Source organism: Triticum aestivum, chromosome 5D (assembly GCF_018294505.1).
Source record: "Triticum aestivum cultivar Chinese Spring chromosome 5D, IWGSC CS RefSeq v2.1, whole genome shotgun sequence".
Classification (NCBI taxonomy): Eukaryota; Viridiplantae; Streptophyta; class Magnoliopsida; order Poales; family Poaceae; genus Triticum; species Triticum aestivum.
The window spans coordinates 471,177,820-471,249,908 of record NC_057808.1 but is presented as its reverse complement, the minus strand read 5'-3'; the positions used below and the strand labels follow the sequence as shown (position 1 = coordinate 471,249,908).

Sequence of the window (72,089 nt, the reverse complement as noted above, 5' to 3'; positions counted from 1 at the left end):
GAGGGGAGAAGGTCCAAGAGGTGGCGCGCGCCTCCCCCCTGCCCAAACCGAATTGGACAAGGGGTGGGGGCGCGGCCCCCCTTTCCTTCTCCCTCTCCCTCTCTTTCCTTCTCTCCTACTCCGAATAGGAAAGGGAATCCTACTAGGACTTGGGAGTCCTAGTAGGACTCCCTATGCTTGGCGCGCCCCCTAGGCCGGCCGCCTCCTCCCTCCCTCCTTTATATACGGGGGAGGGGAGCACCCCAAAGGCACTCCAGATTTGTCTTAGCCGTGTGCGGTGCCCCCCTCACAGTTACACACCTCGGTCATATCATCGTAGTGCTTAGGCGAAGCCCTGCGCTGGTAACTTCATCATCACTGTCGCCACGCCGTCGTGCTGACGGAATTCTCCCTCGGCCTCAACTGGATCAAGAGTACGTGGGACGTCATCGAGCTGAACGTGTGCTGAGCATGGAGGTGCCGTACGTTCGGTGCTAACATCGGTCGGATCGTGAAGACATACGACTACATCAACCGTGTTGATAAAACGCTTCCGCTTTCAGTCTACGAGGGTACGTGGACACACTCTCCCCGCTCGTTGCTATGCTTCTCCTAGATAGATCTTGCGTGATCGTAGGAATTTTTTTGAAATACTATGTTCCCCAACAGTGGCATCCGAGCCAGGTCTATGCGTAGATGTTATATGCACGAGTAGAACACAATGAGTTGTGGGCGATAATAGTCATACTGCTTACCAGCAGGTCATACTTTGAGTCGGCGGTATTGTTGGATGAAGCTGCCCAGACCGACATCACATGACCGTGTTCATGAGACTGGTTCTACTGCCGTGCATCGCACACAGGTGGCTGGTGGGCGTCTGTTTCTCCAACTTTAGTTGAATTGAGTGTGACTATGCCTGATCCTTGTTGAAGGTTAAAACAGCACACTTGACGAAAAATCGTTGTGTTTTTGATGCGTAGGTAAGAACGGTTCTTGCTAAGCCTGTAGCAGCCACGTAAAACTTGCAACAACAAAGTAGAGGACATCTAACTTGTTTTTGCAGGGCTTGCTGTGATGTGATATGGTCAAGATGTGATGATATATAAATTATTGTATGAGATGATCATGTTTTGTAAAAGTTATCGGCAACTGGCAGGAGCCTTATTGTTATTGCTTTATTGTATGAAATGCAATCGCCATGTAATTGCTTTACTTTATCACTAAGCAGTAGCGACAGTCGTAGAAGCAATAGTTGGCGAGACGACAACGATGCTTCGATGGAGATCAAGGTGTCAAGCCAGTGACGATGGTGATCATGACGGTGCTTTGGAGATCAATTGAACAAGATGATGATGGCCATATCATATCACTTATATTGATTGCATGTGATGTTTATCCTTTATGCATCTTATTTTGCTTACTACGGCGGTAGCATTATAAGATGATCTCTCACTAAAATTTCAAGGTATAAGTGTTCTCCCTGAGTATGCACCATTGCGACAGTTCTTCGTGCTGAGACACCACGTGATGATCGGGTGTGATAAGCTCTACGTTCACATACAACGGGTGCAAGCCAGTTTTGCACACGCACAATACTCGGGTTAAACTTGACGAGCCTAGCATATGCAGATATGGCCTCGGAACACTGAGACCGAAAGGTCGAGCGTGAATCATATAGTAGATATGATCAACATAGTGATGTTCACCATTGAAAACTTCTCCATCTCACGTAATGATCGGACATGGTTTAGTTGATATGGATCATGTGATCATTTAGATGACTAGAGGGATGTCTATCTAAGTGGGAGTTCTTAAGTAATATGATTAATTGAACTTTAATTTATCATGAACTTAGTCCCGATAGTATTTGCATAACTATGTTGTAGATCAATAGCTCGTGATGTAGCTCCACGTTTATTTTTGATATGTTCCTAGAGAAAAACTATATTGAAAGATGATAGTAGCAATGATGCGGACTAGGTCCGTAATCTGAGGATTATCCTCATTGCTGCATAGAAGAATTATGTCCTTGATGCACCGCTAGGTGATGGACCTATTGCAGGAGCAGATGCAGACGTTATGAACGTTTGGCAAGCTTGTTATGATAACTACTTGATAGTTTAGTGCGCCATGCTTTACGGTTTAGAACCGGGACTTCAAAAACGTTTTGAACACCACGGAGCATATAAGATGTTCCAAGAGCTGAAATTGGTATTTCAGACTCATGCCCGAGTCGAGAGGTATGAGACCTCTGACAAGTACTTTGCCTACAAGATGGAGGAGAATAGCTCAACCATTGAGCATGTGCTCAGATTGTCTGAGTACTACAATCACTTGAATGAAGTGGGAGTTAATCTTCCAGATAAAATAGTGATTGACAGAGTTCTCTAGTCACTATCACCAAGTTAGTTGAACTTCGTGATGAACTATAATATGCAATGGATGACGAAAACAATTCCCAAGATCTTCGTGATGCTGAAATCGATGAAGGTAGAAATCAAGAAAAGCATCAAATGTTGATGGTTGACAAGACCACTAGTTTCAAGTAAAATGGAAAGGGAAAGAAAGGGAACTTCAAGAAGAATGGCAAGCAAGTTGCCACTCCCATGAAGAAACCAAAAACTAGACCCAAGCCTGAAACTGAGTGCTTCTACTGCAAAGGAAAAGGTCACTGGAAGCGGAACTTCCCCAAATACTTGGCGGATAAGAAGGATGGCAAAGTGAACAAAAGTATATATGATATACATGTTATTGATGTGTACTTTACTAGTGTTCATAGTAGCCCCTAGGTATTTGATACTGGTTCAGTTGCTATGATTAGTAACTCGAAACAGGAGTTACAAAATGAACAAAGACTAGTTGAGGGCAAGGTGACGATGTGTGTTGGAAGTGAATCCAAGGTTGATAAGATCACCATCGCACACTCCCTCTACCTTCGGGATTAGTGTTGAACCTAAAATAAATGTTATTTGGTGTTTGTGTTGAGCATAATATGATGGGATCATGTTTATTGCAATACCATTATCCATTTAAGTCAAAGAATAATTGTTATTCTGTTTACATGAATAAAACCTTCTGTGGTCATACACCCAAGGTGAATGGTTTATTAAACCTTGATCGTGGTGATACACATATTCATAATATTGATGCCAAAAGATGCAAAGTTGATAATGATAGTGCAACATATTTGTGGCACTGCCGTTTAGGTCATATTGGTGTAAAGCGCATGAAGAAACTCCATGCTGATGGGATTTTGGAATCACTTGATTATGAATCACTCCATGCTTGCGAACCATGCCTCATGGGCAAGATGACTAAGACTCCGTTCTCCGGAACAATGGAGCGAGCAACTGACTTATTGGAAATAATACATACTGATGTATGCGATCCGATGAGTGTTGAGGCTCGCGATGGGTATCGTTATTTTCTGAACTTCACAAATGATTTGAGCAGATCTGGATCTGGGTATATCTACGTGATGAAACATAAGTCTGAAACATTTGAAAAGTTCAAAGAATTTCAGAGTGCAGTGGAAAATCATCGTAACAAGAAAATAAAGTTTCTACGATCTGATCGCGGAGGTGAATATTTTTGTTACGAATTTGGTCTTCATTTGAAACAATGTGGAATAGTTTCGCAACTCACGCCACCTGGAACACCATAGCGTAATGGTGTGTCCGGACATCGTAACCGTACTTTATTAGATATGGTGCGATCTATGATGTATCTTACGGATTTACCACTATTGTTTTGGGGTTATGCATTAGAGACAGCTGCATTCACGTTAAATAGGGCACCATCTAAATCCGTTGAGACGACACAGTATGAACTGTGGTTTAGCAAGATACCTAAGTTGTCGTTTCTTAAAGTTTGGGGCTATGATGCTTATGTGAAAAAGCTTCAACCTGATAAGCTCGAACCCAAATCGAAGAAATGCGTCTTCATAGGATACCCAAAGGAAACAGTTGGGTACACCTTCTATCACAGATCTGAAGGCAAGATATTCGTTGCTAAGAATGGATCCTTTATAGAGAAGGAGTTTCTCTCGAAAGAAGTGAGTGGGAGGAAAGTAGAACTTGATGAGGTAATTGTACCTTCTCCTGAATTGGAAAGTAGTTCATCACAGAAATTAGTTCCAGTGATGCCTACACCAATTAGTGAGGAAGTTAATGATGATGATCATGAAACTTCAGATCAAGTTACTACCGAACCTTGTAGGTCAAACAGAATATGTTCCGCACCAGAGTGGTACGGTAATCCTATTCTGGGAATCATGTTACTAGACCATGACGAACCTGCGAACTATGAGGAAGTGATGATGAGCCCAGATTCCACGAAATGGTTTGAGGCCATGAAATCTGAGATGGGATCCATGTATGAGAACAAAGTATGGACTTTGATTGACTTGCCCGATGATCTGTGAGCCATTGAGAATAAATGGATCTTCAAGAGGAAGACGGATGCTGATAGTAGTGTTACTATCTACAAAACTCGAATTGTCGCAAAAGGTTTTCGACAAGTTCAAGGTGTTGACTACAATGACATTTTCTCACTCGTATCGATGCTTAGAGTCTGTCCGAATCATGTTAGCAATTGCTGCATTTTATGAAATTTTGCAAATGGATGTAAAAACCGCATTCCTTAATGTATATCTCAAAGAAGAGTTGTATATGATGCAACCAGAAGGTTTTGTCGATCCTAAAGGTGCTAACAAAGTGTGCAAGCTCTAGCGATCCATTTATGGACTGGTGCAAGCCTCTCGGAGTTGGAATATACGCTTTGATAGTGTGATCAAAGCATATGGTTTTATACAGACTTGTGGTGAAGTCTGTATTTACAAGAAAGTGAGTGGGAGCACTACAACCTTTCTGATAAGTATATGTGAATGACATATTGTTGATCGGAAATGATGTAGAATTTTTTGGAAAGCATAAAGGAGTGTTTGAAAGGAGTTTTTCAAAGAAATACCTCGGTGAAGCTGCTTACATATTGAGCTTCAAGATCTATAGAGATAGGTCAAGATGCTTGATAAGTTTTTTCAATGAATACATACCTTGACAAGATTTTGAAGTAGTTCAAAATGGAATAGTAAAAGAAGGAGTTCTTGCCTGTGTTGCAAGGTGTGAAGTTGAGTAAGACTCAAAACCCAACCACGACAGAAAATAGCAAGAGAATGAAAGTCATTCCCTATGCCTCAGTCATAGGTTCTATAAAGTATGCTATGCTGTATAGCAGACCTATTGTGTACCTCGCCATAAGTTTGGCAAGAGGGTACAATAGCGATCCAGGAGTGGATCACTGGACAATGGTCAAAATTATCCTTAGTGGAATAAGGATATGTTTCTCGGTTATGGAGGTGATAAAGAGTTCGTCATAAAGATCTACGTCGATGCAAGCTTTGACACCGATCTGGATGACTCCGAGTCTCGATCTAGATACATATTGAAAGTGGGAGAAATTAGCTAGAGTAGCTCCATGCAGAGCATTTTAGACATAGAAATTTGCAAAATAGATACGGATCTGAATGTGGCAGACCCGTTGACTATACTTCTCTGACAAGCAAAACATGATCACACCTTAGTACTCTTTGGGTCTTGATCACATGGTGATGTGAACTAGATTATTGACTCTAGTAACCTTTTGGGTATTGGTCACATGGCGATGTGAACTACAGAGTGTTAAATCACATGACGATGTGAACAATTGGCGTTAAATCACATGGCGATGTGAACTAGATTATTGACTCTAGTGCAAGCGGGAGACTGAAGGAAATATGCCCTAGAGGCAATAATAAAGTTATTATTTATTTCCTTATTTCATCATAAATGTTTATTATTCATGCTAGAATTGTATTAACAGTAAACTTAGTACATGTGTGAATACATAGACAAAATAAAGTGTCCCTAGTATGCCTCTACTAGACTAGCTTGTTAATCAAAGATGGTTAAGTTTCCTAACCATAGACATGTGTTATCATTTGATGAACGGGGTCACATCATTAGGAGAATGATGTGATGGACAAGACCCATTCGTTAGCTTAGCATTATGATCGTTACAGTTTCATTGCTACTGCTTTCTTCATGACTTATACATGTTCCTCAAACTATGAGATTATGCAACTCCCGAATACCGGAGGAACACCTTGTGTGCTATCAAACGTCACAACGTAATTGGGTGATTATAAAGATGCTCTACAGGTGTCTCCAAAGGTGTTTGTTGGGTTGGCATAGATCAAGATTAGGATTTGTCACTCCGTGTATCGGAGAGGTATCTCTGGGCCCTCTCGGTAATGCACATCACTATAAGCCTTGCAAGCAATGTGACTAATGAGTTAGTTGCGGGATGATGCATTACGGAACGAGTAAAGAGACTTGCCGGTAACGAGATTGAACTAGGTATGGTGATACCGACGATTGAATCTCGGGCAAGTAACATACCGATGACAAAGGGAACAACGTATGTTGTTATGCGGGTTGACCAATAAAGATCTTCATAGAACATGTAGGAGCCAATATGAGCATCCAGGTTCCGGTATTGGTTATTGACCGGAGATGAGTCTCGGTCATGTCTAAATAGTTCTCGAACCCGTAGGGTCCGCACGCTTAACGTTCGATGACGATTTGTATTATGAGTTTATGTGATTTGATGACCGAAGGTTGTTCGGAGTCCCGGATGAGATCACGGACATGACGAGGAGTCTCGAAATGGTCGAGAGGTAAAGATTCATATATTGGGAGGCTATATTCGGACATTGGAAAGGTTCTGTGTGATTCGGGTATTTTTCGGAGTACCGGGGAGTTACGGGAATTCGCCGGGAGAAGTAATGGGCCTTATTGGGCTTTAGTGGAGAGAGGGGAGAAGGGCCGAGAGGTGGCGCGCGCCTCCCCCTGCCCAAACCGAATTGGACATGGGGTGGGGGCGCGGCCCCCCTTTCCTTCTCCCTCTCCCTCTCTTTCCTTCTCTCCTACTCCGAATAGGAAAGGGAATCCTACTAGGACTTGGGAGTCCTAGTAGGACTCCCTATGCTTGGCACGCCCCCTAGGCCGGCCGCCTCCTCCCTCCCTCCTTTATATACGGGGCAGGGGAGCACCCCAAAGGCACTCCAGATTTGTCTTAGCCGTGTGCGGTGCCCCCCTCCACAGTTACACACCTCGGTCATATCGTCGTAGTGCTTAGGCGAAGCCCTGCGCCGGTAACTACATCATCACCGTCGCCACGCCATCGTGCTGACGGAACTCTCCCTCGGCCTCAACTAGATCAAGAGTACGTGGGACGTCATCGAGCTGAACGTGCGTTGAACACGGAGGTGCCGTACGTTCGGTGCTAACATCGGTCGGATCGTGAAGACATAAGACTACATCAACCACGTTGATAAAATGCTTCCGCTTTCGGTCTACGAGGGTACGTGGACACACTCTCCCCGCTCGTTGCTATGCTTCTCCTAGATAGATCTTGCGTGATCATAGGAAATGTTTTGAAATACTACGTTCCCCAACAGTGCCCTAGCTGGCCACGATACACTAGGGCGCGCCACCCCCTCCAGGCACGCCCTAGTGGGTTGTGGGGCCCTTGTGGCCCCTGACCCTAATTCCAACTCCATAAATACTTGTTTTTGGAGAGAAAAATAAGACAGGAAGTTTCATCGGGTGTTACGATACGGAGCCGCCGCCACCTCCTTTCTTTAGGCCAGATCTGGAGTCCGTTTGGGGCTCCGGAGAGGGGAATCTTCGGTCTTCGTCATCACCAAACCTCCTTCATCACCAATTCCGTGATGCTCCCCATAGGGAGTGAGTAATTCCTTCGTAGGCTCACTGATCGGTGAGGAGTTGGATGAGATTCATCTTGTAATCGAGTTAGTTTTGTTAGGGCTTGATCCCTAGTATCCACTATGTTCTGAGATTGATGTTGCTATGATTTTGCTATGCTTAATGCTTATACTAGGGCCCGAGTGCCATGATTTCAGATCTGAACCGTTTATGTTTTCACCATTATATCTATGTTCTAGATCCGATCTTGCAAGTCATATGCACCTACTATGTGTTATGATCCGTAAACCCCAGGGTGACAATAATTGGGATACTTTCCGATGATGACCGTAGTTTGAGGAGTTCATGTATTCACTATGTGTTAATGCTTTGTTACGGTTCTCTATTGAAAGGAGGCCTTAATATCCCTTAGTTTACTTATGGATCCCGCTGCCACAGGAGGGTAGCACAAAAGATGTCATGCAAGTTCTTTTCCATAAGCATGTATGACTATTTACGGAATACATGCCTACATTATATTTTTGAACTAGAGCTAGTTCTCTGTCGCCCTAGGTTATGACTATTATATGATGAATATCATCCAACGAATCCACTGATCCAATGCCTACGAGTTTTCCACATATTGCTCTTGCTAAGTTACTGTTGATATTGCTATTGCTACTTTACTACTACTATCAAAACTTCCATATTACTGTGATACTGATCACTTTGCTGCAGATATTTAATCTCCAGGTCTGGTTGAATTGAAAACTCAACTGCTAATACTTACAAATATTCTTTGGCTCCCCTTGTGTTGAATCTATAAATTTGGGTTGAATACTCTACCCTTGAAAACTGTTGCGATCCCCTATACTTGTAGGTTATTAAGACCTTTTTCTAGCGCCGTTGTCGGGGAGCACAACTATATTTGTTGAGTCACTTGGGATTTATATCTATTTATCAATGAAGAATCTGAATGATACCAAAACCAAGATTGTTCCCTCTAAGACGAGGGGATGTAAGGATTTGCCATCACACTCTGCACTTGATTCACCTTCTGTTTTGAGTAAACTTGCAACACCACCACATGCTGTTAATCCTGATATGTCGCAAGTTATTGATGATGCTACTTCTGCTATGAATGATAATTATGATGATGCTAGTACCTTGCTTGATGATAATGTGCCACTAGGTGAGTTTCTTGATGAACAAATTGCTAGAGCTAAAGATATTGAGAATGTTGAAACTAACGAAATCATTGAAACTGATGAAGTCTTTGAAACTCGAAATTATGAAACACCTGTTAGACCTAGCTCTCCTAGATATGAAATTCCTAAGATACCTGAGGGTTATGAGGTAGTAGTGAGCTTATGCTCCAGCTTGCGTCGGAGGCTAAAATTATCCTCCCTAAGATTCTCATTCTCCAGCTCAAGCCTTAATATCTTCTTGCAAACGAGAAGGGATAGATTGGGTTTTAATTTTGTTTGCTCTGTTGTGGAAGTTTGGCTTCTTGAGCTCTGCGTGAAGATCTCTGGGCTAAGGCAGTGGGACTTCGTCTTCGTCAGAGCTTGTGTCTTCCGTTCCCTTCAAGTCGTAATCTTCTTCTTCCTCCGTGGTCCAACCATGACTCTCCACATCCCCATAGACCTTGGGGTCTGTGATATAGCTCTCTCCATCTGAATCTTGAGACGACATATTTTCAGATCTGTCAAGAAAACAGCACGAAACAAGAACAGAGGATTTCTCTGTGATATGGTGGTCAATACGTTCGGGAGGTATATAAAGATTTTTTACCTTGGGAAACAAGCAAACGGGAGGAAAACGAAGTTGGGAAGGTTCCCGAGGTGGGCACAACCCACCTGGGCACGCTAGGAAGGGCAGGCGTGCCCTGGTGTATCGTGCCCTCCTCGGTTGCCTTCCTGGTTATTTCTTATTTTCTTAAATTTTATAATATTCCAAAACTGACAGAAAATATTTTTGAGGATTTTTCGGAGTCCGTTTACTTACGTATCACGTACCTCCTCTTTTTCAGGATTCTGGAGTGTTTTGGAAGGTTTCTTTTATGTGTTCCTCCAGTGTCATGGTTTGAATATCATTGCTTTCAACATTAATAGGCGTACCTGAGATGTACTGTTTAATTCTTTGTCCATTGACCACCTTCGGGTTAGTACCTTCGGCGTTATTAATCTTGATAGCTCTAGAGTGATAAACCTCTTCGATAATATATGGTCCTTCCCATTTCGAAAGAAGTTTTACTACAAAGAATCTAAAACAAGAGTTGTACAAAAGAAAATATTATCCAACTTTGAATTCCCGCTTTTGGATTCTTTTGTCATGCCATCTTTTAACTTTTTCTTTGAATAGTTTGGCATTTTCATAAGCTTGGGTTCTCCATTATCCTAGTGAGCTAATATCAAATAACCTCTTATCATCGGCAATTTTGAAGTCATAGTTGAGTTCTTTAATTGCCCAGTATGCTTTATGTTCTAAATCAAGAGGCAAATACCAAGCTTTTCCATAAACCATTTTATATGGAGACTTACGCATAGTATTTTTATATGATGTTCTGTAGGCCCAAAGTGCATCATCTAATTTCATAGACCAATTCTTTCGGGACCTATTGACAGTTTTTTGTAATATTAGTTTTATTTCCCTATTGCTAAGTTCTACTTGACCACTAGATTGAGGATGATAGGGTGATGCAATTCTATGGTTAACATCATATTTAGCAAGCATTTTACGGAAAACACCACGAATAAAGTGTGAACCACCATCAGTCATTAAATATCTAGGGACTCCAAACCTTGGGAAAATAACTTCTTTAAGCATTTTAATGGAAGTGTTATGATCAGCACTACTAGTTGGAATAGCTTCTACCTACTTAGTAACATAATCAACAGCAACCAAAATATATGCATACCCATTAGAGGAAGTAAAAGGTCCCATATAATCAAAACCCCAAACATTAAATGGTTCAACAGCAAGTGAGTAATTCATAGGTATTCCCTGACACTTACCAATATTACCAATTCTTTAATATTCATCACAGGACAAGACAAACTTATAGGCATCCTTGAAAATAGTAGGCCAATAAAAACCAAATTGCAATACCTTGTGAGCAGTTCTATCTCCTGCATGATGTCATCCATAGGCTTCGGAGTGACATTTCCATAGGATTTGTTGTTGCTCATGCTCAGGTACACAACGTCCAATAATACCATCTACTCCTTTATAAAGATGTGGGTCATCCCAAAATTAATGTCTTAAATCATAGATTTTCTTTTGTTGGTATGTGAAACTAGGTGGTATATATTTAGCAACAATGTAATTAGCACAGTCAGCATACCAAGGAGTATTATGAGAAACATTTATTACAGCTATTTGTTAATCAGGACAACTATCATCAATAGGTAGTGGATCATCAGGAATATTTTCTAACCTAGACAAGTTATCAGCTACGGGGTAGTCGGCTCCTTTCCTGTCAGTGATATGTAAATCAAATTCTTGTAGCAAGAGAACCCACATAATGAGTCTAGGTTTAGCACCTTTATTTTCCATAAGATATTTTATAGCAGCATGATCAGTGTGAACAATTACTTTGGAATCAACAATGCAAGATCTGAATTTATCACAAGCAAACACAACTGCTAAAAATTCTTTTTCAGTAGTAGCATAATTTCTTTGGGCGCTGTCTAGAGCTTTTACTAGCATAATGGATAACATTTAATTTCTTATCAACTATTTGTCCTAGAACAACACCAACAACATAATCACTAGCATCACACATAATTTCAAAAGGCAAGTTCCAATCAGGTGGTTGAACAATAGGTGCAGTAATTAAGGCTTTCTTAAGTGTTTCAAAGGCTTCTACACAATCATCATCAAAAACAAATGGAACATCCTTCTGTAAAAGATTAGTAAGAGGCTTAGAAATTTTAGAGGAAGTCTTTAATAAACCTCCTACAGAAACCAACATGATCAATGAAACTACGAATACCTTTAATATCTTTAGCACATGTCATTTTCTCAATGGCGTCAACTTTAGCTTTATCCACCTCAATACCTCTTTCAGAAATTGTATGCCCCAAGACAATACCTTCATTAACCATGAAGTGCCACTTCTCCCAATTCAAGACAAGATTATTTTGTTCACATCGCTGCAAAACTCGACCAAGGTTGCTTAAGCAATCATCAAAAGAAGTTTCGTAAACGGAAAAATCATCCATGAAAACCTCAACAATCTTTTCACAAAAATCAGAGAATATAGCAGTCATACATCTTTGAAAGGTAGCCGGTGCATTGCCTAAACCAAAAGGCATATGTCTGTAAGTATAGGTTCCAAAAGGGCAAGTAAATGTGGTTTTCAATTGATCAGGTTGTGAAACAGGAATTTGACAGAAACCAGAATATCCATCAAGAAAACAAAAGTGTGTGTGCTTAGATAATCTTCCAACATTTGATCAATAAAAGGCAAAGGGTAATGATCTTTTATAGTTTCTTTATTTAATTTTCTAAAATCAGTTACCATTCTATAGCACGTAACAATTCTTTGTGGAATAAGTTCATTTTTGTCATTAGGAACAACCGTAATACCTCCCTTCTTAGGGACACAATGAACATGACTTACCCATCTACTATCAGCTATGGGATAGATTATCCCTGCTTCCAGAAGCTTCAGTATTTCTGTTCTTACCACTTCTTTCATCTTAGGATTCAAACATCGTTGGTGATCAACAACGGGTTTAGCATCAGGTTCCATATTAATCTTGTGCTGACATAGAGTGGGACTAATGCCCTTAATATCATCAAGAGTATATCCAATAGCAGCACGGTGCTTCTTCAGAATTTGTAGTAATCTTTCTTCTTCATGTTCTGAAAGGTTAGCACTAATAATAACAGGCACTACTGCAGGATGCTGCTAACACGACACTACAATCAGAGACCCTTCGACAAAATTGTGTGCATGCAATAATCGCAAACGGTGGTGTAAAAGAACCATCAAAAAAGGTGCAAAACGTTTGCGATGGTGGAGCCATCAAACACGGTTCAGATTTTAGTTGCGTGTGCGATGCAGGGCATACGGTTCAATTCAATGAACTGTTTGCGATGAGGCGGAACAAAAGAAACGGGCATCCAGATGAAGGCGTGTGCGACATACAACATACGGTTCACTCGGATGAACTGTTTGTGATGAGGAGGAACAATAGAAACGGGCTGCTAGATAAAGGTGTGTGCGATTGAGGGCATACGCTTCAGAAGGATTAACTGTTTGCGATTAGGCAACAGAACAAAAACGGGTCAGCCAGATCAAAGTGTCTGTGATTATTAGCAAACAAAAGTGTCTGCGATTGATGGCATGCACTTCACATGGATGAACTGTTTGCGATTAGCCACAACAAACTGAAACAGTTAGATAGATCAATGTGTGTGCGCTAGACGGGAACACACATTCTAATTAAAAGCAGCGTGCGCGATGGTAATAACGAGCGCGCACGGTTGTTGGAACAAGACGTGTGCTGACATTGCCTATTGCAGTGCACCCTATGGTGCAAACGCCACATACGCGGCTGAGAAGGCGTACGTGCCCACGTTACGCCTTCCGGGAATAGTGCCGCACTTATAACCGTCAGTAAATTTTGAGCCTGCGTCCCATCACATTCCAAATTGCAAACCTGTTCACACCGATCAAAACCTAAACGGTTTCCCACTTAGGAGCGTATTAGTACTCGGTTATAAATACTACTACTCCAAGATGACTGCACATTCCTCCTCAACTCCTCATCCACAAAAACAAGCAAGTCATTCATCATTGTTCCCTTGCGTCTGCTATGGCCAGCGTGAGTTCTGGGTCGAGAGATTACCACCAGGGAGATGCGAGCATGGAAGCGGAAGCACGAGAGATGTCCCGCCTCGGCGCGAACGCAGCCAACAAGTGCCGCCGCGCGGCTATAGCAGCACAGAGGTCCCGCCGCGCCGCCGAAGCAGCACGGAGGTCCCGCCGCGCCGTCGATGCAGCAGAACTGTCCGGCCGCGCCGCGGAAGCAGAAGAGATGTCCCGCCGTGCCGCGAATGCAACAGAGATGTCCTTCCGTGCCACGGCGGCCTGGGAAAATGTCTCGCGGCAGGCGAGGACTCTTACAGGCGCATGCATGCGATCGTCCATAGCCAGATGGATCAGATCTCTGGCTGGGTGAGGTTGCAGGACGACATGAAAGCCTCTTTTGAACAGGCTGTCGGCGTCATCCGACAACTAAATGAGAGCAATGCGAAGCTCCGGGCCGAGCGCGACCTGCTAAGGGCGAAGATCGTCGGAAGTGCGTAGCAGCAGGAGGAGACCACTGCCTTGTTGAAGAGGACCGGCGTCATCATCGAGAAACTTATGGACGAGAATGCCATGTTGCGCATCGAGCGCAGAAGGCTGGTGGAAGAATCTGTGGATGCTCTCAAGCAGCATCTTGAGGACAAGAAAGAGCTCATCACCGCTCACCGCGGAGACTAGTTCCCGCGGCCTACAGCAACGCATCAAGAAAGTAGAGATCAGCGAGCCAGATCGTTGTCTTCCTTCTTCTTTTGCCCTTGTGTATTTCGGGCGTTGCCGCATGTGGCTTTTTTTAATGATGTTCCTAAATATGTAAGACAACTATTATCCACTATCATCGTCCTTATATTCATCATGCTTGCAATAGGTTGCAGCCGATGCTATATAGGTACGTCAGATCTTACATCAAGATCCATGCAAAACTTTCTTTTCAGATTTTCATTTTTCTCTCTTAAATCTCAGTCCAGTGAGACATATAGACACGCCGTAGAACAGGGGCTCAGGCGCCATTAATGGAGACGTTGGGAGGGAGGTGCACGGCGGGTAGAGGTCAAAGGGCTCTCCTCCCGATGAGCATGCGCAGGGGTCTGATCGCATGCCTCCCGTACTCAAATAGCTACCCCGCACGGCACCTCCTAGCCAATAAAAAAGGGGACGCGTGGCGGCATGTAATTGGTAAGTAGAACGCCCACGGTTTCAATAATACTTGTGTTTCCGATTTGTAACGTGACAACACTTGTTCCAAAATGACTTTGTTGATTGTTAATGTGTGCGCCTTCGCAAATCGGATAGAAAAATTACTAGAGCATGTTGGTGCCATGTCATGACACCATGCCAAGTTTCATGATTTTCACGCGTGTTTTGGATTTACAGGAATAAAAAAACCAAGTTTCTCAATCTTTCCGGCTGAGCCACGACGCCCAGATGTTTGAAATTCATTCCCATTTCTTGCATGGGACCTAGAAATTCACCCAAGGACACACATGTGATTTTTCAACCAACTTTGGTGCACTGGAGCATGTGCTTGTAGTTCAAATTTGAATTATGCACATTAAATGCCCAGAAACTCAATTAATGTATAAAAAGGCCAAACGAACCCAAAAAATTCCAAAATTAAACACAACACTCCTGTTGTTCTATGTTGGCACTAGAAATTTTTTGAAAGCAATAAGAGGCAACGGATATCGTTTCGTCCCCAGAGGTGGCACGCTCCCTACCGAAACCATCACGCTTGTTGTGAGAAGCTCTGGTTTGTGAGAAGCTTATACCCAAACCTACCCCAAATGGGACAAAATTTTACCACGGCATGTTGATGCCGCTCCATGATAGCATGCCAAGTTTCATGAATTTCAGACGAGTTTTGGATTTACTAGAATTTAAAAACCAGGTATCTCAACATTTTGCCGGCAATCAACACCCTGGTGTTTGAATTTCATTCCCATTTCTTGCATGGGACCTAGAAATTCACCCAAGGACACACATGTGATTTTTCAACCAACTTTGGTGCGCTGGAGCATGTGCTTGTAGTTCAAATTTGAATTATGCACATTAAATGCCGAGAAACCCAATTAATGTATAAAAAAGGCCAAACGAACCCCAAAAAAATCCAAAATTAAACACAACAATCTTGTTGTTCTATGTTGACACTAGAATTTTTTTTGAAAGCAATAAGAGGCAACGGATATCGTTTCGTCCCCAAAGGTGGCACGTTCCCTACCGAAACCATCACACTTGTTGTGAGAAGCTCTGGTTTGTGAGAAGCTTATACCCAAACCTGCCCCAAATGGGACAAAAAATTTACCACGGCATGTTGATGCCGCTCCATGATAGCATGCCAAGTTTCATGAATTTCAGATGAGTTTTGGATTTACTAGAATTTAAAAACCAGGTATCTCAACATTTTGTCGGCAATCAACACCCTGGTGTTTGAATTTCATTCCCATTTCTTGCATGGGACCTAGAAATTCACCCAATGACACACATGTGATTTTTCAACCAACTTTGGTGCGCTGGAGCATGTGCTTGTAGTTCAAATTTGAATTATGCACATTAAATGCCGAGAAACCCAATTAATGTATAAAAAGGCCAAACGAACCCCGAAAAAAATCCAAAATTAAACACAACAATCTTGTTGTTCTATGTTGACACTAGAATTTTTTTTCAAAGCAATAAGAGGCAACGGATATCGTTTCGTCCCCAAAGGTGGCACGTTCCCTACCGAAACCATCACGCTTATTGTGAGAAGCTCTGGTTTGTGAGATGCTTATACCCAAACCTGCCCCGAATGGGACAAAAAATTTACCACGGCATGTTGATGCCACTCCATGATAGCATGCCAAGTTTCATGAATTTCAGACGAGTTTTGGATTTACTAGAATTTAAAAACCAGGTATCTCAACATTTTGCCGGCAATCAACAGTGCCCTAGTGTTTGAAATTCATTCCCATTTCTTGCATGGGACCTAAGCATGCACCCAAGGACACAAATTTGATTTTTCAACAAATCTATATGCACTGGAGCATGTGCATGTATTTCAAATTTGAATTATGCACATAAAATGCCTAGAAAACCCAATTAATGTATAAAAATGTCCAAACGAACCCCGAAAAATTCTGAAACCTAACACAACACTCCTGTTGTTCTATGTTGGCACTAGAAATTTTTTGAAAGCAATAAGAGGCAACGGATAATGTTTCGTCCCCAAAGGTGGCACGTTCCGTACCGAAACCATCACGCTTGTTGTGAGAAGCTCTGGTTTGTGAGAAGCTTATACTTAAACCTGCCCCAAATGGGACAAATTTTTTACCACGGCATGTTGATGCCGCTCCATGATACCATGCGAAGTTTCATGAATTTCAGACGAGTTTTGGATTTACTAGAATTTAAAAAGAAGGTATCTCAACGTTTTGCCGGTAATCAACAGTGCACTGGTGTTTGAAATTCATTCCCATTTCTTGCATGGGACCTAAGCATGCACCCAAGGACACAGATTTGATTTTTCAACCAATTTATATGCACCGAAGCATGTGCATGTAGTTTAATTTTGAATTGTGCACCTTAAATGGCTAGAAAACCAGTTTAATGTATAAAATGTCCAAACGAACCTTGAATAATTCTAATTCTTTTACGACACACATATAGTTGCATGTTCACTGCAGATAAAAGGTCTAGCAATTCAAACACTGTCCATTGCCTCTCCATTATGTAATTCAAATCAAGATGAAAAATCAAGTAGATCCCACACAGCTTATTATCACCAACCGTGTTTTATGTAGTACAAAATATCCTGGAGCACCGTCGGTGTATAGTACACCTATGGCTTACGCAAGAAGGTGCGTCGGCTACAGTCCACAGCCGGCGTGTCAAGCACACTAGCTCGCTCCCCAAATACTCCCACCTCTGCATCCCTCGCAATCTTGAAAATATTACTGCCTCGTAATCTCGAAAATATCTACTGCCTGGAAGGTTTTAATGTTTGATAGCACACGATTAGTATGTGCGGACCGTGTGCGATGTTTGTTACTCCCGCTCTACTTCAGTTCCTTGATTCATATTTTCAGTAGCCCCGGCATTTTACTCCTGCCTCCGCATCCCTCGCAATCTCAAAAATATCTGCTCGCCCTTGATCCAAATTTTCAGTAGCCCCGCCTAGTAGAATTTTCAGTTGCCGCAATATTTCCTCAAACACCACCTTGCCCCCCACCCCCCCCTCCACACACACACCACACACTCCCTAAATCCTCCGCTCACACAGACACACACAACCCTCGAAACCATTGGTAGGTCGCCGCCATCATCGGCGCCTCCATCCTCAACCTCTGCCTGTGTGCTGGGGAGCTCGAGGAGCCAATGACCAAAATGAGGTTTATCGCGGCCTTTTCGTCCGACGCCAGTGAGGTGGCCGCTGAGGTGTCCCCGTCGTCCTCCGCGGGCTCGATCCGCTGTCGCCGGTCCCCCGATCCGCCCGCCGCCGTGCCCCTATGCTGGTTCGAGGACTTCCCCATCCTCCCTCAGACCCGGCAGCCGACGAGGTCCTACCATGGGGTCCGGCAACGGCGGTGGGGGACGTGGGTCGCCGAGATTACAGATCAGGAGACCCACACCCGCCGAAGGCTCGGTAGCTTCCACACGGACGAGCTCGCGGCCATGGAGTACGACCGCTGGCAGGTCCGCTACCACGGCGCGGCTGCTAGGCTCAATTTCCCCTTCGCCACACGTCCGGTCGACCTCGTTCCGCCGGAGCCAGGGTGGTGAGCTCGGCTATGGCACGGGAGGACCGCGAGGCGCGGGAGCGCCACGAGGCCGAGGCCACCGAAGAGGCCTACATGCAAGAGCTCCGCCGGCAGCATCCGGAGCTCGTGGAGGCAGAGCGGGCGATCTTTGCCGGCGTGGAGGGCGGCGAGGTTATCGCGCTCTCCTCCGATGACGAGGTCGAAGGCGGCGAGGACAGCGGGGCGGAGGGCGGCGAGGTTATCGCGCTCTCCTCCGATGACGAGGTCGAAGGCGGCGGCGACGGCGGCGCGGAGGGTGTCGAGGTGGGCCCCGAGGACGAGGAGATCATCGTCGACGAGTGGAGGAGTGCCTTCCCCAACGACCCCGACGACAGCACTGGCCCAGACCCGGCTCGCGGCACACCGTACATGACGAGGAAGGATTGGGTCGACCTCTACTTCGACCGAAAGTAGTTTAGCTTAGTTTAAATTTATGTTTTATGCTCGGTTATGCAAAACTATCTATGTTTATGTTTGAATGCATGCTACTTTCGGTTGAACCTACTTTGAACTTGATCAAGTTGAATCTTACAATGTTAAGTTTAGGGGATCGACTAGAAAAGGCCAAAATTGCTGGAGTATATATATATCCACCAAGGGTTTTAGTCCTTTAACTTTTAAAGGATCGGCTAGAGATGGCCTTATGACTTGTTTATTTCAGTTCTTCACAATGTGATACTCTATATGTGCAACTATTTGCCGTGCAGTTCAATTTGATCAATAACAGTTTCAGCAATACCACTATGAATTACGATATTTGGTTGCTCTTAGGGATATTGCAGTTAACATGCCTTTTTGGTTTTTAACAATAACTAGTGTACTTTAGACCTGCACAATACCAGTTTGAATTACTATTTGCTTCTTTTTAAATGTTATGCCTGATGCAGTTAACACACCTTTCCACTTCTTGTTTTGCTTAACTAGCGTGCTTAAGCCTGCACACTGAAGCTACCATTTGTAGATTATGTTGTCTACCATGGATATATTTGGTTGATGTTTAGCCTGTTGTGCTTAACATGCCTTTATATGTACTCATGCCGGACAATATTGAGAACAGTGTTGTTTTTCATCGAGGTTAGTTTCATCGCATTGCTTATATGTACTCACTGTTCAGGATAACGGTAGCTTGTACCATATAGCCTGGGGCTGATAAGGGATTAATCGTCGAATCGGACATTTCACTGAATATATCTGTAACCCATTTATCAGTAGGTTAACTAGGGCCATATTTAATATATCTGAGGCTACATAGCAACATACATTGTACTGAATGACTAAATATGCAATCCCAGGCTACATAGCAACAAGGAAGAGTGTTACCTTAATGTTCTGATGATGTCTAGATATACATGTAATAAAATCTTATATAATGGGATGGAGGGAGTGTTGTACTACATCATTTTACAATTGTTGTTTAGCTTCTAATATTAACTTGGTGCTTTTAGGTACATATATCATTGCCAAAGTTCCACACTTCGACCCTTTTTGGGGCAATGAGATATTCATGAACCAGCATCAAGTGAGGAAACTGATAAAGATTGTTATTAAAATGGGTCCAAAGACGTCAATCGAACTATTTGTTTACACTTTATGCAAGACAACAGTGAACTGCAGGATGGTAAGTAAGAACCATGTAGCCTTCTTTTTACTGCCCGTAATGAGTTGTGTTAGATGACAATGTCTGAATCATTTTCTTTTGCAGTGGATCCTGAAGCAGTTTACTCAAGATTACCTCTCAAACTACATGATTGGCGGTCGTCCATCACAAGGGGTTGGACTAGAGTCCTGCATGCCTTCTGCATCCAGGAGAGCACAATAGGGCCATTCCGCTTCACCTTGTTCAGCAACCGGAATGTCTGTCGCCTCTTTCTTTACCATATGTAATACTACAATTATAGAACCCTGGTTCATCCTTCTTTATTTGGTGCTTATGTAATTCTTAAACATATGTACCTGTGAATTGAATAATGCATTGGTTATTTGAATCTTATGGATATGAATAAAGCTAAAGCCTACTTTCAAGTTTAAATTAGGTACAATTTTAAATAGCAGCAATTAAATTAGGGCGAAATTATGGTGTGCAGGTCATTACGGCGCACACTGTTAATAAAGCACAGCGTGTGCGATATACGTCATAACCCGACACGGTTCACGGAGAGGAAACGTGTGTAACAATGCACACAGTTGCCGTTTGTGATGTCAGACACTATCGCATATAGTGCGGGAAAACTAAATGTGTGTGATTGTCTACCTATCGTACACGGTTTATAATCATGAACTATTTGTGATGTGCCAGCCAACGTAAGACTCCCGTGCCTGGAATCTGCTTGGAAAAATCCCGTGCCTGGAATCTGCCTGGTTTTAGGTAAAACCACAAAACTCCGACTGTGATGGCAATGCGAGCACAAACGAGTAGCAAGGATGAAGCATTTGGGATATCCGAGATATCGGAAACGGTTATATAGGGACAACTATATGCATCAAGGCTCCCTATCCCCGACGGTTTCTGGGTCGTGTGGGAAGGACCCCCCCCTATCGCTGTCACTCACTAGGCGACGGTTCCAAATGCCACCGCGGAAAGGGGTTAAAAACCGTTTGTATAGCACCGACACGTACCAGTGAGGATATATCTTCTTCTCATCAAGATAAGCATATTTCAAAGTGTCTGTCAATTGTTTTAATTCAAACACATGATCACCTTTAAGTGGAGGAGGTCCTCCTAGAGTTTCAATAGGCAAATTGTGTTTTAGGAGGGGTTGTTGGTCAAAGAATATTTTATCTATTTCATTTCTTTCACGTAAGTGCATATCATTTTCATGGTCGAGCAAATATTGTTCTAGTGGATCAGTATGAGGCATGGCAATAGAAGAAATACCAATTATTTCATCCTTACTAGGTACTTTTTTATTACGGGGTTGTCTACTAAACTTGGAGAAATTAAATTCATAAGACTCATCACCAAAGCTAACACTGACAGTTTGTTTATGACAATCTATAGTAGCATTGACAGTCTTCAAGAAAGGTCTATCAAAGATAATGGGACAAAAGTCATCTTGTGGGGAACCAAGAACTAGAAAAACAGTAGGATATTTTATTTCCCACACAAGACTTCAACATCTCTAACAATCCCAAGTGGTGTGATGGTATATCTATTAGGAAGTTTAATAGTAACATCTATGTCTTCTATTTCAGCGGGTGCTATGTCATTCATAATTTCTTGGTATAAGGTAAAAGGGATAGCACTTACACTAGCACCCAAGTCACATAAACCATGATAACAGTGATCTCCTATTTTAACTGAGACTATAGGCATGCCAACAACTGGTCTATGTTTATCTTTTTCATCGGGATTAACAATTCTAGCAGCTTCATCACAGAAGTAAATAACATGCCCATCAATATTTTCTACCAAGAGATATTTAACCATAGCAACACTAGGTTCTACTTTAATTTGCTCAGAGGGTTTAGGTGCTTTAATATTACTTTGCAAACCACAGTTGATACCTTAGCATGTTCTATAAGCAGTAGGCACAACTGGATCAACATTGTAAATAATAGTTTCATCCAACAGGAAAAGGTGGTTCTTTAATTTCTTCTTTAATAGGGGGATGATATTTAAACCACTTCTCCTTAGGGAGATCAACATGAGTAGCAAATGTTTCACAGAAAGAGGCTACTATCTCAGGGTCAAGTCCATATTTAGTGCTAAACTTTTGAAAGGATCGGTATTCATAAAAGATTTAACACAATCAAACTCAAGCTTAATACCTCACTCTTTACCTTCATCGAGTTTCCAATCTTCAAAGCTGCATTTAATTCTTTCCAAAAGATCCCACCTGAATTCAATAGTCTTCTTCATAAAAGAACCAGTACAAGAAGTATAGAGCATGGATTGATCATCACGAGAGAGCCGAGCATAAAAGTTCTGAATAATAATTTCTCTCGAGAGCTCATGATTGGGGTATGAATATAACACTGACTTAAGCCTCCCCCAAGCTAGAGCGATAACTTATCCTTCACGAGGCCAAAAATTATATATATATATATATGTAATTCCGATCATTATGAACTAGATGCATAGGATAAAACTTTTGGTGAAATTCCAATTTCAATCGGTTCTAGTTCCAAGATCCAATATCATTGCATAGCCTATGCCATGTCAATGCCTTTCCCTTCAAATATAAAGGAAAAACCTTCTTCTTAGATTCATCTCCGGATAGACCTGCTGTTGGGGAACGTAGTAATTTCAAAAAAATTCCTACGCACACGCAAGATCATGGTGATGCATAGCAACGAGAGGGGAGAGTGTTGTCCACGTACCCTCGTAGACCGAAAGCGGAAGCGTTAACACAACGCGTTTGATGTAGTCGTATGTCTTCACGATCCGACCGATCAAGTACCGAACGCACGGCACCTCCGTGTTCAGCACACGTTCAGCCCGATGACGTCCCTCGAACTCTGATCCAGCCGAGTGTTGAGGGAGAGTTTCGTCAGCACGACGGCGTGGTGACGATGATGATGTTCTACCGACGCAGGGCTTCGCCTAAGCACCGCTACAGTATTATCGAGGTGGACTATGGTGGAGGGGGGGCACCGCACACGGCTAAAAGATCAAACAATCAATTGTTGTGTCTCTAGGGTGCCCCCCTGCCCCCGTATATAAAGGAGCAAGGGGGGAGGTGCGGCCGGCCAGGAGGGGGCGCGCCAGCAGGAGTCCTACTCCCACCGGGAGTAGGACTCCCTCCCTTTTCCTTGTTGGATTAGGAGAAGAGGGGGAAAGAGGTGGAGGAGAAGAAGGAAAGGGGGGCGCCGCCCCCCTCTCCTTGTCCTATTCGGACTAGGGGGGAGGGGCGCGCGGCCCTTGCCCTGGACGCCTCTTCTCCACTAAGGCCCACTATGGCCCATTAACCCCCGGGGGGTTCCGGTAACCCCTCCGGTACTCCGGTAAAATCCAGATTTCACCCGGAACACTTCCGATATCCAAATATAGGCTTCCAATATATCAATCTTCATGTCTCGACCATTTTGAGACTCCTCGTCATGTCCGTGATCACATCCGGGACTCCGAACAATCTTCGGTACATCAAAACATATAAACTCATAATATAACTGTCATCGAAACGTTAAGCGTGCGGACCCTATGGGTTCGAGAACTATGTACACATGACCGAGACACGTCTCCGGTCAATAACCAATAGCGGAACCTGGATGCTCATATTGCCTCCCACATATTCTACAAGATCTTTATCGGTCAGACCGCATAACAACATACGTTGTTCCCTTTGTCATCGGTATGTTACTTGCCCGAGATTCGATCGTCGGTATCTCAATACCTAGTTCAATCTCGTTACCGGCAAGTCTCTTTAATCGTTCCGTAGTACATCATCCCGCAACTAACTCATTAGTTGCAATGCTTGCAAGGCTTAAGTGATGTGCATTACCGAGTGGGCCCAGAGATACCTCTCCGACAATCGGAGTGAAAAATCATAATCTCGAAATACGCCAACCCAACAAGTACCTTTGGAGACACCTATAGAGCACCTTTATAATCACCCAGTTACGTTGTGACGTTTGGTAGCACACAAAGTGTTCCTCCGGTAAACGGGAGTTGCATAATCTCATAGTCATAGGAACATGTATAAGTCATGAAGAAAAAAATAGCAACATACTATACGATCGAGTGTTAAGCTAACGGAATGAGTCAAGTCAATCACATCATTCTCCTAATGATGTGATCCCGTTAATGAAATGACAACCCATGTCAATGGCTAGGAAACATAACCATCTTTGATCAACAAGCTAGTCAAGTAGAGGCATACTAGTGACACTCTGTTTGTCTATGTATTCACACAAGTATTACGCTTCCGGTTAATACAATTCTAGCATGAATAATAAACATTTATCATGATATAAGGAAATAAATAATAACTTTATTATTGCCTCTAGGGCATATTTCCTTCAGTCTCCCACTTGCACTAGAGTCAATAATCTAGATTACACGGTAATGATTCTAACACCCATGGAGCCTTGGTGTTGATCATGTTATGCTCGTGGAAGAGGCTTAGTCAACGGGTCTGCAACATTCAGATCTGTATGTATCTTGCAAATTTCTATGTCTCCCACCTGCACTAAATCCCGGATGGAATTGAAGCATCTCTTGATGTGCTTGGTTCTCTTGTGAAATCTGGATTCCTTCGCCAAGGCAATTGCACCAGTATTGTCACAAAAGATTTTCATTGGACCCGATGCACTAGGTATGACACCTAGGTCGGATATGAACTCCTTCATTCAGACTCCTTCATTTGCTGCTTCCGAAGTAGCTATGTACTCTGCTTCACACGTAGATCCCGCCACGACGCTTTGTTTAGAACTGCACCAACTGACAGCTCCACCGTTCAATGTAAACACGTATCCGGTTTGCGATTTAGAATCGTCCGGAACAGTGTCAAAGCTTGCATCAACGTAACCATTTACGATGAGCTCTTTGTCACCTCCATAAATGAGAAACATATCCTTAGTCCTTTTCCGGTATTTCAGGATGTTCTTGACCGATGTCCAGTGATCCACTCCTGGATTACTTTGGTACCTATCAAAGCGTTTATTCCATCTCCGAGAGGCTTGCACCAGTCCATAAATGGATCGCTGGAGCTTGCACACTTTGTTAGCTCCCTTTGGATCGACAAAACCTTCCGGTTGCATCATATACAACTCTTCTTCCAGAAATCCATTCAGGAATGCAGTTTTGACATCCATTTGCCAAATTTCATAATCATAAAATGCGGCAATTGCTAACATGATTCGGACAGACTTACGCATCGCTACGGGTGAGAAGGTCTCATCGTAGTCAATCCCTTGAACTTGTCGAAAACCTTTCGCAACAAGTCAAGCTTTATAGACAGTAACATTACCATCAGGGTCAGTCTTCTTCTTGAAGATCCATTTATTTTCAATGGCTTGCCGATCATCGGGCAAGTCAACCAAAGTACACACTTTGTTCTCATACATGGATCCCATCTCAGATTTCATGGCCTCAAGCCATTTTGCGGAATCTGGGCTCACCATCGCTTCTTCATAGTTCGTAGGTTCGTCATGGTCTAGTAACATAACCTCCAGAACAGGATTACCGTACCACTCTGGTGCGGATCTTACTCCGGTTGACCTATGAGGTTTAGTGACAACTTGATCTAAAGTTCCATGATCATCATCATTAACTTCCTCACTAATTGGTGTAGGCGTCACAGGAACCGGTTTCTGTGATGAACTACTTTCCAATAAGGGAGCAGGTACAGTTACCTCATCAAGTTCTACTTTCCTCCCACTCACTTCTTTCGAGAGAAGCTCCTTCTCTAGAAAGGATCCATTCTTAGCAACGAATGTCTTGCCTTCGGATATGTGATAGAAGGTGTACCCAACAGTCTCCTTTGGGTATCCTATGAAGACACATTTCTCCGATTTGGGTTCGAGCTTATCAGGTTGAAGCTTTTTCACATAAGCATCGCAGCCCCAAACTTTAAGAAACAACAACTTTAGTTTCTTGCCAAACCACAGTTCATAAGGCGTCGTCTCAACGGATTTCGATGGTGCCCTATTTAACGTGAATGCAGCCGTCTCTAAAGCATAACCCCAAAACGATAGCGGTAAATCAGTAAGAGACATCATAGATCGCACCATATCTAGTAAAGTACGATTACGAAGTTCGAACACACCATTCCGCTGTGGTGTTCCGGGTGGCGTGAGTTGCGAAACTATTCCGCATTGTTTCAAATGTAGACCAAACTCGTAACTGAAATATTCTCCTCCACGATCAGATTGTAGAAACTTTATTTTCTTGTTATGATGATTTTCAACTTCACTCTGAAATTCTTTGAACTTTTCAAATGTTTCAGACTTATGTTTCATTAAGTAGATATACCCATATCTGCTCAAATCATCTGTGAAGGTGAGCAAATAACGATATCCGCCACGAGCCTCAACATTCATCGGACCACATACATCTGTATGTATGATTTCCAACAAATCTGTTGCTCTCTCCATAGTACCGGAGAACGGCGTTTTAGTCATCTTGCCCATGAGGCACGGTTCACAAGTACCAAGTGATTCATAATCAAGTGGTTCCAAAAGTCCATCAGTATGGAGTTTCTTCATGCGCTTTACACCGATATGACCTAAACGGCAGTGCCACAAATAAGTAGCACTATGATTATCAACTCCACATCTTTTGGCTTCAACATTATGAATATGTGTATCACTACTATCGAGATTCATCAAAAATAGACCACTCTTCAAGGGTGCATGACCATAAAAGATATTACTCATATAAATAGAACAACCATTACTCTCTGATTTAAATGAATAACCGTCTCGCATCAAACAAGATTCAGATATAATGTTCATGCTCAACGCTGGCACCAAATAACAATTATTTAGGTCTAATACTAATCCCGAAGGTAGATGTAGAGGTAGCGTGTCGACGGCGATCACATCAACTTTGGAACCATTTCCCACGCGCATCGTCACCTCGTCGTTACCCAGTGTCGGCTTAATCTGTAGTCCCTGTTTCGAGTTGCAAATATTAGCAACAAAACCAGTATCAAATACCCAGGTGCTACTGCGAGCTCTGGTAAGGTACACACCAATAACATGTATATCACATATACCTTTGTTCACCTTGCCATCCTTCTTATCCGCCAAATACTTGGGGCAGTTCCGCTTCTAGTGACCAGTCTGCTTGCAGTAGAATCACTCAGTCTCAGGCTTAGGTCCAGACTTGGGTTTCTTCTCTTGAGCAGCAACTTGCTTGCTGTTCTTCTTGAAGTTCCCCTTCTTCTTCCCTTTGCCCTTTTTCTTGAAACTGGTGGTCTTATTGACCATCAACACTTGATGCTCCTTCTTGATTTCTACCTCCGCAGCCTTTAGCATTACGAAGAGCTCGGGCATCGTCTTATCCATCCCTTGCATGTTATAGTTCATCATGAAGCTCTTGTAGCTTGGTGGCAGTGATTGAAGAATTCTGTCAATGACGCTATCATCCGGAAGATTAACTCCCAGTTGAATCAAGTGATTGTTATACCCAGACATTCTGAGTATATGCTCACTGACAGAACTATTCTCTTCCATCTTGTAGCTGTAGAACTTATTGGAGACTTCATATCTCTCAATCCGGGCATTTGTTTGAAATATTAACTTCAACTCCTGGAACATCTCATATGCTCCATGACGTTCAAAACGTCGTTGAAGTCCCGGTTCTAAGCCGTAAAGCATGGCACACTGAACTATCGAGTAGTCATCAGTTTTGCTTTGCCAGACGTTCTTAACGTCGTCAGTTGCATCTGTAGCAGGCCTGGCACCCAGCGGTGCTTCCAGGACGTAATTCTTCTGTGCAGCAATGAGGATAATCCTCAAGTTACGGACCCAGTCCGTGTAACTGCTACCATCATCTTTCAACTTTGCTTTCTCAAGGAACCATTAAAATTCAACGGAACAACAGCACGGGCCATCTATCTACAATCAACATAGACAAGCAAGATACTATCAAGTACTAAGTTCATGATAAATTTAAGTTCAATTAATCATATTACTTAAGAACTCCCACTTAGATAGACATCTCTCTAATCCTCTAAGTGATCACGTGATCCAAATCAACTAAACCATAACCGATCATCACGTGAAATGGAGTAGTTTTCAATGGTGAACATCACTATGTTGATCATATCTACTATATGATTCACGCTCGACCTTTCGGTCTGAGTGTTCGGAGGCCATATCTGCATATGCTAGGCTCGTCAAGTTTAACCTGAGTATTCTGCGTGTGCAAAACTGGCTTGCACCCGTTGTAGATGGACGTAGAGCTTATCACACCCGATCATCACGTGGTGTCTGGGCACGACGAACTTTGGCAACGGTGCATACTCAGGGAGAACACTTTTATCTTGAAATTTAGTGAGAGATCATCTTATAATGCTACCGTCAATGAAAGCAAGATAAGATGCATAAAAGATAAACATCACATGCAATGAATATAAGTGATATGATATGCCATCATCATCTTGTGCTTGTGATCTCCATCTCCGGAGCACCGTCATGATCACCATCGTCACCGGCGCGACACCTTGATCTCCATCGTAGCATCGTTGTCGTCTCGCCAATCTTATGCTTCTACGACTATCGCTACCGCTTAGTGATAAAGTAAAGCATTACAGGGCGATTGCATTGCATACTATAAACCGACAACCATATGGCTCCTGCCAGTTGCCGATAACTCGGTTACAAAACATGATCATCTCATACAATAAAATTTAGCATCATGTCTTGACCATATCACATCACAACATGCCCTGCAAAAACAAGTTATACGTCCTCTACTTTGTTGTTGCAAATTTTACGTGGCTGCTACGGGCTTAGCAAGAACCGTTCTTACCTACGCATCAAGACCACAACGATAGTTTGTCAAGTTGGTGTTGTTTTAACCTTCGCAAGGACCGGGCGTAGCCACACTCGGTTCAACTAAAGTTGGAGAAACTGGCACCCGCCAGCCACCTGTGTGCAAAGCACGTCGGTAGAACCAGTCTCGCGTAAGCGTACGCGTAATGTCGGTCCGGGCCGCTTCATCCAACAATACCACCGAACCAAAGTGTGACATGCTGGTAAGCAGTATGACTTGTATCGCCCACAACTCACTTGTGTTCTACTCGTGCATATAACATCAACGCATAAAACCTGGCTCGGATGCCACTGTTGGGAACGTAGTAATTTCAAAAAAAATCCTACGCACACGCAAGATCATGGTGATGCATAGCAACGAGAGGGGAGAGTGTTGTCCACGTACCCTCGTAGACCGAAAACGGAAGCGTTAGCACAACGCGCGGTTGATGTAGTCGTACGTCTTCCCGATCCGACCGATCAAGTACCGAACGCACGGCACCTCCGAGTTCAGCACACGTTCAGCCCGATGACGTCCCTCGAACTCCGATCCAGCTTGAGGGAGAGTTTCGTCAGCACGACGGCGTGGTGACGATGATGATGTTCTACCGACGCAGGGCTTCACCTAAGCACCACTACAATATTATCGAGGTGGACTATGGTGGAGGGGGCACCGCACACGGCTAAAAGATCAAACGATCAATTGTTGTGTCTCTAGGGTGCCCCCTGCCCCCGTATATAAAGGAGCAAGGGGGGAGGTGCGGCCGGCCAGGAGGGGGCGCGCCAGCAGGAGTCCTACTCCCACCGGGAGTAGGACTCCCTCCCTTTTCCTTGTTGGATTAGGAGAAGAGGGGGAAAGAGGTGGAGGAGAAGAAGGAAAGGGGGCGCCGCCCCCCTCTCCTTGTCCTATTCGGACTAGGGGGAGGGGCGCGCGGCCCTTGCCCTGGCCGCCTCTCCTCTTCTCCACTAAGGCCCACTATGGCCCATTAACCCCCGGGGGGTTCCGGTAACCCCTCCGGTACTCCGGTAAAATCCTGATTTCACCCGGAACACTTTCGATATACAAATATAGGCTTCCAATATATCAATCTTCATGTCTCGACCATTTCGAGACTCCTCGTCATGTCCGTGATCACATCCGGGACTCCGAACAATCTTCGGTACATCAAAACATATAAACTCATAATATAACTGTCATCGAAACGTTAAGCGTGCAGACCCTACGGGTTCGAGAACTATGTACACATGACCGAGACACGTCTCCGGTCAATAACCAATAGCGGAACCTGGATGCTCATATTGCCTCCCACATATTCTACGAAGATCTTTATCGGTCAGACCGCATAACAACATACGTTGTTCCCTTTGTCATCGGTATGTTACTTGCCCGAGATTCGATCGTCGGTATCTCAATACCTAGTTCAATCTCGTTGCCGGCAAGTCTCTTTAATCGTTCCATAGTACATCATCCCGCAACTAACTCATTAGTTGCAATGCTTGCAAGGCTTAAGTGATGTGCATTACCGAGTGGGCCCAGAGATACCTCTCCGACAATCGGAGTGACAAATCCTAATCTCGAAATACGCCAACCCAACAAGTACCTTTGGAGACACCTGTAGAGCACCTTTATAATCACCCAGTTACGTTGTGACGTTTGGTACCACACAAAGTGTTCCTCCGGTAAACGGGAGTTGCATAATCTCATAGTCATAGGAACATGTATAAGTCATGAAGAAAAAAATAGCAACATACTATACGATCGAGTGCTAAGCTAACGGAATGAGTCAAGTCAATCACATCATTCTCCTAATGATGTGATCCCGTTAATCAAATGACAACCCATGTCAATGGCTAGGAAACATAACCATCTTTGATCAACGAGCTAGTCAAGTAGAGGCATACTAGTGACACTCTGTTTGTCTATGTATTCACACAAGTATTACGCTTCCGGTTAATACAATTCTAGCATGAATAATAAACATTTATCATGATATAAGGAAATAAATAATAACTTTATTATTGCCTCTAGGGCATATTTCCTTCACCTGCAAGCTTAAATAATCCACAAATTTCATCCACATATATCAAATGCATATCAGGATGTTCAGTTCCATCTCCTGCATAAGGATTAGCTAGCAGTTGTTCTATCATACCCGAAGGAATTTCATAACCAATATTTCCAGTAGGTGCAGTAGGTTGAGAGGCAACTAATCGTGTCCGGTCGAGGTGAAGATACCCCGAACAAACCCTCAAGGGATGGTTTTCCATAGTAACCAGTGACAATAAATTTCAGCACGTAATATAAATTTTTCCTTACCAATTTCCACATACCAAGAGCGCTTCACTCCACGGCAATGTCGCCAGAAAAGAGTCTTGATACCCACAAGTATAGGGGGTCAATTGTAGTCCTTTCGATAAGTAAGAGTGTCAAACCCAGCGAGGAGCAGAAGGAAATGACAAGTGGTTTTCAGCAAGGTAGTTTCTGCAAGCACCGAAAATAGTTGCTAACAGGTAGTTTGATAGCAAGCAAATTTGTAACGGACAAGTAACGGTAACAGTAAATAAAGTGCAGCAAGGTAGCCCAATCCTTTTGTGGCAAACGACAGGCCAAACGGTCTCTTATAATAAGCAAAGTGTTCTTGAGGGCACACGAGAATTTCATCTAGTCACTTTCATCATGTTGGTTTGATTTGCGTTTGCTACTTTGATAATTTGATATGTGGGTGGACCGGTGCTTGGGTGTTGTTCTTATTTGAACAAACCTTCCACTTATGATTAACCCCCTCGCAAGCATCCGCAACTACGAGAAAAGTATTAAGATAAAATCTAACCATATCATTAAACATTTGGATCCAAATCGGTCCCTTACGAAGTAGCGCATAAAATAGGGTTTAATCTTCTGTCGCTCTAGCAACCCATCATCTAATAACTACTCCACAATGCATTCCCTTAGGCTCAAAGATGGTGAAGTGCCATGTAGTCGACGTTCACATGACACCACTAAGGGAATCACAACATACATATCATCAAAATATCGAACACATATCAAGTTCACATGATTACGTGCAACATGACTTCTCTCGTGACCTCAAGAAAAAAGGTGACTACTCACAAATGATATTCATGCTCAAGATCAGAGGGGTATTAAATAACATAATGGATCTGAACATATAATCGTTCACCAAATAAACCATATAGTAATCAACACTACTAGTCACCCACAGGTACCAATATGAGGTTCCGGCACAAAGATTGAACACAAGAGATGAACTAGGGTTTGAGAGGAGGTGGTGCTATTGAAGATGTTGATGGAGATTACCCTCCCAAAGATGAGAGGGTTGTCGGTGATGATGGCTTCGATTTCCCCCTTCGGGAGGGAAGTTCCCTCGGTGGAATCGCTCCGCCGGAGGGCAAAAGTGCTCCTGCCCAAGTTCCGCCTCGAGTAGACGGTGCTCCGTCCCGAAAGTCCTATCTTTATTTTTTCTAGGTCAAAATGACTTATATACCAGAAGATGGGCACCGAGGCGGGTCTGGCGCGCCCTGGTGTCTTGTGGTCACCAGGTGGCCCCCTCCGGTAGTTATTTGCTCCAGTAGTTTTCATATATTCCAAAATAATTCTCCGTAAACTTTCAGCTCATTTGGAGATGTGCATAATAGGTATCTGTGACGTAGCTTTTTCAGGTCCAGAATTCCAGCTGCCGGTATTCTCCCTATTTGTGTAAATCTTTCATATTATGAGAGAAAAGGCATTAGAATTACTTCATAAAGCATTATTATGCATAAAAATATTATAAATATCGGCAGGAAATTATGATGCAAAATGGACGTATCAATATGTATCTATCTCGTGGTAATAACTGCGGAATGTCATACAAACAAAAAAGACATGGTAGGCAACAACCAAAGAGCAATCTAACACACATTGAAGTAATGTGTTGGCGAGAAGCCTTATGTAGGCGTGTGTTTCCCACGTAACAAGCTATCTCCGTTATCCTACAAATTTTTAGTATTTTCCTACTGATTTTTTCAGCTTGATTTCCCTCAACAACGCGCGGTGTATCATCTAGTATTAATTAATAGTCCCACCTCGCAACTTTGCAACGGATCCCACCAATTTATGGGCCAGTTCCTTTTGCAGCTTAAAAAACAAATTGTCCCCTCCCCAATTTTTTTCATAAGCCGCCTCTCTTATCATTGGGACTTCTAAACTAGTTATGGGGCATCTAATTTAGAAGTCTCAAAAGTTTTAGAAAGCGGCTTGTTTTTTCTGTTGGGGAGAGGCAACTTATTTTTTAAGTCGCCCAAAAGAACTGGCCCTATATATGCGCGGAAGTAGACAAATCAACAAGCCTCTTCGGAGATAAATAAATAGAGGATGAGGTGAGAGAGGGGCATAAATCGAGATGGCTGGATAAAGAAAGTAGAAAAATCAAAGAAAATAAGAGAAAGAGGAGCTCAAATTGAGATCAATGCCGGCTTGTGGGCTGCCATGAAGGAATAAAAGGAGGAAGAAGAGATCCTACAGAGGACTGCATGAAGGAATAAAAGGAGGAAGAACAAACAAAACAGAAGGCTCGTTAACTGAACGTACACGACCTAGCTAGCCCCCTCCCCCCCCCCCAAGCTAGGGTTCTCTGCCTCCTACCGGCGTCAGTCCGTCCCATCTCCGGTGGCCTTAGGGCCATGGAGGCGGAGTGGATCTCGGCCCTTGCCGGTGGGAGGGCTCCGTTTTTAGATCTTTTTTCAAGTTTTGTTAGGGTTTGTGTCCTGCTCAGGAAGGCAAGACGGCGGCGACTCCCTGAAAATGGAATAAAGGTCTCCCCACCTAGCCCCCGATCCGGTGATGCGTCTAGCATCATCGGTGGGCGTGTGAAGGTGTGTCTCCTGTGGATCTGTTTTTGGTGAATTTGCTCGGATCTGTTCGTCGTTCGTCTTTGTTCGTGTGTCTTCAGGTTGGATCCTTTTGATCTACACTCTTTATCTGCAACGATTGCTGTTCTGGTGTGTTGGTTCTACGGGGTCTTAGCACAACGACTTTCTGATTGTCTATTACAACAAGGTTTGCCCGGCTTCGCCGAGGGAGGGGCGATGACAGTGGCGCGCCTTCAGCTCGCTTCAGTGCTTGTAGTCGTCGCTAGGTGGTCTACGAATCTGGATGTAATTTTTATTATTTCTAGTGTTCGTTGTACTATCATGATTGAAGACGAATAGATTGAAAGTTTTTTTTCTGAAAGAAAAAACAAAACAGAAGCAAACCTGGAGAATATGAACGCATATACTCCCTCCGTCCTATAATATCAGAGCGTTTTTTATATTAGTGTAGTGTCAAAAACACTCCTATATTATGGAACGGAGGAAGTATTAGATATGATCACATGATTTATGCTGAGCGACTAAATTATGTGTGACTCTAATGCATTTTTTTCTAAATTATGTATGTCCCGTTGCAACGGGCCTTCTTGCTGCTAGTAAGGAAGGGAAAACGGGAGGAACCGAGGGACCCCTCCCTCCACCGTCGCCGCCAGGCCCGCCATCCACATCCATCCAGATCCATCCTCTACATGGTGTCCATGCTCTGGAGGGCTTCCCGTGACTTGGCTCGCGCCGCCCGCACAATTGCGTCGGCTGGTCGCTGGGCACCGCCGGTGACCGTGGCTCGCTCAGCCCCCTCAGATCTGAGCGGCCGCCTGTCCTTCCACAGCGGCATAGATACTAACACCCCCCGCTCCACCTACGCAGCCCCCGACGAACTGGCATCGTCCCCCTCCTGCACCCCCCACCCAGACCCAGGTAATAACCAACTTAATTTATATATTCGTATATTCTCCTTCCATCTAGATGTCCAGACGATTTAACTCAAAACAGACTAGCTACCTTACTCTGTTCCTACAAGTAAACTAATTTATGTATGATTTTTTTGAAAGATCCAGCAAATTACTGGCTTGATTCAGATTTAGCAGAAAGCAGCGGAAGAACAACATGGTGAAGATCCGAAGATCAAAAAGAGAAAGAAAAAAACCGCGGCCCTAATAGCTGTAGGGAGCTACACCCACCACAAACAACATGACTACACAACCGAAGCACCTGTCCTAAGCTAAGCATCACCACCGCGTCTCGAACAACGCCGATCACCTCCGAAGACAGCAGCAGCTCCCACTACAACTTCCCTCGCCAACGCACCATCCACCCAGGAAGCAGGGGGTAGATGGCGGGACTTGGTCGATCTCAGGAAGAGCTTCGTCTTGGACTCATTGATGATGTCGTACATTGCGCCTGGAGCTTCACCTTGAACAGCGGCGAGCACCGGAGGAGCGCCACAAAGAGCTTCCAGGAAGTGTCTCCAAACGTGATGCTCCCAACAGAGGAACGACGTCAAACACGCCGCCATCACGCCGATCCAACACCGGACCTAGGATTTCGCCCGGAGACAAACCACCATCCGAGCACGAGGAAGATGCCGACACACCTCGGGTGACGCCTCCAAGGAGGAAAATGACACCCACAGGCGCCATCGCCACCGGCCTCTGGTCGTGCAGGACTTTCGTCCGTATCGCTGCACACCTTCGCTCGTGCCCACAGAAGCTCGTTCATGCAGTCTCGCACCGCCACCGCCGCAGAACCTAGTCGTAGAAGCCATGGAGTCGTGGTCCACCCCGCCCACGGCGAGCCTACAGTGACCAGATCAGTCCCTGCATCCCGCATCTATCACGGCCGGAGCCGCCTGCTCCAGCATCATAGGACCAGCGCGCAGGGCCGGCGCGCGTCAAACCCACCACGGATCTGGCCAGGTTTGACCAGATCCGGCCGCCACACGCCGGAGGGGCGCCGCCCCGCCAGCCCGCGCCGAATCCGAGGCACCTCCACGCGCCCTCGCCTGGCCGCCACTGCGCCAGGCCGCGCCCGCCCCGGGCCACGCCCGCGCGCGCCCTCGCCTGGCCGCCACCGGGCCAGGCCGTGCACCACGCCCGCTCGCCCCTGGACGCGCGCCGTCGCCGGCGCCAGATCCGCTCGCCTGGCCGCCTCCGCGGCAGGCCGCGCCACGCCCTCGCCGGCGCCAGATCCGCCCTCACCTGACCGCCCCCACGCCAGATCCACTCGCCTGCACGCCGTACCTGGCCATGCGCGCCACCACGGGAGCCGAACGTCCCGCGCCGCCCGCGCCTCGTGGGGAGGGGAGGACCCCGCCGCTGCCGACGCACGCACGGACTTTGCCCGGCGCCGTCCCCTGGCGGCGGCGAGGGAGGGAGAGGCGAAGGTGTGGGAGGCGGCGGCGACGGGTTGGGGTTTCGCCCGGCCGCTCGCCGGAGCGGCGCGAGCGAAGGCTTGGAAAGCCCTCTCGTTATTCGGAACCGCGTATGAGGCCCCCTTGTTCCCTAATTTTTGTATGATTATAGAGTAGTATTTTGCAACAAAAGGGTTAGGATTCATTTCTGTATCTTTTCCAGCCCATTCATATGTTTGAAGATTAAAATTTGTGAATCGTGTATCACACAGGGTAAACTTCAATTTGACAACTTTTCTCCTGATACGACTCGCGTCTGTAGGTACAGACGAGGTAATCTTGCCTTCAGACAAGGACCTCGAGTCCGAGGAAGCCCTGTGGGCCTTGTACAAGCGCTGGTGCAAGTCTTTCAACGAGGAGCGTGACTATGATGAGATGGTTCGCCGGTTTGATACATTCAAGGACTCTGTTCGGATGGTGGACAGTGTGAACAAGGCTAATTTGCCTTACACTCTGAAATTAAGTCAATTCGCTGATGGGAAGCTAGCAGAGTACGTGGTACCAAAGGTATTTGATGAACAGCGCTATCGCCCTGATTCTGCAACTTCTGTGAAGGGTGAGGCTTTCATCTATGCAGGAGAAGATGATGTGCCGGAACATCCCCAAATGAGGTTCAAGTTCTCTGAATCTGGAGGTCCCATCATCCCCTTGGAATGAATCATACCTTCGGCAACCCTGAATAAAGTTATATGTGTCAGTGTTATGCTTATCTGTACCGGGTTGTGCTTTTGCAAGGCATCCATCAATATGTTCACTAAGCTATGCATCTTACTGTAACATATGCATCTTCGAAGTAAGCCCATATATGTATGCTACTATAAGAGAATCCACGACCGGGCGCCTTAAACCCGTATCATACGCTCGGTCGCTGTCCGGTCATGAAATTTCGACCTAGACAGGCGCCTCAAACGGGCCTCAAACGTCCGGACTGACCGGCACCTCTCATATCTAGCCCAAATATGGGGTGGATATGGAGCGACCGTGCGCATCCGGACACGCCCGCCACATCAGACAAATTGCACCAAATCCATCCCCCTGACTTGTTGGATCCATTTGTTATCTCCTCTCTTCTTCCTCCTCTGTGTCGTCTGTCTCGCAGCTCCGTCGCCGCGTGTGCTCCGCAGTCGTTCCTAGCCTCTACGCCGCCAATTCCGGCAAAGCAGTCCTCTCTCCCGTCCTCGCCGTGTGGGACGTTGTCGCCGGCCCGGACGCCACCGCAGTACGTCCGGCAACTCTCTGGCTCCGCCTTGCACTTAATGTGTTCGACACATTGTCTGACCGGATTTTTTGTGATTTTATTAGGGAAAATGATGGATTATGATGCTTCGTTTGACGAAGAATATGGACCGACGGAACTTGATCAAATGATTCAAGATGAGTTCTTCGATTCCTCGAATTCGGACGAAGAAGTGGACATGATCATGCTCATGAGCATGCAAGAGGAAATGGACCGGCAAGTGGAGCATATTCTCAACTTCAAGGGATCAATCAAAGGGAGAAGAGTGATCAACTGGGATAGGGTGTCCGGAGCAAAGCTACTGCACTGGGACTATTTTGCTCCCAAGCCTACTTTCTCGGATGATCCATGGTTTCGTCGCCGTTTTCGCATGCGAAAACCATTGTTTTTGCGCATTGTGAAGGGAGTGGAGGCACACAACGACTACTTCAAGCTCACAATGGATTGCTGCGGACAACTCTCTTTCTCTGCCAAGCAGAAGTGCACAGCTACTCCGAGGATGCTTGCACTTGTACTGCTGCAGATGTCGTTGGTGAGATGGTCGGGATAGGGGAGAGCACGTGCCTAAATACTACTGTCAAGTTTGCCCGCACCGTGGTGGTGTTTGGACCTGAGTATCTCAGAGAACCAAATGCGTAGGACACGGAGAAATTGTTGGCTATTGGAGAGGCAAGGGGTTTTTCAAGAATGTTCAGATCAATTGATTGCATTGCAGTGGCAATGGAAGAACTGCCCTAAAGATTTGCGAGGAATGTATCAAGGTCACACCAAAGAGGCCACCATCATATTAGAAGCGATGAGATCACATGACTTGTGGATTTGGCATGCTTTCTTTGGAATGTTGGGTTCTCACATCGACATCAACGTGCTTCACCGATCTCCGGTGTTCAGCAGGCTTTGCAATGGGGAATCACCACCGTGCAACTACACCGTCAACGGACAAGAGTACAACATTGGATACTATCTTGCCGATGGTATATATCCTCAGTGGGCGGCGTTTGAAGACCATATCCGAACTGCATGACAATAAATAGAGCTACTTTGCAACAATGCAGGAAGCGGCTAGGAAGGATGTGGAGAGGGCATTTGGTGTGCTTCAAGCTCGTTGGGGAATTGTGCGTAGTGCTGCAATGATGTGGGAATCAGAAACTTTGTGACAGCTGATGACATGTTGTGTTGCTTTACACAATATGATTGTCGAGGATGAGGGTGATGGTGTAGCCCAAACCAATGATTTTGAAGCACCCGGAGAACAAGTTGAAATCCCGAAAGATCAAGATGCAACTCAGCTTATGAACTTTTCACAGATGCATTAGAATCTTCGAGATCATTAGGTGCACATGCAGCTACGCAATGATCTTGTGGAGCACATGTGGACCCACAATGAAAACCAAGGAGCTAATGTTTGAGTTGTGCACTTAAAATAAATTTTATGTAAACACTATTTATGCTCGGTGCCCATATTTGTTATTTATGTGCGACATTGGCTTATGATCGACGTGCGTAGATTTGCATGGTTTTGATAGTCCGGATTTGAGATATGTGGATGCCAGGAGCGAAATATGAGGGCCCGTCTGGATGCATCCGCGGGCGTGCCCGGGCACGTCCGCGGACGTATAGGAGGCCGGGTTTGCCAAGTCCGGCCGTAGATGCTTGAAGCTATGTATATTTGACGTAGTTTATGTTTTGTAAGATATTTGACATATTAAACCTTGTTGATATAAGAAACTAGTGCAATTTGCTATGCATGTTTGAAGTAAGTTGGAGCAACTCCAATGTGCCGACCTAAACAGACGCGTGCTTTGTCCCTTTTTTGTTTGTTTGAGTCGGCCATCCGCTCGATGTCCATCCCCTTTTTCGTTTGGGTCGGCCGCGCGTCCAACGTGCCGACCCATTTTCGCCCTCGCAGCCGGCCTGCCGTGGATTTTCAAACATAACTCAAACACAATACAAATATTTTACGTAGTTTCACAACCAAACAAATATCATAGTTCACAAGCCAAATAAATATATCATAGTTTACAAGCCAAATAAATATTAAATTGTCTCAAATACATTTAAAAAAAGATACATCTATTGGTTGCCAGTGTGAGCTCACATATGCTCAACCAAATTATTTTGCAGTTGAATGTGAGTTTCTCAATCATGCATTTGATGATGAAATTGGGTGAATTGTGCAAATGTTGCCGCTCTCCATGCTCAGGCACAACATTGTCATGTTGAAACTGAAACCCTTGGTCATAGATACATTCCGGGCGCTCATCCTCTATCATCATATTGTGCATGATCACACAAGCAGTCATCACCTCCCACAACTTCTTCATGCTCCAAGTTCTAGCAGGATACCGAACAACGCCCCATCAAGATTGTAGAACATCAAAGGCACGCTCCACATCCTTCCTAGCACTCTCTTGCTCTTGTGCAAATCTCTTCCTCTTCTCTCCTACAGGGTTGGAGATTGTCTTCACAAGAGTAGTCTACTAAGGATAGATACCGTCAGCTAGGTAGTATCCTTTGTTGTATTTGTGGCTATTGATATTAACATTCACCTCCGGGCAGTTGCCTTCGGCAAGCCTTGTAAACACCAGAGAGCGTTGAAGCACGTTGATATCATTGTGACATCCGGCCATGCCGAAGAAAGAGTGCAAAATCCAGACATCTTGTGAAACCACGGCCTCGAGTATGATGGTACAAGTTCTAACATGGCCCCTATATTGTTCCTACCAAGCAGAAGGGTAGTTCTTCCACTCCCAGTGCATATAGTCGATGCTACCAAGCATCCCCGGGAAGCCCCTGCTGGCATTCATCGCCAACAAGCGGGTTGTATCTGCAGCATTTGGCTCTCTCAAGTACTCAGGGCCAAACTCTGCTATCACATCCTTGCAGAACCTATACATTGAGTCTAGGCATGTGGACTTGCTCATGCGCCCATAGTCATCAATGAGATCACCGGGAACTCCGTATGCAAGCATCGGGGTAGCTGCAGTGCATTTCTGATAAGAGGAGAAGCCAATATTTTCAAGGGCATCCTCCTTGCACTCGAAATACTTATCATATCCGACCACCCCCTCCCGAATACGGTTAAAACATCCCTAGCCATACGGAAACGGTGCCGGAATAGGTGATGTTTGAAGAGCAGGTTGGGTGTCTCGAAGTAGTCCTTCTAGAGAAGGAAATGACCACTCTCTCGGTTGCGATTCAACGTTGGAGTGTGCCCTCGGATCAAGCCCTGGAACAACGGCCACTGCCTACTAAGGTGGTCATGGACGACCAACACAACAACCACCATCTCCTCACCGTCGGATGAGGAACCATCTGAGTCGCAAATGAAATTGTGGAAAAAGAACTCATCGACAGAGTCCATTTGTGCCTTGCGGGCAAACCATCGAACAGTTTGCAGGCGTCGTCGAAGAAGCAGGCCGATGAAGAGCCGCGCGCCTCCCATGGACCAGGTAGCTGGCCTGGCGGCGTTAAACGAGCGTGGTGTCGTCGTCGAAGGAGCTGGCCAGGGTGAGGTGGTCTTGGCGTCGACGTAGGTATGTAGGTGCGGACGGCTGGCGTGGGCATCAGAACTGGGCAGCGGCAGCGACGGGGTGGGGCGGCTGAGTGCTTGCTGTCGATGGGAGGAAGAGAATGGCCTATGTGCCACTGGCGGGCCAGGGGGAGTAGGCGGGCGTCGCACGCGTCCGCCTCGTGTCTGTGTCGATGGAAATGTGGCCCAAATTTGGGCATGTAATGGGTCGCCAGGTGGACAAAAAGCAGACACGTGTCCGTTTGGGTCGGCGCGTTGGTCCGACTTTGTGTCCGTTTTGACCCAAATGGACACGTGCGGACGAAATGGGCCAGCGCGTTGGAGTTGCTTTTATAGGAGATGATGACATGTTGTGTGATGATGCACAACATAATCATGGAGGATGAGGTGAAGATCCTGTCCGAGGTTTGGATTTTGAGAACATGGATGATCCTATCCAACTCTCACATCAGAATCCAGACAAATTTGATGAGTTTGTCCAAATGCATCAAGAAATTTTTCATCGAGCAACTCATGAGCAGCTCAAGGTAAAGATTGATTGAGTATATGTAGGCAATTAAAGGGACAACTGAAACATATATGCAAGCTGAATTCAAGTTTGAATGATTTATTTTAAAACTTTAGTTGAATTGTAATATTTTAATTAGAACTACCGTCGCATTTGAATATTTTCACTCGTCGAAGTTTTGATATGCTATTAAGTGTTCTGGACTTGAAGAAGCAGAGACAAATATTTAAGGGACAAGATTGGATGGCCGGCTTTCGCACTATTGTACGTGGACTGGTCCGGACCAGTCCACAGATAAATACAATGTCTGTCTTGAGGGTTGGCGTTGGAGATGCCCTCAGTGTCAACTTTAATCCTACGTATACACGCGTGGGCGATATATAGTTGACTCTAAATTATTTAGTTTGGTGTATATGTCCACTTGATCTGTACACAGTTAGTTGATAAAGTAACCATGTGATGTACATCTCAAGCTAAATAGTAGAGTGAAATTAAAAAATATGTTATACGGTCTCGGCTTCTTTACGTACACTTCAATTAAATTGAATCTTAGAAATCTAAAACATGATGGGTATAAGATATATATCATACACAATTGGTATTGAACCAATAAAGAAAATTATTCACTCCTTGTAACGCACGGGCAATTAGCTATACAGTGCACTCACGGTCCTACACCAGCATCATCGATCACTAGTGAACCAAATGTGTAGGAGAGAAACAGTGTGTGTGGGGTAATCCAACGTGTTTGGAGTTATTCAGAGCGGAATGCGAAATGGCGTGTGCTTAACTGCGGGGAAGAGTGAGCATGATCGATCACTAGTGGCCGTTAACAGGTTCAACCTCGGCTGCCCCATTGGTGGTTCCTTCGAACTTGGGCAACTGCAGCTGCCTCCTCACCAGGGTCGTGTAGATGCCGTCGCGGTCGAGGAGCTCGTCGTGCGTGCCGCTCTCCACGATCTGTCCCTCGGAGATGACGGCGACCGTGTCGGCGGTCTTCACGGTGGAGAGCCGGTGAGCTATCACGAGGACCGTCCTCCCTTTCATCAAGGATTCCATTGCGTCCTGTGGCAAACAAGACCGAGAAGTAAATAAACGGCTGAAAATTTGAAACAGTTCAGGAGTTGGCAATAGTGGAGTGGCCATGGTACCTGGACAAGGTGTTCGCTCTCGGCGTCCAGGGCGCTGGTGGCTTCGTCCAGGAGGAGCACCCGCGGGTTCATCAGCAGAGCTCTCGCGATGGCGACCCGCTGCTTCTGCCCGCCGGATAACCTGATGCCGCGCTCTCCGACGATCGTCTTGTACTGGTCCGGGAAGCCGCATATGAAGTCATGCGCGTTCGCCATTTTCTGCACCCTCAAGTTAGTCAGGTCCTGCAGTCCTGACTCCTGAGAGATATGCTTCAGAAGAGTTCCTAAATTCAGATACTCACAGCTGCGTTCTCGACGTCGTCGGAGCTCGCTTTGCCTTCCAATCCATAAGCAATGTTCTCTTCGATGGAGCAGTTGAAGAGTGTAGGCTCCTGGCTAACTATGCTTACCTGAGATCATTTGGTTCAGAAAAAAAAATCTAAAAAAATTGTATAGAAAAGAGTTGGGCGACACCATACCATTTGATGGAGATACTGATGTGAAATTTCTACCAGAGGCACTCCATTTAGCAAGATCCTTCCCTTTATAGGGTCATAAAACCTTTCGATCAAATTTGCTATTGTAGTCTGCAGCAGAATGTAAGAAACCCCAAGGTTATGACTGAGAGTCGCAATTGAGAAACAATTCATATTGTGTAACACCAAAACTTGGGAGCTTACTTTTCCACCACCACTTGGCCCAACAAGTGCAACCTTTGAACCTGGTGCTAGCTTCAATGTGATTCCCTGAAATATTGATGACACGCGATATGAACTGAACTGAGATGCAGCATGTATGCTTATTGAAAGTGTGTTTCAGTAAGTGTGCCCAGTTATCCCAAACGCAGTTTAAATTCATAGGAAAGAGCATGAGAGATAAGCATGAAAGAATATATTTACCTTAAGAATCAGATGAGAAGGACGAGAAGGATATGCAAACCAGACATCGTCTAACTCAACTTCCCCATCATTTTCACTAAATGGAAGAATAATGTAAGGTACCGCATACTACATAGGTAGAGTCAACCAAGAAAGCTAATAGACAATGAAACGCACAGCAAAATGGAAGGAAATGGCAATAATAAAAGGTAGGTATTGCATACAACATAGGCATAATAAGCCAAGAAACCTGATGGACAATGAAACTCACTTTTTTGGACATTTGTCCCCAGAGGTTTTCATCGAGGAAATACGGTCAAGAAGTTGGAACACTCTACGGCTTGAACCTGATGCTTTCATTACAGTTGTGTATAATCCTGACAAGGCCGAGACCGATGAGCCAACTGCATGCTCGAGAGAGGGATGAATTGTTCAGAAAGGTCAGCATATACATAATCATGACAATAAAAACAGAGGTGCCCCTTATGCACAACATTGTTATAACCGACTTGTATATTTCCACTTGTATAAGAGGAATACTGGGTTCAGCGAAACAAAATTGATAACGCTGAATTTTCAGAGTCTCTGAATCTTACCCGTAAGGCTGTATAAGATGAATGACGTAAGAGCACCGGTTGTCATGTAACCATTGATGGTTAATTTAGCTCCATAAATAACAACAATGACAACCGAGAGGGTTGATGCAGCATTGAGCCCTCCAGAAAATAGTCCAACAACTTTCTACAAAAAAATTAAAAAAAAACTTAGTCAGATCATTATGCAAAATGGTGCTATTTTCTTACACAAACATTACAGTACTCACAGCTTGCTTGAGACCAAGTTTCAGTGTCTCGTTTACTTTTCCGCTATATCGTGAAATCTCATGAGGCTCCTGAGCAAAGGCTCTTACTGTGCGGATGGCACCAAAGGATTCCTAGAATGTAGTAGATATAATTGTCAATGCACAAATACAACTAATCAAGGATTCTACCCTATGGTTGCAATGAAAACTCAAAGTGCATATTTTATTGTTACTTTTCTGTAAACCGTTAGAGTAATTAAAGCAAGGTTTCACCAAAGCTTCCTATGCTCATTAACAAATCGGAAAATCAGATATACAAACCTCGGCTATGGATGAAGCTACAGCAGCTGCAGCTTGTGTCTGATGTGAAAGCTCACGAAGAAAACGCCCGAATTTACGCACGACAGCCGATATTACCGGAACAATTGCAAGTGACAACACTGTCGAGGAATGGTAAATGAGATATGCTTGAGTTGTATGCTGAGTAAAGACCAAGAACATGTAGCTGGTACTTACATGTTAGTTTCCATGAAGTTGAGAACATGAAGCCAAGACCAATAGCCGTGGTAGTCAGATTACGCAGCGCTTCCGAAAGGTTTGTCGTAGCGGCATTCTTTATGATTTGGGTGTCTTCAGAAAGCCTGCTTAACAGCTCTCCTGTTCTGGTCACATCAAAAAATGCTATCTCCTGTGGGGGCACAAGACTTGATAATAAGAACACATATAAATGGAAGAACCGGAAATGAAAAAGTTTTATTCAGGCAAATTTGGACAGAGAATTAAGGCACTTGCTTGGTTTATGAGATGACTGAACAAGTCATGTCTTAGTCGAGCAACAACTCTCTCGCTAGCAGAATTGAACACCCATGCCCGAAGAGCTGTGCAAGCTGACCTGAAAGATGTAATTCAGAGATAAATGGTTTTACTATTTGTACCAATTAAAAGTGCAGCCTAGCTACATCCACGAAATCGTAAGCTGGACAAATAAAAGATGGGGATGTTGCACACCAGAATATCACTCTATAACAAGAATCAAAATCAGTGCAAGTTTTCAAGAAAGATATATACCCCGTTACAACTATCATCACAATGTACAATATGGTGCCATTCACATCCGCCAGGGCTTGAGCCCTATCTTCTGGCCGCCGAACATCTCTTGACACAATATCAATTATCGTGCCGCCATATTTGGGCTGTAGGATAACACAAGATGATCCATCTTTTAGGCTTAGAAAAACGTGATCTATATATGCAATGTGACAATAACTGAAACATGTGCAGCATTTTATAGATGTGAGTAGAACTTGCTCTGTATGGAGTACTAGTATTTAATCCTGTCACATAAGAAGCAATGTACTCTGCTCACCACCACTTAGTCCTCACACACATGAACAAATTTACTCTGCTCTGCTCACCGGTCAAAGCTGATTACTGAAATGATATTTATAGGTACACAATTTCCAGGAAGCTACAATGTTGATCAGTTCAATTAAAGCTCTTGCTGCGTAAACCTATTTATCATGATAAGTTTGGATTGCTTACAACGAGGAGGTTACTGAGGGAGGCGACGAGCAGCGCGGTGGTGGCAAAGATGAGCTTCCACGCGTCAGGCTTTGCCTGCAATGAACCCGTTCTCTCGTGCATTCAGAAGCGCAAACACATGAACAAAACCTTCGAGAAAACATCGAAAACCTTCACCGCGTGCTCACCAGTTTGATGACCCGGCAGAACCCCACATTCGCCGCCTGAGGGGATTCAAATTAGACGAGGAGAGAAAATTAAAACGACGAATTACTAGCTGAAGAAACGGATAGGGAAGCCGAACCTGGACGTTGCTGCCCTCCTCGAGGTCCGAGGGAACCCTCGCCGTCTCCTGCAAAAACAAGCGCGATAGGCCTCAGAAACCGAAGGACGGAGGAGGAACTGGAAACGGATGAGAGCCGCCGGCCGCGCCTGCCTACCCCGTGATCAAGGAGCGGTGCGCGGTTGCCGCGGGGCGCCGTGTTGATGCGCGGCTCCCTCCCCATCGCCGCCGCCGGGTTCGTCCTAGTCGCAGGTGGCTGGCCAATGGGGTTTGGCCTTGTGGGGGGAGTGGGAAGACGACGAGAGGATTCTGCGCCTTTTATACCGCCGCAGTGCCGACGAGCAGGCCATTGGCGCCGGCGTCCTGGCGTCCAGCGCGAGCAGTTTCACGTCTGGCATATTCTTTTGTGGTGGACTTTGCAGGTCAACCGGAGTTTCCCTGTCTCCCTCCTTGAAAACTCGCCACTGGCCGGATCGCGGGTCTCCGCGCCCAACCTAGTATTCGAAATTCTGTTTCGTCCCTAAAGTCAGAGCACCTGCCGCTCGTCCTCATCAGACGGAAAAAAAAAGGCAGAGGCGTGGGCGTCATGCACCCATGACCGGGAGCACGTCGTCCGCATCGAGCGAACAGGCACACTCGTGGCAGCAAGAAGCATGCCTTCCAAGACCTTCGGCAGGATAGCGGTAGACGAGAGAATGGTTCAGATTGTTCTTCGTCTGGAGACGTCATCACAATGTGGCAGCAAGAACCACGCCTTCCATTCCATGTTAATTATCCGCCAGTAATCAGAGAAACTGATTAATTAGTTCTCATCATTTATTTATTTATTTATTTATGCGGGTCTGTCTAGGTCTCAGTCGACTGATGTCACCTAAAGTAGATTAGGCCCATTTCTTGACTTGCGTCTGATGGGCTGTATCAGCCCGATTTGTGGGCTTTCCTTGTTCCCTTTGTTTGTTTGTTTGTTTGTTTTTGTTTATTTGGACCGGGAAATTTCCTTGTTAATTTGTTTTATACACACACATGGAAGGATGTTGAACAAAAAAGTACAAGCCCGTGATAGAGACAAAAATGTGCAGATTTTCAATTGCCTCGTGATTTTTCTGGGCGCTAATTCTTCTTGAAGCGCACCACTAGCCTACCGTTAGGTCTTTGTACGATTTTCCCATGTCTAGTTTTTTTGTTCGTTTCTGCTTGTTTCCTTTTATTATTTTTCTTTTGTTTGTGTTTTTCTTTTATTTTCATTTTCAGTTCCATGTACACTAAAAAGAAAAAGAAAATGAAGCACTTCTTTATGTTTGTCATGATATTGTGGGACATGAAACTGGCAAAGTCGGAGTTGCAACCAAGTTATAAGACATGTAGTTGCGACCATGCTTGAAGACATGCAGTTGCGCGTCTAGTGTGGGGCATGCAACTGGGGCCCTCTCTCTCGACGCCGCCACCTCCGACAAAACAAAGGTCCCCCCAAGTTGCGACCAAGTCAGAAGACATGCGGTTGTGTGCCTAGTGTGGGACATGCAACTGGCCCCATCTCTCTCGACGTGTCCCCTCCAACAAAACAAAGGTCCCCCAATTGCAACCATGTAAGAAGACATGTAGTTGTTTGCCTAGTGTGGGACATGCAACTGGGCCCCGGCTCTCTCGATGCCGCCCCCTCCGACAAAACAAAAGGCCCCCTGGTTGCGACGAAGTCAGAAGACATGCAATTGCGTGCCCATTGTGGGACATGAAACTGGCAAAAGTCGAGTTGCAACCAAGTTATAAGACATGCAGTTGCGACATGCTCGAAGACATGCAGTTGCGTGCCTAGTGTGGGGCATGCAACTGGGCCCCTCTCTCTCTCACCGTCGCCCCCTTCGACAAAGCAAAGGTTCCCCAAGTTGCGACCAAGTTAGAAGACATGGAGTTGTGTGCCTAGTGTGGAACATGCACCTGAACCAATCTCTCTCGATGTGGCCCCCTTCGACAACCCCCCTCCCCCCAGTTGCGACCATCTCTCTCGACGTCGCTCCCTCCAACAAAACAAAGGTCCCCAGTTGCAACCAAGTAAGAAGACATGCAGTTGTGTGCCCATTGTGGGACAAGAAACTGGCAAAGTCAGAGTTGCAACCAAGTTATAAGGCATGCAGTTGCGACCATGCTCGAAGACATGCAGTTGCGTGCGTAGTGTGGGGCATGTAACTGGGCCCCTCTCTCTCGACGCCGCCTCCTCCGACAAAACAAAGGTCCCACAAGTTGCGACCAATGTTTGAAGACATGCAGTTGCGTGTCTATTCTGGGACATGCAACCGGCCCCATCTCTCTCGACACCGCCCCCTCCGACAAAAACAAAGGTCACCCAGTTGCGTTAAAGTTAGAAAACATGCGGTTGTCTTTCCTGGTTTGGGACATGCAACTGGCCCCTCTCCCCGTACAACAAAAAATGAAAAACTCGAGTTAGGACAAAGTTATAACACATGCAATTGTGACCATGCTGGAAAAAAGACCTGCAGTTGCGTGTGTATAGTTGAGCATGCAGCTGGGGCCTTTTCTCTCGACGCCGCCCCCTCCAACAAAACAAAGGTCCCCAGTTGCGACCAAGTTAGAAGACATGTAGTTGTGTGCCTAGTGTTGGGACATGTAACTTGCCCCCTCTCTCTCGACGCTGCCCCCTCTGACAAAACAAAGGTCCCCCGGTTGCGACCAAGTTAGCAGACAAACTCTGCAAAGCATCTCCTATGCGCATAAATAAAAAGGCCAAAAACATAAAATTTGTGCTACTGATACGCATACATATTCAGCTAAATGATTTTTAGTGCAAAAAAACTTGTATGCTTCCGAAGAGAAAGGATTTCAAGATAATGATAATATATCATTGGCGTCCCCGCTGATGAAAAAAAGAAACATATTTACATTTGCGATGTGGAGATAAAAAGGATGATGAATCTATCAAAAGACCATATTAATTCATATACAAAAGAAAAAAATGAACATCACACTAATTTCATATGGTTTTTAGCACGAAAAAAGAAAACTAAAGAATACATGTTGCTGCTGGAAACTTACTTTCATTAAATCATTCTCTTTTTCATTACGCAAAAAAAAGATAGATTTGAACATGCTTCTGAATTAAAAAAAAAGAGTCTAAGAAAAAAAAACCCCACTCTCTAGTGATAGATATCAGCAGTAATATCTCCTATTTACAAAAAGAAAAGATTTCAGAAAAAATATGGTGCAGATTAGATAGGGGTTATGAGAAATAAAATAAACATACCACACTACTGCTAATACATTCAGTAATAAAAAATCTCTCTTGTTTCGAGAGAAAAGATTTCAACGAAAAACCTAAGTAAAACAAACAAATGGACTATACAACTCCTAATGATGGCCCAGTAATATATGAGGGGATTTGAGTTCAGAGATAATCCTCAGAAAACATGGAACTGATTTCGCGAAAGTAATGGTTCAGCAAAATCCTATTCTTCGACCTACTAATCTCGACTAGAATAAAACAAAACAAGGGATTGAATCAAACTCCTACTAATGGTTTCAGTAATGTGTATGAGGGGATATGAGAGAAGCACTTCTTGAGACACCAAAAATATCCCAGTAAAGAACAGTATAAGTGATAGCACCCACCAGATAAAAAAGAAGAAAAAAAGTGTCCAAAAAAAAGGATAACTAGCAGAGGTTGATATACTAAAAAACAAAAAAGAATGTTCAACTTAGCAAAAAAATCCTAAACACACATCTCTCTTGTCACCTACTCATGAACAGAGGGTGTAAAAAAAGTGCACTATACTCTCTGTACAGAGGATGTAAAAGAGCGTGTAAAAATTTCTCTATAAGTACCTACAAGCATAAAAAAACATGTTGATAAAAAACTACTTCCAGTACAATCCAGCGGAGAAACACACTGCATCTCAGTCTGTTGGCCTACTAAGAAATTTAGTACTACTGGTTGTAAAAAAATCTTTACTGGAAAGAACCTCAAAAAACGCAGCAAAAAAAAGAAAAAAAATCTGAATGACAAAAAACGGTGACACATAAAAATGGGGCTTTATTTATCGAGGTAAGTGAATCTAGCTACAAGCAAAGAATCCAGTTTCATCATAAAAAATCCACCACACCGACATTGCCGATAGACACGCGAGAGCGAGAGACACTATTGCGCATGAACGCACAGAAAAATCAAACCTAAAAAAGTAAGGGCTAAACTATGCGGGGTGATTCTCTGCTTCAAACTACTAATCACATATTTGATACAAAACAAAAAAAACAGGCGTGGGGGGGGGGGGGGGGGGGATATAGACATACAAAATCCCATCTACTCTACTGGATACATGGGCACAGTGACGAACTCCTACAGTGTAGCAGACATGAATTTCAGACTAAGAAGCAAAAAGAACTAAACTAACTGAAATTAAACACTAAAGAGTGCAGTTTACTTGGCGTTACATCTGCAGCACCTAACAAAAAAACAAAAGCAACCGCTCACTCTGGCCGCCCTTGATGCACTACAAAAACTACCCGAAACCTTACATCCGCATGAACCATGGAAAAAACACCTCCAATCTATTGATTGCTTGAACAATAATGACACGTAAAAATAACTAAAAATCCTGGAGTCGACTATACAGTTGAAGCTATTAATCTTCACTTGATCCACACAAAAAACGACCCTAATCTCTTCAGATCTATGGTGTACCACCAACAAGAACAAGACAAACAACTTCCGCAAAAAAAAAAAACAAGACAAACAAGAAAAAGATGGAGAAGAATGGGGGGACTCACTCCACGGGGTGGCCGCTTCCCCTTGTTCACTTTAATGCGGCCCAAAAACAAACATAGAACAAAAACCGCACCGAAATACAGCATAGCCCCAGCCCATCAGCAGCGCTCGCACAGGGGATCACGAGTTCGACGGGGAGAAAACAAAGTGGGCCGGTCCAAGCCTTAGACAGGCCGAAATAGGGACAAAGCGCACCCAGCGCGAATTTACAAGCTGCTGAAGATCGAACGGACTGATTTTTAGCGATACCGTTTGCCTAATGGACCGGCTGCGCACGCACTGCCTGCAGCGGCGTCGATGTCTTTGCCCAGGCGCACATGGAATTACCAGTATGTACTTGCACAGAAAAATTGTAGGCTCAATTTACCGTAAAATGTCTCCTCTTAAAAATTAAATTCGGATATTCTGAGACAATGGAAGAAAACACATTTTATAAGCTAGCTGAACCATGGCCGAGCAAGTTGTATGCCTTAAGCAAGCGTCCTGCACCTGGGGACTAGACGCAGTGGGGTCAGCGGCGGCGTGCTCATCCCCGGCGCCTCGCCCTTGTCCAGACGCGTCCCGGCGGGGAGCTCCCAGTCGAAGTGGCGCACGAGGCTGGCGAGCGCCATCTCTAGCACCGGCAGCGCGAAGTTTATGGCGGGGCAGATCCGCCGGCCGGCGCCGAACGGGAGGAGCTGGTAGTCGTTCCCCCTCACGTCCACGCCCGTCGTGCTGCCGCCGCCCAAGAACCGCTCCGGCCGGAACTCCTCTGCCTCGTCACCCCACGCCGCGGGGTCCCTCCCAATGGCCCACGCGTTGATGAAGAGCGCCGTCTTCGCAGGGACCTCGTAGCCCTGGACGACCGCAGCCGTCGTCGACTCGTGCGGGAGGAGGAGCGGTGCCGGCGGGTGGAGCCGGAGCACCTCCTTCAACACCGCCTTGTGGTACTCGATCCTGCTCAGGTCGTCTTCCTCGATGGTCGGCTTGCCGGCGGTGACTCGAGCTATCTCGTCCTGCAGCTTGGCCATTGCCCTTGGGTTCCCGACGAGCTCCACCATGGCCCATTCCAACGTGACGGATGATGTCTCTGTTCCGGCGGCTATCATGTCCTGCACACACGCAAGAAATGGCCAGGGAGCAGAGAATTAACCAAAGAGAAGAAGTTACAAATTGCTGAGAAACTAAACCAAACGAATCATGTGATCGATTCGACTGACGATCACCTTGACGATGCTTTTGATGCGGTCGTCGGTGAGCTCGAGCCCGGCGGTGCCTTCTCCCCTCAGCCGCAGCAGGACGTCCAGGAAGTTCTCCTCCCCCGCGCCGTTGTCTGGCTTCTCCTCAAGGTGCTCGGCGACTATCTCGGATAGGAATTTGTCCCACGCTTCGACCTCGGCGTCGAGCCTCTTCTCGAACCCCGTCGCCCGCCTAACCACCTTCGCCGGCGCGTCGGGGAGCACGTCTTCCGCCTGGAGCCCCGACATGACCGCCGCGGAGTTCCCCAAAAGCTGTTTGATCTTCTCCGCCGTGGCCCCCGCGGCGCCGGTGGCCGCGCGGGTGACCACCGCATTGCTGTAGCCGTACAGGAGCTCCCTAAGCTCCACGGCCTCACCCGCCTCCGCGCCGCGGCGGGCTCCTGCGACGAGGGCGGCCGCCTCGGCGGCGCGCACGGGGGCGAACGAGTCGGCGCGGCGCTGGGAGAGGAGGTGCACGACGGCCATCTTCTTGCAGCGGCGCCAGGCGTCGCCGTAGGGGGCGAAGGAGACGCTGATGGAGCCGTATGTCAGCTTGTCCACCACCGCGCTGTGCACACGGGAGGCGAAGGCGAGGTCGTGGTTCTTATAAAGATCGGCCGCCGCCGCCGCCGTGGACACCACCAGCGTCCGCCTGCGCCCGAGCTGCAGGAGCAGGAGGCCACCATCGCTGCCGTACCGAGCGTGCAGCTCGAGCAGGGAGCGGTGCAGCACGCCGCCCATGAGGTGGAGGTGACCGACCAGCGGAAGCGACGGCGGCGACGGCGGGAACTTGCCGCTGCTGCCTCGAGCCTTCCTGATGGCGACACAGCTACAGGCGACGAGCGCGGCGACCAGGACCAAGTACGGAGACATCCTCACTCAGCTGGAGATTGTGTTATCCGATCGACTCGATCAATGATTTTATCCGGGCGTGAGGTTGATGATCGAACCGTGGCAGACTGGCAGTGGTCTGTTCTTCTTATCATCGCATAGTAATTTTGTCGCTTGTCATTTGATCCATGTGACATGAACGTGATCGTGTCAAAAAAGTCGCTGGGCGGCGACACGACTTACGGCGACATATGCGCGCTGACTGTCACGTTTGGTTTGACCTTTTTTACACAAACATCGAGTCCAACTTAGAGCATCTATAGCTATGCACATGTGCGTCCCCCGACACCGTCGGACGACTCCTCATTTGCCCTCGGAGCGAAGTCTGTTTTAAACCTTGTAGAGTGCGACGCAAACAAACCCCCACGTCCAAATCCTTGAAGTCCGTACCCTAACCTCGCTGATCCCGGTCAACTTAAACCTTGAATCCATTTGTCACACCAGGAAAAAAAATGATCCAGGACGAGATTAATCTCTATGTCAGATTCATCTTCTATCTCAATCCCCCTCTTGTACATTGGCCCTCTCTCCCCGCCAGCCTATCCAGAGCAGCTGATCTTGTACCCTGATCCGTGGTGATGTTCTGCAATGGAGCTCACCGGCGAGAAGGAGACCGCCGTTGTCCGCCACATGGGCACCGGCGCTAATCGCGGTACAGAGGAGACCGGCCGATCTCATCATATTTGTTTCCTCTGACCGGCGGTGAGTCTCGCCACCCGTGGATGTCTACGAGCTTGCGGAGCGGTCTTCCTGGCACACGTTTCCTACTCCGCCGGTGATCCTCGCAGCCGCGTGATGCCGTGATGTGGGATGCGTTGGGCACGATGCTGTCGAATTGGAACAGGGGTGGTGTGCGTGCGCTGCGCGGCCATCGCGGCGTCCGCTCTAGCGGCAAAGAATGGTGCTGTGCGAGGAGCAAGCAGGAGCGTCGGCTTGGACAGTAGCCGTGCATGTCCACAAGGTACTCGACAGAATGCATGCTGCTTGGGATCGGGAGAGGAGACAGGGGCGAACCCACGTTAACCCACCAGGTAGCACAGGACACCGGGTAAAAAACTCTTTTACCTTATAAGTATAGAGCCCATATACGATGGACACCCCTAATTTTCCTAGAAGGACACCCGTACATCACACAAGTGCAGCCCAGTTGTAGCAGCGTGTGACGCTGTATCGATTGAGGAAGCCACGAAGGCCCAGTCCAGCCTGTCCAGGATAGGAGCAGTACATTGATCGATACTTGCCTTCGGCCCTCCGGCCCTTCGCCTCGCCTGTTCGTCTGCTCGACTTTGCGCTTCGTGCCCTTGTTCTTTCGCCTTCCTCTGTATCCCCGTACGTCGGACACGCCGCCTATTCTGCAGATCGCGGCAAGTCGCCGAATCAGTGGAGAAAAGAAGACACAGGTATGCCGCATCAGACCCAGGCCTGATCAGACCCCCAATTCGACGTGCCTCTGCGGCTCTGCCTCAGCCTTTTGTAAATCTTATTCTAATTATTGCTTTGTCTCTCTAACCCTAGGGAATTAGGGGTACTGCCGTACTGGATATTACTAGAGATTTTGACTGTATTGGGTAATTGAACTATTTGAGATAATTGTGCACCAAGTGGAGACCAATATTGCAAAATTCTAGGACGGCTGGAAGCATCGGCACCATGTCAAGTATGTTTTATACTACAACCGTGCAATTCTAATTCAAGTATTATGTACGTACACATGATTCATAGTTCTTTTCTTTCACGCAAATTTTAATTATCTGAATAAATTGCAAAATTTTAGGAAAAGCTTAGTTTATGGATAGGTTTCTAAAAAAGAGGAGAACCTCAGTGCAAGATGAAAATGTTGGTCCGTCACACGAACATAATCAGAACGATGGCTCAGTTCCGCCACCATCGGATGGACAAATTGATGCATCACCACATGAACAGACTGATGTTCCAGCCCCGCCATCACCACATGGACAAAATGATGCCTCCACACATGAACCTAGTTCTGCCAATACTACAAGGAATTCATCTCAAGTTGAAGAGATCAATTGGGAAGAAGAAATTCAGTTTGATCCAGGTAAAAGGAGAAGCATAGACGAGTACCATCCCAATCAGAGAGATATGGTAAGAAGGAAGTATTTGGCCAATGGCCCTTGTCAACCTCGTACTGCTGATTTTGAAGTGACAGAAATATGTGGTCAAGATAGAAGGTTCGTTCGGGAATGGTTTGATGAGTTTGGGAGCTGGCTTGAGTATAGTGAGTCCAAACGAAAAGCATATTGTTTTTGTTGTTTCTTGTTTAGACCGCGCAAGAAGAAAGAAGCCGGATATGATGCATTTGTTGCAAATGGTTGGTCAAGTTGGAATAAAAAATATAGATTAAAGGAGCATGTAGGAGACATCAATAGTGCTCACAACCAAGCAAAAAGAGATTGTGATGCTTTGCTGAAACAAAAGCAACACATCTATGTTGCTCTAAACAACCAAAGTAATGTTGAGAGGAATGCTTATTATACTCGACTAAATGCCTCAATTGATGTTACTAGAGTGTTACTGAAGCAAGGGTTGCCTTTCCGTGGCCACGATGAGTCTGACGAGTCTCTCAATAAAGGTAATTTCAAGGAATTGCATGCTTACACAGCAGAGCAGAATCCGGAGGTAAGAAAAGTTGTGGCCCATAATGCTCCAGGTAATAATCAGTTGACTTCTTCAAAGATTCAGAAGGACATAGTTGAATGTTTTGCAAAGAAGATATTGCATTCTGTTCTTCGGGAAATTGGGAATGATGTATTTTCTTTGCTAGTTGATGAATCAAGGGATGTGGCTGGTAAAGAGCAAATGGCGGTGGTATTGCGGTATGTTGGTAAATGTGGAAGTGCCATAGAGACATTAGTTGGCCTTACTCATGTGAAGGAGACAACTTCCAAGTATCTCAAGTCTGCCATTGATGATTTATTTGCAGCATATAAATTAAGTTTCAAGCAAGTTAGAGGGCAAGGATATGACGGTGCGAGCAATATGCGAGGTGAGTTTAATGGCTTACAATCCTTAATCATGAGAGAGAATAGCACAGCATATTATGTTCACTGTTTTGCCCATCAGCTTCAGTTAGTTGTTGTGGCTGTTGTTCGGAAGCACAAATGCATTGGTAATTTTTTTGATATGATCTCAGTCTTGTTGAATGTGGTCTCTGGATCCTCAAAGAGAAAGGACATGATTCGAGACAAACATAAAGAACAAGTGTGTGAAGCTTTAGGTTGTGGACTGCTAAAAAGTGGGACATGATTAAATCAAGAACTAGCTCTTCAAAGACCTGGAGACACTCGATGGAGTTCTCACTACAAGACACTTAAGAGTTTGATTGATATGTTCCCTACAGTTGTCAAAGTGCTAGAATATGTGGAAGAAGAAGACAGGGATGACACAAATAGAAGGCAGGCATGTGGTCTTCTTGTTTATTTCCAGTCTTTTGATTTTGTGTTCTACTTACAGCTTATGTCCACTATATTGATAATCACAAACACATTATCATTGGCTCTACACCGGAAGAATCAGGACATTGTGAATGCTATTAATTGTGTGAATTCAACCAAAGCCTCCTTGAATGATCTAAGGAGAAATGGATGGGAATCTGTCCTACATGAAGCATATGTCTTTTGTGACAAGCATGACATTTCCAAGTGGCAAATGGAAGACCAATATGTGAATCCAAAGAAGCCACGTCAAAAAACAGGTATCACTAATAGGCATCATTATGAAGTGGATTGTTTTAATGATGTTATTGATTGGCTGCTTCAAGAACTTGATAATCGCTTCAATGAGAAAAATTCTGAACTACTTGTTTGCTCAGCGGCTTTGAGCCCAAATGAATCATTTCATGATTTCAACTTAGAACATTTGATGAGTCTAGCTAAACTTTATCCAAAAGATTTTGATGATGGAGAAGTCAGGGACCTTAGGCATCACCTTCATCTTTACATTGCTGATGTCCGAGCAGATGATCGCTTCTCTGGATTAAGTAATATTTGTGAGCTCTCTCAAAAAATGGTGGACACAAGAAAACATATTGTCTATCCCTTGGTTTACCGACTTTTGAAGCTAGCACTAGTATTGCCTATTGCCACTGCTACAGTTGAGAAATCTTTTTCAGCTATGAGAATTGTGAAGACATATTTGCGCAATCGTCTTGGTGACGACGCCTTGAAGTACGACCTTATTTGTTATGTGGAGAAAAGCGAAATGAGGAAGGTTACTAATGATGCGGTAATTGATCGCTTTGAAGCCATGAAAAAACGTCGGAAACCATTTTAGGTAGGTAATGGTTTTAACTTACTTATTATTACGCAACTGTTGTTAATATGTTACTAAGTGGTTTTGTTTCTTTTTTATTTGTAGGCAATCAGGATCTAGTGTTGCATTTTCTTGTCGGCGGTTATACTTTATTCAGATTTTGGACACTTTGATTTTCTTTTAATATTCAATTTCCTACTATCAATTAATATTTCAAGTGAAACTCTTTATTCTGGATTCTCGGTAAGCACATTCACGGTTATATTGTATTCTATGTATATTGTATTGTTAACTGTTACTTTTAGATATATTAGTACGTCATATCCAAATATACGTGATAGACATGGGATCCCGGGTCATTTTTATCCTGGGTCCGCCCCTGAGAGGAGAAATGGGAGAAAAGGGGATGGCTGGGCATGCTTCCGGGAGACAGAGGGGAGGATGATAAGCACTACATTGTGACCAGCAGCGTAGGAGCAAGCTTGTGTGGGCCTGGGAGGAGCGATGAACTCGACGGCCACTGCTCAACGTGGGCAGACGCTCACGTATTGCTCCTAGAATTGAAAAGTCAATCAACCTGCTTGTCTGCTTCCGAGCTAGCTTTGGACGTACAGTACATCTATCTACTAAACGTTGAATCGATCTAGCATTCTAAGAGCAGCACCAGCTTGGCGATGGACGCCGTCCAAAGGCGATCGAAACGCACGGCATACGCCTCGGCCTCCACGGGCAGAATGTGCAAGATCGGAACGTGCACGAGCTGGTTTTGGGAGCTGGCAATGGAATCGTCGAGAGAGATATGACATGTAGGCCCGTGTGATCAGGACAGAAACAAAGGATCCTGTCGGGATTTGTTGAAATATTAGGCAAGTTCATGATTAATTCCAGTAAATAATTCATGACTAGAAGAGATACTAGCATGCAATAATCTAGCAAACTAGAAAAACAACTAGACATGCATAACAGCAGCAAACACGTAACAATAGCTGCAGAGACAGACATGAACAGAGGATGTTGGACGTACTGATCGTTAGCTATTATGGGTGCGACGGTGTTGATGACGATGTTGGCGACGATCTGCTGCTGACGGCGGTGAATACGACGATGAGTAGCACCGCCCGACTTGGACGGAAGACGACCCGTGATGACGAATTTGAGCAGTCGCGCACAGCTCTTCCCAAAAACCTAATTCGTCCTCTCCCGGTGCAGGATCGCAAAGACGAACGGTTCCGGAGACCTGCTCTCCCACGCGCCGATGCACGCCGGCGTTTGGGATGGAGTAGACTACGATGGCGGCGCAATTTGTGAGATGAGGCAAAACCCTAGGTGTTTTCGGTGTGTCTCTGGCCGCAGCCGGTAGCTGTATATATATATATATATATATATATATATATATATATATATATATATATATATATATATATATATATATATATATATATATATATATATATATATATATATATATATATATATATTAGGACCAGAGGCGGTATTGTGTCGCGATCACAATCCCAAACCGACTCGGTTTTTAATTCGTATACTTACCGGACAAGAAATCAAAAACTTGTCTGCCAAGACATAAAAATAGAACGGCAAAAGGAAGCTGCGCTCCTGCAAGGAGACGGATCGGATTTCGGCGGACCATTCACGCGCATGTCGCATGTACGCGCCGCCTCGCCACGCCCCGCCCCGGCCCGGCGAGGCGAGGTAAGCGTGCGCGCGCGTGTGGTTTTCCCTTTCTCTTCTCACACACCACTTAGAGTGGTGGAGAGAACCCACTATATAAAGAGGTCCAACTCTTCTTCAACTTCCGGGGTGGGACTAAACTTAGCACCACCACTTGCTATTTTACACATGGGCTTTGAGATTTCAGAAATTGCTATGGGCCTAGCCCATTAATTCTAACAATCCCCCACCAGATCTCAAATACTCATTTAGAGATTTGCCTTCTCTCACCACTTGTTTAATATACCAGTGTTTCAGCAGAGACTGTTAAGTTGAACTTCTGCCTAGAACTTTAAGCTACATCCATTCACAACTTGACAATGGACTATGCCTTGAATTGCTAGTTTTGTGTGAACAGGTTTCACTCAAAGTCTTAACCAGTACCTGACCGCCAGTAGGCTACCCCGCGGTTTGGAGCTTATACGTCATACTCCCTGGTCTCTTCGTGAGCTTACTAGAGATCACCCAAATCTCATAGACTGCGACGTTTACAGTCAGAACTCATATAGGTGTGTTCTTTCAAGACTGCTCTGTAGGACAGCATTTTTGCTAATTATAGCCAATAGAACCACGTTAAGGCATGTTGCCAACCTGCCTTACAGATCTGAGCCTTACATCTCTGAGAGTTTTGCATCTTCACTTGGAGACGATCATTAGTTATTACTCTCCTCAGTTAACCAATAGCTTGTTCTTCCCAGATCCTAATTCACGGGATCTCCGATCACAAAGGTTGGGTTACTACTATGGTGTAACATCTATGGGTCTCATACCCATCTCCCTCGATGCAATATCTATCACATTTCGTGATAGTCCCTTTGTAAAGGGATCTGCCAGGTTTTTGTCTGTTTGTATATACGTAACAGTTATTACTCCGGAGTTTCTCAACTTCCTGACAGACTTCAAACGTCTCTTCACGTGTCTTGATGACTTTGCATTATCTTTAGAATTGTTCACTTTAGCGATAACCGTTTGGTTATCACAATTCATAAGAATAGCCGGTACAGGTTTTTCAACAACCGGCAAGTCCATCAAGAGCTCACGCAGCCATTCTGCCTCAACAGTAGCTGTGTCCAAAGCAGTTAATTCTGCTTCCATAGTTGACCTCGTCAATATGGTTTGCTTGCAAGACCTCCATGACACTGCGCCACCACCATGAGTAAATACATACCCACTTGTTGCGTAAAGTACATCAACATCGGAGATCCAATTTGAATCACTATATCCTTCTAGCGCAGCAGGATGCCCTGAATAAGTAATTCCGTAACTCATAGTACCTCTCAGATAGCACAAGACCCTTTCTAGTGCATGCCAATGATCATCACCCGGGTTGGACATGAACCTACTCAGTTTGCTCACAGCAAAAGAGATATCTGGTCTTGTAGCGCTAGCTAAGTACATGAGTGAACCGACAATTTGAGAGTATCTTAATTGATCTCTCGTTTCTTTCTTGTTCTTTCTGAGTGTGACGCTGGGATCATAAGGTGTTGGAGAAGGCTTGCTATCCATAAAACCGAATCGGTTCAAGACCTTCTCAACATAGTGAGATTGCGTTAATGTAATCCCACTCTCATCCTTAATAAGTTTGATGTTTAGAATTACATCGGCTTCTCCCAGATCTTTCATGTCAAAATTTTTTGATAGAAAAGACTTGACCTCATTAATTGCATTGATGTTTATACCAAAGATCAGTATGTCGTCCACATACAAACATAATATGACACTATTGCCCCCACCATGGCGATAGTAAACACACCTATCAGCCTCGTTAATGACAAATCCTGCAGAAGTCAGAGTTCTTTCAAACTTCCCATGCCATTGCTTAGGTGCCTGTTTCAGACCATACAAAGATTTTAACAACTTGCACACCTTTCTCTCTTCACCCTTTACCACAAACCCGTCAGGCTGATCCATATAGATCTCCTCTTCCAACTCTCCATTGAGAAAAGCTGTCTTTACATCCGTTTGGTGAATGATAAGACCATAAGAGGCAGCCAAGGAAAGTAACACTCGAATGGTGGTCATTCTAGCAACGGGTGAATAGGTGTCAAAGTAATCTTCGCCTTCTTTCTGAGTGTAGCCCTTGGCCACTAGCCGCGCCTTGTACTTATCAATAGTACCATCAGGCTTTAGCTTATTTTTGAACACCCACTTACAGCCCACAGGTTTACAACCATATGGTCTATCAGTTAGTTCCCAAGTTCCATTAGAAAGAATTGAGTCCATCTCATTATGAACAGCTTCTTTCCAATCATCTACATCCGGAGATGCATATGCTTCTGCAATCGTCTTGGGTGTGTCGTCCACAAGGTATACAATGAAATCATCACCAAAGGATTTTGCAATCCTTTGTCTCTCGTTCCTTATAGGAACTTCATTGTTATCCTTCTCAAGGACTTCCTCATGTGATTGTTCGAAATATTCATCAGTTGTACTAGATTCAGGAATTATCTCAGAAGAAAATCTAGCAATGCTATGCATATCTTTCATAGGAAATATGTTCTCAAAAAATGTTGCATCACGAGATTCCATTATAGTATCAACATGCATATCAGGTACTTCAGATTTTACCACTAAAAATCTATAAGCAATGCTCCGTTGAGCATACCCTAGAAAGACACAATCCACTGTCTTTGGTCCAAGTTTGCGTTTCTTAGGAATAGGAATATTGACCTTTGCCAAACATCCCCAAGTGCGCAAATAAGAAAGTGATGGTTTTCTCCCAACCCACTCCTAATAAGGGTTTTTTTCCTTATTATTGTTAGGACTCTATTCAGGACATGACGTGAAGTCAATAGAGCCTCCCCCACCATGCCTTAGATAAACCAGCAGTGTCTAACATGGCATTCACCAAGTCAGTCAATGTGCGGTTTTTCCTCTCGGCCACTCCATTTGATTGGGGTGAATAGGGAGGCGTCCTCTCATGAATAATACCATGTTCCTCACAAAATTCATCAAAAACTTTGGGAAAATACTCTCCACCACGATCGGACCTAAGACGCTTGATCTTTCTCTCTAGTTGATTTTCAACTTCAGCTTTATAGATTTTAAAGTAGTCTAATGCTTCATCTTTAGTTTGCAACAAATAAACATAGCAAAATCTAGTCGCATCATCAATCAAAGTCATGAAATATCTCTTTCCACCTTTTGTCAACACACCATTCATCTCACAAAGATCAGAATGTATGAGTTCTAGAGGTGCCAAATTCTCTCCTCGGCAGCCTTATGAGGCTTTCGAGGTTGCTTAGATTGCACACAACTATGGCACTTAGAACCTTTGGCAACTGTGAAGTTCGGAATTAAACTCATGCTGGATAGCCGAGACATTAAACCAAAATTAATATGACATAAACGAGAGTGCCAAATACTTGCATCATCATTAACACTAGCACAAATTTGGTTTATTGACTTATTGCAAAAATCTGAAAGGGAAAAGCGGAACAAGCCTCCGCACTCATAGCCTTTTCCTATAAATTGTCCAAATCTTGACACGATTACTTTATTGGACTCTAAAACTACCTTAAATCCATCTCGACATAGAAGGGAGCCGCTAACTAGATTCTTGTTCATAGTAGGGACATGCTGCACGTTCCTTAGTTGCACGATCTTTCCCGAAGTAAACTTCAGATCCACCGTGCCAATGCCACGAACAGAAGCATGTGACCCATTCCCCATTAGGACGGAAGAATCCCTTGCGACCTGATAAGAAGTAAACAGGGAGATGTCAGCACACACATGAACGTTAGCACCCGAATCAATCCACCACGAAGATGATTGAAATACTGAAAGCACAATAGGTAAATTACCATACCCATCAGTATTGCTAGCGGTCACCATGTTGACAGTCTTGGAGCTTGTTTTCCCTCTGCGGTCTGCACGTTCAGGGCATTCCTTGGAAAAGTGTCCAGGCTTCCCACAGGCGTAGCACTCTAGCTCAGCCTTGTTGAACTTCTTCTTCTTGAAGGTAGTAGTCTTGGTAGGCTTGTTGAAAACAGGTTTGTTCTTCCCTTTGTTCTTGTTCTGTGGGTACCTCTGCACCATGTTAGCAGTAGGCTGAACCTCACCTCCTTTTTCAGTAGTATCTTTAGCCCGAGCTTTTTCTTCAACATCAAGAGATGCAATCAGATTTTCAACTGATATCTCCTGTCTCTTATGCTTCAGAGTTGTGGCGAAATTCCTCCATGAAGGAGGCAACTTTGCAATCATGCACCCAGCCACGAATTTGTCGGGTAGAACACATTTAAGGAGTTCAAGTTCCTTCACAATGCACTGTATCTCATGAGCTTGTTCAACCACAGAACGGTTATTCACCATCTTGTAGTCATGAAAACTCTCCATGATGTACAGTTCACTGCCTGCATCTGTTGCACCGAATTTTGCATTCAGTGCATCCCACAGAATCTTTCCGTCATTTATGTGCATGTACACATCACACAGACGGTCAGCAAGAACACTCAGAATGCATCCCACAAACATAGTATTGGCTTCCTGGAATTTTCTCTGATTTTCGTCAGTCATTCCCTCTGGAGCACCAACACTAACGTGGAAAACTTTCAGAGCAGTAAGCCAGAGCGTGGTCTTCACCTGCCACCTCTTAAAGTGCACACCGGTAAACTTATCCGGCCTCAGTGCATCAGCGAATCCAGCCATAGTTAACTCAGGAAATTGCCTACAATTAGGTTTTTGGATTGTTGGAATATTAGGCAAGTTCATGATTAATTCCAGTAAATAATTCATGACTAGAAGAGATACTAGCATGCAATAATCTAGCAAACTAGAAGAACAACTAGACATGCATAACAACAGCAAACACGTAACAATAGCTGCAGAGACAGACATGAACAGAGGATGTTGGACATACTGATCGTTAGCTATTATGGGTGCGACGGTGTTGATGACGATGTTGGCGACGATTTGCTGCTGACGGCGATGAATACGACGATGAGTAGCACCGCCCGACTTGGACGGAAGACGACCCGTGATGACGAATTTGAGCAGTCGCGCACAACGCTTCCCAAAAACCTAATTCGTCCTCTCCCGGTGCAGGATCGCAAAGACGAACGGTTCCGGAGACCTGCTCTCCCACGCGCCGATGCACGCCGGCGTTTGGGATGGAGTAGACTACGATGGCGGCGCAAGTTGTGAGATGAGGCAAAACCCTAGGTGTTTTCGATGTGTCTCTGGCCGCAGCCGGTAGCTGTATATATATATTAGGACCAGAGGCGGTATTGTGTCGCGATCACAATCCCAAACCGACTCGGTTTCTAATTCGTATACTTACCGGACAAGAAATCAAAAACTTGTCTGCCAAGACATAAAAATAAAACGGCAAAAGGACGGATCGGATTTCGGCGGACCATTCACGCACATGTCGCATGTACGCGCCTCGCCTCGCCTCGCCACGCCCCGGCGAGGCGAGCGAGCGCGCGCGTGTGGTTTTCCCTTTCTCTTCTCACACACCACTTAGAGTGGTGGAGAGAACCCACTATATAAAGAGGTCCAACTCTTCTTCAACTTCCGGGGTGGGACTAAACTTAGCACCACCACTTGCTATTTTACACATGGGCTTTGAGATTTCAGAAATTGCTATGGGCCTAGCCCATTAATTCTAACAGGATTTTCCTTCCAAACAAGTCTAGAGTAGATTTAGGGTTACAATTGACCAGGATCAACAAGACCAGGGTACTGACTTCAGGGATTTGGACGTGGGGGTTTGTTCGCGTCCCACACTACAATTTCAGGGTTCAAAGTAGATTTCACTCTTTGCCCTCGTATATAACCACGCCGTCATATTTAAACCGCAAATCCGTACGAGGTAATATCATTGGCAGTCATAAAACTTGCACTGAATGTTCAGTTTGGTGCTAAAACTTTAAAAATACGGCTTTGTGGTCATCTAACTTGTTGTGTTGTTCAAATACAGTGCTTTCTACTGTATCTGACGTACTACCTATCTATGTGGCATGACAGCATGGGAGTGGCCCACATGTCAGTGGCCGGAGTACATTTTTTTAGATAACCTTTTCCAGGGGCGGACCCAGGATAAAAATGACCCGGGGTCCCATGTCTATCACGTATATTTGGATATGACATACTAATATATCTAAAAGTAACAGTTAACAATACAATATACATAGAATACGATATAACCGTGAATGTGCTTACCGAGAATCCAGAATAAAGAGTTTCACTTGAAATATTAATTGATCGTAGGAAATTGAATATTAAAAGAAAATCAAAGTGTCCAAAATCTGAATAAAGTATAACCGCCGACAAGAAAATGCAACACTAGATCCTGATTGCCTACAAATAAAAAAGAAACAAAACCACTTAGTAACATATTAACAACAGTTGCGTAATAATAAGTAAGTTAAAACCATTACCTACCTAAAATGGTTTCCGACGTTTTTTCATGGCTTCAAAGCGATCAATTACCGCATCATTAGTAACCTTCCTCATTTCGCTTTTCTCCACATAACAAATAAGGTCGTACTTCAAGGCGTCGTCACCAAGACGATTGCGCAAATATGTCTTCACAATTCTCATAGCTGAAAAAGATCTCTCAACTGTAGCAGTGGCAACAGGCAATACTAGTGCTAGCTTCAAAAGTCGGTAAACCAAGGGATAGACAATATGTTTTCTTGTCTCCACCATTTTTTGAGAGAGCTCACAAATATTACTTAATCCAGAGAAGCGATCATCTGCTCGGACATCAGCAATGTAAAGATGAAGGTGATGCCTAAGGTCCCTGAGTTCTCCATCATCAAAATCTTTTGGATAAAGTTTAGCTAGACTCATCAAATGTTCTAAGTTGAAATCATGAAATGATTCATTTGGGCTCAAAGCCGCTGAGCAAACAAGTAGTTCAGAATTTTTCTCATTGAAGCGATTATCAAGTTCTTGAAGCAGCCAATCAATAACATCATTAAAACAATCCACTTCATAATGATGCCTATTAGTGATACCTGTTTTTTGCCGTGGCTTCTTTGGATTCACATACTGGTCTTCCATTTGCCACTTGGAAATGTCATGCTTGTCACAAAAGACATATGCTTCATGTAGGACAGATTCCCATCCATTTCTCCTTAGATCATTCAAGGAGGCTTTGGTTGAATTCACACAATTAATAGCATTCACAATGTCCTGATTCTTCTGTTGTAGAGCCAATGATAATGTGTTTGTGATTATCAATATAGTGGACATAAGCTGTAAGTAGAACACAAAATCAAAAGACTGGAAATAAACAAGAAGACCACATGCCTGCCTTCTATTTGTGTCATCCCTGTCTTCTTCTTCCACATATTCTAGCACTTTGACAACTGTAGGGAACATATCAATCAAACTCTTAAGTGTCTTGTAGTGAGAACTCCATCGAGTGTCTCCAGGTCTTTGAAGAGCTAGTTCTTGATTTAATCATGTCCCACTTTTTAGCAGTCCACAACCTAAAGCTTCACACACTTGTTCTTTATGTTTGTCTCGAATCATGTCCTTTCTCTTTGAGGATCCAGAGACCACATTCAACAAGACTGAGATCATATCAAAAAAAATTACCAATGCATTTGTGCTTCCGAACAACAGCCACAACAACTAACTGAAGCTGATGGGCAAAACAGTGAACATAATATGCTGTGCTATTCTCTCTCATGATTAAGGATTGTAAGCCATTAAACTCACCTCGCATATTGCTCGCACCGTCATATCCTTGCCCTCTAACTTGCTTGAAACTTAATTTATATGCTGCAAATAAATCATCAATGGCAGACTTGAGATACTTGGAAGTTGTCTCCTTCACATGAGTAAGGCCAACTAATGTCTCTATGGCACTTCCACATTTACCAACATACCGCAATACCACCGCCATTTGCTCTTTACCAGCCACATCCCTCGATTCATCAACTAGCAAAGAAAATACATCATTCCCAATTTCCCGAAGAACAGAATGCAATATCTCCTTTGCAAAACATTCAACTATGTCCTTCTGAATCTTTGAAGAAGTCAACTGATTATTACCTGGAGCATTATGGGCCACAACTTTTCTTACCTCCGGATTCTGCTCTGCTTTGTAAGCATGCAATTCCTTGAAATTACCTTTATTGAGAGACTCGTCAGACTCATCGTGGCCACGGAAAGGCAACCCTTGCTTCAGTAACACTCTAGTAACATCAATTGAGGCATTTAGTCGAGTATAATAAGCATTCCTCTCAACATTACTTTGGTTGTTTAGAGCAACATAGATGTGTTGCTTTTGTTTCAGCAAAGCATCACAATCTCTTTTTGCTTGGTTGTGAGCACTATTGATGTCTCCTACATGCTCCTTTAATCTATATTTTTTATTCCAACTTGACCAACCATTTGCAACAAATGCATCATATCCGGCTTCTTTCTTCTTGCGCGGTCTAAACAAGAAACAACAAAAACAATATGCTTTTCGTTTGGACTCACTATACTCAAGCCAGCTCCCAAACTCATCAAACCATTCCCGAACGAACCTTCTATCTTTACCACATATTTCTGTCACTTCAAAATCAGCAGTACGAGGTTGACAAGGGCCATTGGCCAAATACTTCCTTCTTACCATATCTCTCTGATTGGGATGGTACTCGTCTATGCTTCTCCTTTTACCTGGATCAAACTGAATTTCTTCTTCCCAATTGATCTCTTCAACTTGAGATGAATTCCTTGTAGTATTGGCAGAACTAGGTTCATGTGTGGAGGCATCATTTTGTCCATGTGGTGATGGCGGGGCTGGAACATCAGTCTGTTCATGTGGTGATGCATCAATTTGTCCATCCGATGGTGGCGGAACTGAGCCATCGTTCTGATTATGTTCGTGTGACGGACCAACATTTTCATCTTGCACTGAGGTTCTCCTCTTTTTTAGAAACCTATCCATAAACTGAGCTTCTCCTGAAATTTTGCAATTTATTCAGATAATTAAAATTTGCATGAAAGAAAAGAACTATGAATCATGTGTACGTACATAATACTTGAATTAGAATTGCACGGTTGTAGTATAAAACATACTTGACATGGTGCCGATGCTTCCAGCCGTCCTAGAATTTTGCAATATTGGTCTCCACTTGGAGCACAATTATCTCAAATAGTTCAATTACCCAATACAGTCAAAATCTCTAGTAATATCCAGTACGGCAGTACCCCTAATTCCCTAGGGTTAGAGAGACAAAGCAATAATTAGAATAAGATTTACAAAAGGCTGAGGCAGAGCCGCAGAGGCACGTCGAATTGGGGGTCTGATCAGGCCTGGGTCTGATGCGGCATACCTGTGTCTTCTTTTCTCCACTGATTCGGCGACTTGCCGCGATCTGCAGAATAGGCGGCGTGTCCGACGTACGGGGATACAGAGGAAGGCGAAAGAACAATGGCACGAAGCGCAAAGTCGAGCAGACGAACAGGCGAGGTGAAGGGCCGGAGGGCCGAAGGGAAGTATCGATCAATGTACTGCTCCTATCCTGGACAGGCTGGACTGGGCCTTCGTGGCTTCCTCAATCGATACAGCGTCACACGCTGCTACAACTGGGCTGCACTTGTGTGATGTACGGGTGTCCTTCTAGAAAAATTAGGGGTGTCCCATCGTATATGGGCTCTATACTTATAAGGCAAAAGAGTTTTTTACCCGGTGTTTTGTGCTACCTGGTGGGTTAACGTGGGTTCGCCCCTGACCTTTTCTTAAGTACGCAGAGAGCCAGGTGAGACCCATTGTCAGTGAACAGTATATAAAACAAAATTAGGAGGTGAAGGGCCGGAGGGCCGAAGGGAAGTATCGATCAATGTACTGCTCCTATCCTGGACAGGCTGGACTGGGCCTTCGTGGCTTCCTCAATCGATACAGCGTCACACGCTGCTACAACTGGGCTGCACTTGTGTGATGTACGGGTGTCCTTCTAGAAAAATTAGGGGTGTCCCATCGTATATGGGCTCTATACTTATAAGGCAAAAGAGTTTTTTACCCGGTGTTTTGTGCTACCTGGTGGGTTAACGTGGGTTCGCCCCTGACCTTTTCTTAAGTACGCAGAGAGCCAGGTGAGACCCATTGTCAGTGAACAGTATATAAAACAAAATTAGGAGGTGGCAGGATTGGTACCCGCGATCAACTAGAGGCACGCGCACGCTGTAACCACTACGCTGAATGACATATAATGATTCTGAAGGATAACTAATTTTATATTCCTTCGATTGTAACACGTGGGCCCGTCATCGCTAATGAACCATGATCAGTGCAGCCTTTGAATTTTTTTCTATGTAAATTATGATCGCAGTAGTACAAATAATGTTTAAAATTCACGTGTTATAAATATTGTAAATATAAACGAAATAAAATTCTTTCAAAACTGTTCATGTATTATTTTGAAAATATTTATATATCTAAAACAATATATTTATGAACTATAAAACGTTTGTATATTTAAATAATACAAATACCTATAATATTACAATTCAAATATAATATTTAATTGTACAAACATTTCGATAATTATAGGGACCTAGCGGCTCCCTTTTCTTATGTTAATTTTGCCCATATGGTTCGAGACCTAGCGGCTCCCTTTTCTTATGTTAATTTCGTCATCTATGAGCAGTACAACTTTTGTCAAAAAAAGGTACAGTTTTTTATAATATTTTTGAATTCTAAATTTAAATTTTCAAATATTTATATTATTTTAAATTATACAAACAAATTTGTAATCTGTAGATCAATAATTTACATACAAATTTGTAAAAAAACAAAGGTGCAAAATGGGCAGCACTGACCATAGCCCATTTGAGCTGATGGGCCCACGTGTTTTAAGAGAAGGGATATAAATGTTAGCTATCCTGCAGAACCATCAGATGTCATTGGTGCGAGTCTTCAGTATGTAAATGGTTCGAATGCAGCCTAATCCTAATTTTCTTTTATATATCTATACTGTTCAATGAAACTAGTGCGTACTTAAAAGAAAATCCACGGAGTTATCTTGAAAAATATACTCCAGCCACTGACATGTGGGCCACTCCCATACTGGCATGCCACACATGCAGTTGTGCGCAAGATAGAATAGAAAATCACCGTATTTGCACCACACAACAAATTATATGACTACAAATCCATCTTTTTAAAGTTTTAGCACCAAACTGAACATCCATCGCAAGTTATATGACTGCTAGTGATATTACCTCAATCCATACACATCCATTATATAGCGTAAACTCATAGTCAGTTCAACAATCTAACAATGCAACGAAGCAAAATAAAGTATAATTCAATAATTCAACAATCCAACAATGCATACTGTGATCTCCTTCTTCTCAAGCCACTTCTTGCCTTTCGGATCTAACAGGGAAGCGACGGTCAACATGATCCTCGAATCCTCCGTGCTTTGAGCTAACTGTAAGCAATCTTTCTCAAGCTCGATTAATCCAAAAGTCTTTTTCTTCTTGAGCTCCCATTTAACATATGCCCGATGCTTCTCCAAGTCAATCCTCTCTCTCTCTCAGGCCGCCACTCCACCCCTCTCCCGCAACCATCACCTTCTCTGCCAAGGGAGGGAAGGGAAGGCCCCAGATCCACAGCGGTGATCCGAAACCCATCCGAAACCTAGTCGCCTCCCGGGTCGCCTCTGCCCGGGCGACTCCGGAGGATCCTCCCCCGTCCCCTCTAGCCCCCTTCATCGGCGTGCCCCTGGCCGGCGCCGCCGCCGATGCCGCCGCCTGTGGCGGTGCCCTTCTCGTCTAAAGACGGAGGGGAGGAGAGTGCACTGTGGCGGCGGCTCCATGGGCGGTTGTGGAATGGTGGCAGCGGTTCAAGGGCGGCGCGACATGTAGCCGTGGCCTGGAGCCGGAGTGGCGTCTTCACGGCGGGTGGCGCGCAGCGTCGACACTAATCTCCGGCGGCGCCGTGGTGCGTCGGATCAGGGCCTAAGGGTCCAATCTGGGTCGCCCCCTGCCATGGACTGCTTGTGGTCGTGTGCTGCGGCTGCCTTCTCCGATGCTGCTCCGACCGTCGGTGTGGGGGCCTGCTGGTGTGCTCGAATAAAGGTGGCGGTCCTAGGGTTCCTCTTGCGCCAAGACGAAGATCTGCCTGACGCCTGTCCTTCTTGATCTGGCGGGAGTGGCGGGTTTCGGAAGGCTCTGCCGGCGAACTCCCATGGGCGTGTTATGCCTGGAGATTGTTGGATCAGGTGGAATTAGGTCATGCCCATTGGTTCCCCGTTAAGGAGCGAGCGGCGCGAATCTCTGCTATCTGTTGCCATCGAGAAATATGTTTAGCTTCATGGTGATGTCAGAGGCGGAGAATGTCATGGAAGCCGAGATTGGAGGACTAGTAATGGTGCTTCGAGTCTACGGCATTGAGGAACTTGCTTGGAGTTTGGGGATTCGTAGCAGCAGTATGTAAGTGGGGGCGACAACACAAGTGAAGTTCAAAGTCTTGCATTCCAGGGTGAAAATCCAAGGTCTGACCTTAATTGGTTGTGCCTGGCAATGATCTTGTTGAAGGCATTGTTTTGAGAGCGGGGATTATCTCCGGGGTGAAAACCCAAGATCCACGATCGGGCGACGATGGCGTTGGTGCACTGTTTCCTCCATGGAGGCGTTGCTTTTGGAGAACCTGGACATAAGGTGTTGTCTTGGTGGTGGTTGTGCTGTTGCTGCAAGGCCTAAAAGACTGTAGTGGGACTTTTTTTTAGTTTCTTCTTCTTTTTTGGCTGTGTGCATCCGTCATGTAATTAGGGCATTGTTGTAGAGGCTGGGTGTAATTGGTATCTTCGCGATATTAATATATACTCTTTATCGAAAAAAGTCAATCCTCTCGTTCTGAAACTGTAACTTGTTGTTCACCCTCTCCCACTACCAATCCATCCTCTCTTTTTGTGCATCCAAGAAGAGTGTGCATCTCTCGCCCTTCTCCTCCTCTTTGGTGAAAAAAGTGGTCATCCATGCCACGGCTCGTCGTGCCGCCACTCACGGCCCTGCCTTCTCCAACTTGTTTCCCATCACTTGGTGGTTCCTCTTTGGCACGGTGGCTTGTCCCTCATGCTCTCTGATACGTCTCCAACGTATCTATAATTTATGAAGTATTCATGCCATGTTTACTATTGTTTTATATGATTCTGGTATGATTTGATTAGAACTAACCCGGACTGACGCTGTTTTCAGCAGAACTACCATGGTGTTGGTTTTGTGCAGAAATAAAAGTTCTCGGAATGCGCTAAAAATCAACGGAGAATTTTTCTGGAAAATATAAAAAATAATGGAACAAAGAGTTACTGGAGGGGAGTCCCGTGGGCCCCACGAGGGTGGAGGGCGCGCCC

General features: G+C 44.8%; 3 protein-coding genes and 2 pseudogenes across 3 annotated transcripts; 2 read left to right on the top strand and 3 right to left on the bottom strand.

Moving 5' to 3' along the window:
• Positions 1–34,177: 34,177 nt before the first annotated feature.
• On the top strand, positions 34,178–36,888 carry LOC123125564 (cysteine proteinase EP-B 2). The gene is made up of 2 exons (XM_044546038.1): positions 34,178–34,523; positions 36,278–36,888. Exons 1-2 carry the CDS (start codon positions 34,295–34,297, stop codon positions 36,670–36,672), a joined length of 624 nt encoding a protein of 207 aa, XP_044401973.1. The 5' UTR covers positions 34,178–34,294; the 3' UTR covers positions 36,673–36,888.
• A 5,123-nt stretch (positions 36,889–42,011) lies between these two features.
• On the bottom strand, positions 42,012–46,339 carry LOC123125563 (ABC transporter B family member 25-like). The gene is made up of 17 exons (XM_044546037.1): positions 46,064–46,339; positions 45,928–45,975; positions 45,812–45,847; positions 45,645–45,719; positions 45,171–45,295; positions 44,895–44,994; positions 44,619–44,790; positions 44,424–44,542; positions 44,124–44,234; positions 43,897–44,041; positions 43,572–43,704; positions 43,322–43,397; positions 43,103–43,168; positions 42,902–43,009; positions 42,725–42,832; positions 42,444–42,641; positions 42,012–42,357 (listed from the first exon to the last, which is right to left on the bottom strand). Exons 1-17 carry the CDS (start codon positions 46,127–46,129, stop codon positions 42,112–42,114), a joined length of 1,932 nt encoding a protein of 643 aa, XP_044401972.1. The 5' UTR covers positions 46,130–46,339; the 3' UTR covers positions 42,012–42,111.
• Positions 46,340–51,030: 4,691 nt separating this feature from the next.
• On the bottom strand, positions 51,031–52,856 carry LOC123125562 (cytochrome P450 71A1). Its single transcript, XM_044546036.1, has 2 exons — positions 51,886–52,856; positions 51,031–51,771 (listed from the first exon to the last, which is right to left on the bottom strand). The coding sequence occupies exons 1-2, from the start codon at positions 52,768–52,770 to the stop codon at positions 51,151–51,153; spliced, it is 1,506 nt and encodes a 501-aa protein (XP_044401971.1). The 5' UTR covers positions 52,771–52,856; the 3' UTR covers positions 51,031–51,150.
• A 520-nt stretch (positions 52,857–53,376) lies between these two features.
• On the top strand, positions 53,377–57,180 carry LOC123120940 (zinc finger MYM-type protein 1-like; annotated as a pseudogene).
• Positions 57,181–65,073: 7,893 nt separating this feature from the next.
• Positions 65,074–67,816, bottom strand: LOC123120939 (zinc finger MYM-type protein 1-like; annotated as a pseudogene).
• Between the last annotated feature and the right edge of the window lie 4,273 nt (positions 67,817–72,089).

What these genes read in the sequence shown, in the direction of transcription:
- LOC123125564 (XM_044546038.1), top strand. Translation starts at nt 34,295, where the DNA reads ATGGTGTCCATGCTCTGGAGGGCTTCCCGTGACTTGGCTCGCGCCGCC. An exon ending in CACCCCCCACCCAGACCCAG is followed by an intron (nt 34,524 to 36,277) that starts GTAATAACCAAC and finishes TCGCGTCTGTAG; the next exon opens with GTACAGACGAGGTAATCTTG.
- LOC123125563 (XM_044546037.1), bottom strand. Translation starts at nt 46,129, where the DNA reads ATGGGGAGGGAGCCGCGCATCAACACGGCGCCCCGCGGCAACCGCGCA. An exon ending in AACTTCATGGAAACTAACAT is followed by an intron (nt 44,543 to 44,618) that starts GTAAGTACCAGC and finishes ATTCCTCGACAG; the next exon opens with TGTTGTCACTTGCAATTGTT. An exon ending in GGGGACAAATGTCCAAAAAA is followed by an intron (nt 43,398 to 43,571) that starts GTGAGTTTCATT and finishes TCTTCCATTTAG; the next exon opens with TGAAAATGATGGGGAAGTTG.
- LOC123125562 (XM_044546036.1), bottom strand. Translation starts at nt 52,770, where the DNA reads ATGTCTCCGTACTTGGTCCTGGTCGCCGCGCTCGTCGCCTGTAGCTGT. An exon ending in GCATCAAAAGCATCGTCAAG is followed by an intron (nt 51,772 to 51,885) that starts GTGATCGTCAGT and finishes GCGTGTGTGCAG; the next exon opens with GACATGATAGCCGCCGGAAC.